Source organism: Juglans microcarpa x Juglans regia, chromosome 8S (genome assembly GCF_004785595.1).
Source record: "Juglans microcarpa x Juglans regia isolate MS1-56 chromosome 8S, Jm3101_v1.0, whole genome shotgun sequence".
Classification (NCBI taxonomy): Eukaryota; Viridiplantae; Streptophyta; class Magnoliopsida; order Fagales; family Juglandaceae; genus Juglans; species Juglans microcarpa x Juglans regia.
The window spans coordinates 13,676,067-13,748,155 of record NC_054609.1 but is presented as its reverse complement, the minus strand read 5'-3'; the positions used below and the strand labels follow the sequence as shown (position 1 = coordinate 13,748,155).

At 34.5% G+C, this 72,089-nt stretch overlaps 3 protein-coding genes and 1 long non-coding RNA gene across 8 annotated transcripts in view; 2 read left to right on the top strand and 2 right to left on the bottom strand.

Annotated features, from left to right (window-relative positions):
- The first annotated feature begins 47,523 nt into the window (after window positions 1-47,523).
- LOC121245065 (translation initiation factor eIF-2B subunit delta-like) lies at window positions 47,524-53,512 on the top strand. Its single transcript, XM_041143345.1, has 7 exons — window positions 47,524-48,202; window positions 48,982-49,116; window positions 50,567-50,922; window positions 51,726-52,470; window positions 52,641-52,737; window positions 52,825-52,879; window positions 53,113-53,512. Exons 1-7 carry the CDS (start codon window positions 47,713-47,715, stop codon window positions 53,173-53,175), a joined length of 1,941 nt encoding a protein of 646 aa, XP_040999279.1. The 5' UTR covers window positions 47,524-47,712; the 3' UTR covers window positions 53,176-53,512.
- Window positions 53,513-61,866: 8,354 nt separating this feature from the next.
- On the bottom strand, window positions 61,867-65,797 carry LOC121245064. The gene is made up of 4 exons (XM_041143344.1): window positions 65,485-65,797; window positions 65,221-65,342; window positions 63,339-63,524; window positions 61,867-62,322 (listed from the first exon to the last, which is right to left on the bottom strand). Exons 1-4 carry the CDS (start codon window positions 65,704-65,706, stop codon window positions 62,223-62,225), a joined length of 630 nt encoding a protein of 209 aa, XP_040999278.1. The 5' UTR covers window positions 65,707-65,797; the 3' UTR covers window positions 61,867-62,222.
- Window positions 65,798-68,106: 2,309 nt separating this feature from the next.
- On the top strand, window positions 68,107-70,339 carry LOC121245062 (peptidyl-prolyl cis-trans isomerase CYP26-2, chloroplastic). 4 transcript variants are annotated; one of them, XM_041143340.1, is made up of 4 exons: window positions 68,115-69,163; window positions 69,533-69,602; window positions 69,917-69,971; window positions 70,086-70,339. In XM_041143340.1, exons 1-3 carry the CDS (start codon window positions 68,262-68,264, stop codon window positions 69,965-69,967), a joined length of 1,023 nt encoding a protein of 340 aa, XP_040999274.1. In that variant the 5' UTR covers window positions 68,115-68,261; the 3' UTR covers window positions 69,968-69,971; window positions 70,086-70,339. The 4 variants fall into 4 exon arrangements, with proteins under 4 accessions (XP_040999275.1, XP_040999274.1, XP_040999273.1 ...); XM_041143339.1 differs by having other exon boundaries at window positions 69,917-70,339; XM_041143342.1 differs by lacking the exon at window positions 69,917-69,971 and having other exon boundaries at window positions 68,116-69,163.
- LOC121245063 overlaps window positions 69,393-72,089 on the bottom strand; it is a 5,091-nt gene continuing 2,394 nt past the window's right edge. The window contains exon 3 of one of the 2 annotated variants that reach the window (XR_005936533.1): window positions 69,393-70,140. This is a non-coding gene — a long non-coding RNA (uncharacterized LOC121245063). The remainder of the gene's footprint in view (window positions 70,141-72,089) is intronic. The other variant, XR_005936532.1, reaches the window with a different exon arrangement.

The following is a 72,089-nucleotide window of genomic DNA, read 5'->3' as shown; positions in this document are numbered from 1 at the left end:
TGGAAAGCTATAGAAGGTCGGAGTTCCGACACTACATGCGTGTAGAGATCGAGTGGGTCACTCGTGATGTTGCAAGCCAGGTTTAGGAACTACAAAGATTTTGTGAGTGTCTCTAAATTGGTTGTAATAAACTTTTTCTATAGTGAATTTTAGGTGGTGCCTTACACCCGGAGTGGTTTAGAATTTGAAGAAGTTCTTCAAATGAGTTTCCACTTCGTGACCAAAATCATTGTGTTAATTGTTTTTTTCATTGATTAACTGTTTATTTGTTTCTAATATTGAAAAGAAGATCAAAATTGGAATACACCTATTCACCCCCCCTCTAGGTGTAGTGATTGGTAGAACCACTGCTTTTTCAATTGGTATCAGAGAGGGTTCACTCCGCTGGGATTAAATTCCTGAGTGTGATCCTGCTGTAGTGGTTAAAATGGATAAGTCTCAATCTCTCACATCGCCACCTTATTTTGATGGAAACAACTATGCTTATTGGAAAGTTCGAATGAGAGCTTTTCTAAAATCTGTGGATGAACGAGTGTGGGTTTCTATAACAAAGGGATGGAGAGAACCAGTCACTATTATTGAAGGAATTCAAACTCCCAAAGGTGTGGATAATTACTCTAGGGATGAAATTAGTGAGTGTGGTTGGAATAGCAAAGGCCTGAATGCGATTTTCATGGCCGTATCCCAGGAGGAGTTCAAGCGAATCTCCATGTGTGAGAATTGAAAAGAAGCTTGGGACATTCTTGAGGTCACCCATGAGGGTACCAAGGCTGTAAAGAATTCTAAACTTCAAATGCTGACCACAAGTTTTGAAGAACTTAGAATGAAGGATGATGAAACCTTCGATGCCTTTTATGCCAAACTAAATGATGTTGTCAATTCTCGTTTTAATCTAGGGGACAGAATTCCTGAGAACAGAATTGTGAGAAAAGTTCTCAGATCACTCCCTGAGAGGTTTCGTCCTAAAGTTACTGCTATTGAAGAAAGCAAAGATCTAGATAGTATGAGAATTGAAGAATTGGTAGGCTCTCTACAAACATATGAACACACTTTTCCTGTGGATAAGAAACACAAGTCCATAGCCCTCAATACCATTAGAGAAGAGTCTGATGAGTCATCCGATGAGTCGGCTATGAGTGACAGAGAAATAGCATTTTATGCTAAGAAGTTCAGGAAAATGTTTGTGGCTAGAAACAATAAGAACCAGAGGCCAGAGAAGAAAAAGTTTGAAAGATATAATAGAGGCTCAAGTTCAGGGAACAAGGAGAGAAGCACTGAGAAGTACACTAGAACAAATAAAGCAAGGTACAATCAAGGGTGCAGTGTCATGAATGTCATGGATTTGGACACATTCGTCTGGAATGTGCAAATTACAAAAAGGCAAAAGAAAGAGCTAAGATTGCATCTCTAAGTGAGAGTGAATCAGAGTCGACTGAATCATCAGATAACTCTTCTCCAAAAAGAAATCTTAACTACATGGCATTCACTACCTCTGTCAGCAGCAAAAGTCAATGTAGTGAATCAGTGTCTGATGATGGGAGCATATCTGGAAATGAATCTGGATATGAAGATCAGTTGCAAGAAGTCTATGAGAAGCTGTACAATGAATGTGTTAAATTGAGAAAGCGCAACAAAGCGCACATTGAGGAGATAGACTTCAGCAAACGAGAAAATGAAGAGCTTCAAAGCAAATTAAATGAAGCCATTGGTTTAACTGATCAGTTGAAAATAAGAAATGTTTCTCTAGAAGAGGAATTAAAAAATCAAGAAAGTGAGATGATTCTGTTGAAGGATGAACTGAAATCCTTGTCCACTAGGAAAGAAAAGCTGGATGAAATCCTGGAGTCAGGAAAGCCTCCTGGTGACAAGAGTGGACTAGGATATAATACAGAGAAATCTGATGCAGCTACTACCTCAAAAGTCTCCTATAAGAATGAGAGGAAAACTGTGTTTGTTCGTGAGTCAATTGCAAAAGGGAATGCTAACCCATCTGACAAGGGTAAGAAATCCTCTCATGTAAATATGGGTGTTCAGTCTCATGATAAGTCAAGAGTTTGAAATACAAGTCCTGTGTGTCACCACTGTGGTAAGACTGGTCATGTTGTAGGAGACTGTTTTAAATTGAAGAGATACACCATGTATGATCATACACGCTCTCAAAGTAGAAGTGTGTACTCACCAAAAATGGGTAAAAATCCCATAACTGCTCCTAAGTATGCCTCATCCTTCAGGGGACAAAGAGATCGCAAGGAGAATTATGTGTGCCATAATTGTTGTAAGTCTGGTCACATTCGACCAAACTGCTATGAGCTTAGGAGGAATCCTATGAGAGATGGAAATAGTAAATCAAGAAGAGGGCATTTGAATCTTTGGAGTCAAGTCAGGGCCCTAACTAGACAAAATGAGATGCTCAATGTCAAGATAGACCAACTGTCCACTAGCAAAAAGGACATCTCTCCAAAAGTTAGAAAAATGTAGGTCAGAACTAGAAAAATACACACTTGCCATGTGGCGCACATTGCTCTAAAGACCAGAGACACCTACATGTGGTACCTTGATAGCGGATGTTCTCGCCACATGTCAGGTGATAAAAGTCTATTTAAAACAGTTGAAGAGTACAAGTGTGGAACAGTAACATTTAGAGATGGCGGAAAAGCTGATATAATAGGAAGGGGTGAAATTGAAATACCTGGACTGCCCATCTTGAGAGAAGTCCTATTTGTTGATGGATTAAAGCCAATCTCCTCAATATAAGCCAAATGTGTGACAATGGTGCAGAAGTCCGTTTTTCAAAAGATATGTGTATTGTTTCAGATAATAATGGAAATTGCATGATGCAAGGAACAAGGACATATGATAATTGTTATGGCATTGCCCCTAAACCTCAGCATAGTTGCAATAGTGCTAAGAATGAGGCTACTGACCTCTGGCATCAAAGACTTGGACATGTGAATCACAAAAATCTGTCTAAGATTGCCAAGAAAGAGATGGTGGTAGGATTGCCTGAGCTGGGTAAAGTAGAGACTCCTGTTTGTGGGTCATGTCAGTTGGGAAAACAAGTTAGAACAGCTCACAAGCACACAACGGCTATTCTGACCGAACGACCATTAGAGTTGCTGCACATTAATCTTATGGGACCCTCTAGAACTGAGAGCCTGGGGGGAAGAAATACATACTGGTAATGGTAGATGATTTCACCAGATACTCCTGGGTAGAATTTTTGAGAGAAAAATGTGAAGCTCCTAATGTGATTAGAACTTTGTGCAAGAAATTTCAAAATAAGCAAGGGAAAGCAGTAGTCAGAATTAGGAGTGATCATGGAAGAGAGTTTGAAAACTCAAATCTTGAGAGTTTCTGTGATGAAGAAGGTATCAGTCATGAATTTTCTGCCCCTATCACTCCACAACAAAATGGAGTGGTCGAAAGAAAGAACAGAGTTATTCAAGAAATGGCACGGGTCATGATTCACAGTAAAAATGTACCTACTCACTTCTGGGGAGAAGCTGTGAACACAGCATGTCATATTGTGAATAGAGTCTATCCACGACCAAACACTTCCAAAACACCATATGAGATGTGGAAAGAAAAGAAACCAAATGTGAAATACTTCCGGGTGTTTGGTAGTAAATGCTACATTTTGAGAGATAGGGAAAACTTAGCTAAGTTTGACCCTAAGAGTGATGAGGGAATTTTTCTTGGATATTCCAGAAACAGTCGTGCGTATAGGAGCTACAATCTACGCACCCAAACCGTCATGGAATCCATAAATGTGGTGGTCAATGATGCTCCTGGAGAGGAGTTGAACAAGGAAGAGCAAACTCACACTCCGAGTGAGTTGAACAAGGAAGAGCAAACTCACACACCGAGTGAAACTGGACAAGAAGATTTTGGTACTCTAAATGAGAACTTAGAGACCTCATCAAATGAGAAAGTGAGTTACCAAAAGGAGCCCTCGTCAAGAGTAAAGTTAAATCATCCTCAGGATAACATCATAGGACACATTGATGAAGGAATGAGGCTGAGGAGGAAAGTGATAAATCAATTGGCTTACTCAAGCTACATCTCACAAATTGAACAAAAAAGAATCGAAGAAGCCTTAAATGATGAGAATTGGTTGAATGCTATGCATGAAGAAATAAACCAATTTGTGAGGAATAATGTGTGGTACTTGGTGCCAAGACCAGAGAATCACAATGTCGTGGGTACTAAGTGGATATTTAAGAATAAGTCGGATGAGAATGGTACAATAGTGAGAAATAAAGCAAGATTGGTTGCTCAAGGGTATGCACAGATGGAAGGAATAGACTTTGACGAGACCTTTGCTCCAGTTGCCAGACTTGAATCTATCCGGATATTATTAAGCATTGCATGCCACATGTGTTTCAAGCTGTATCAAATGGATGTCAAGAGTGCATTTCTGAATGGGATCCTCCAAGAAGAAGTGTACGTCGAACAACCAAAAGGCTTTAATGATCCAAAATATCCTAATCATGTCTATAGGTTGAAGAAAGCCTTATATGGTTTGAAACAAGCTCCTAGAGCTTGGTATGAGAGGCTTACTTCATATCTTGAAGATCACAATTTTCTGAGAGAAAGTGTTGACAGAACACTATTTATCAGAAAAGTTGGAGAAGACATAACAGTTGCTCAAATCTATGTGGATGACATTGTATTTGGATCATCGATTGACACCCTGGCTCTTGAGTTTATTGAAGAAATGAAAAATGAATTTGAAATGAGCATGATAGGTGAACTAACCTTTTTCTTAGGACTCCAGGTGAAACAGTTGGACAATGGGCTGTTTATATCTCAATCCAAATATGCAAAGGAATTAATCAAAAAATTTGGATTAGATGGGAAAAGCCATGCCAAAACCCCTATGAGCACGAGTGTTAAGCTTAGTACTGATGGGTCAGGCAAGAATGTTGAGCAATCCTTGTATAGGAGCATAATTGGGAGTCTACTGTATCTCACTGCAAGTAGACCAGACATTGCTTTTAGTGTTGGGGTTTGTGCTAGATTTCAACCTAATCCTAAGGAATCACATTTAGTAGCTGTCAAACGCATACTTCGCTATGTAAATGAGACAGTCAATTATGGGATCTGGTATTCTAGAGACTCTAATACTGAGCTTGCAGGCTATTCCGATGCTGATTGGGCAGGTAATGCAGATGATAGAAAAAGTACTTCTGGTGGGTGTTTCTATGTCGGCACAAACCTTGTTGCCTGGATGAGCAAGAAGCAAAATTCCATATCGCTGTCCACGGCTGAGGCTGAATATATTGCTGCAGGCAGCTGTTGCACGCAATTGTTGTGGATGAAGCAAATGTTGTGTGACTATGGTATTACTCAAGGTATGATGAGCATTTATTGTGACAATACTAGTGCCATAAACATTTCAAAAAATCCTGTCCAACACTCTAGGACCAAGCACATTGACATTAGACATCATCTTATTCGAGAGCTGGTAGAAACACGTGTGGTGACTCTTGAGTACATTCCCACCGAACACCAACTAGCCGACCTTTTCACTAAACCTTTGGATGGGCTTCGGTTTGAATTACTTAGAAAGGCTATTGGTATTTGTGCATTGACCTGAGGGTTGAAACATGCATAACATGCATTGCATGCTTTACCTGCATTGTTTTTTGTTTTGTTTTTGTTTTTGTTATTTTGTGATTATTCATCCTCGTATTGTTTTTTGGTATTACTGCCTTTACATGCTCTCCTTGGTTGTGATATTAGTTATTGGTGTTGTTAATTCTAAAAATCTAGGTGCATGTGTCTTTTGAGAATTGTATCATATTTCTATGACTTACAAAGGTTTGAAACATGAGTATCAGTTGTAATCTGTGACTAGCTTCACACACTTCACTCCATGCTTAGTCAATCGACGTTTCACCACCGTGAGTTTTTGGGGAGGCAATCAAAAGTGTTAGGAAACTCTACCTACACACAGAATTGACCACGGGCTAGACAACCTCATTATTGTTCCCTTGTGCAAAGAAAAAGAAAAGAAGATGATACTGTATGTCATTGAAAAGAAAAAGGGCTATTGTTGCATATATATATTTATAAAAAAAAAAAAAGGGTAAACAAGTATCTTAACATTGATACAGATAATCAAACAGAAGCATCTAGGTTCTAGCAGCATTGGGTTTGACTTTCTGCATCTTGGAAGAGTTTCTCAAACACTTGTGGTTTATTGTACAGCCCAACCCCGCTCACACCTTTTGGTTGAAATTTCTTGATTGAGTAAGGAATTTGTTAACACGGCTGTCTTTATTACTTGTGATACTTTGTGTTTATTACCTGCGTGTTTTATAAGGACATGATGCCTTTCTACATTTGATGTGTGTGAATGATTTAAAAATTAACTTCATTAATAGTTGGATCACACTGAATTTCTGTAAGAAAAAAGGAGGAAAATTTCTGGGCATCCGCTCGAGCGAACTTAAAAGCCGCTCGAGCGAACGTGTTTTAAAACCGCCCTCTCCCTTTTCTTTTTCCCCAGCCCGTTAATTCCCCCTGCACCGTTTCCTCTCCCCACCCCGTGCGATAACTTCTCCCCTTCTCTCCATGTGGTTTCCTTCATTTTCTCCCAAAATCTTGCTTCAATCACGGTAAGTCTCTTATTTCTCCCTCTTCTCAATCATTTTTGGACCTTTTTTTTTTCATTTTGCATCATACATCTCCATGCATATACATTTCGGAAATTAGGGCTTTAGATTTGGGGATTTCGAAATGGAACACATTTGTTGGATTGTTTGGTGTTTGAATGGACCCCTTGGTTGTCCATTCCTATTCTCTTTGTATTTAGGAGGTTCTTAGAACCCCCAAGGGGTTTTTCATTTTGTGTGTACTTGGATGCACTCCAAGTGCTCGGTGAATTGCTTCAATGAAGTTTGATTTCCTATTTTCATCATGCTTTGGTATTGCCTTGTCCCCATGGTCATTTTTGTCTATTCTAGTGTAGGGATAGTGTTTGGCATTGAGGCTTGGGACCTCCATTGGGTTTAAAACCCAACATTGGCTTAGTTGCACTTGAAGTGCTCAAAATGCCAAATGGGTTGTTCAATTGTGTTTTTGGGCATGTGCATTGTGCATTTTGAAATGGTTTTTGACAACATTCATGACTTGTTTTTAAAATTTTTTTTAACCTAAGTTTGGCTTGGTTCAAAATTAGGCATGTGCATTCATCAAGCATTGGGCATTTCACATTACCTTTAGCCTTGTCTAACGGTCACTGATTTTGTCCAGCTTCTGTCATGTCTCGAAGAGTTCGTTCACGCCAAAATCCTCCAGGCCCTGCTCAAGCACATTTCCCCAATCCTCGCGCAAGAGAACTTTACACTCAAAATTTTTCTACCCGTTCTCCTATTGTCGAGCGGGAAGTTCTCCTTGGTGAGCTTTCTGAGACTGTTATTCTCCGCATTTTTGAGTCTCGCCAGTGGCCATGACCATTGGTCATCCCACTCCTTATGTAGAGTTGGTTAAGGAGTTTTACTCAAACATTGCTGCCATCTCTGATGATGGCTCTTTTGAAGTTAGTCTCCGGAACATTGTCTTCCAGGTGACTCCGGGCATGGTTGCGGATTTGCTAAATGCCCCGCGAGTGGCAAACCCCACATATCCATATACACGGACTTCTCCTCCTAGTCCAACTGTCATTGTTGAATGTTTAATCGGTCCATTTTCGAGTTGGGATGGTAAATCACCCATTCTCACCTCACGTTTACACCCGAGTTTCTCATTCTCAGTAGGATAGTCCTTACAAACCTATATCCTACTGGTCATCAAAGTGATGTCGGTCCTGACCGCGCCACTTTTTTGTATGCATTGATAAATGATGTCTCCATTGATCTGGGGAGTCATCTCTGTCGGGTTATGCTTGAGGCATTTAATTCCCCGAAATTACGGACTGGCTTGCCTCTCGCCTGCCTAATCACTAGGATAGCCCTCTCTTAGGCTGTTATGCTTCTTCCTAATGAGCCTAGAGTTCCTCTTAAGGCTTCTATTGGGCGTAGGACCATGCAGCTGAGTCGTGCTCACATTACCCCTCACCCACTGAATGTTGAGCATCCTCCTGCATCCTCCTCCCAGCCATCCACGTCTCAGCCATCGAGCTCTCAGCCTTCAAGCTCACAGCCTCATAGCTCGGCACCTGGTTTGACCGAGCCCAGCCTTCAGCGGGTCATTGAGTATCTTGCCCGTCTTGAAGCCCGGTTTGATGCACGGTTTGATAGCCTTGATGCTAAAGTTAACAACCTGCAGCAGCTTGTGACTCAACGCTTCAACGATATAGAGGAGCGCTTTGATGATGATGGCAGTCAGCCTGATGGTGATGATGATGGCAGTCAGCCTCATGGTGATACTTGAGACCCTTGGCGTTTGTGACAAAAAGGGGGAGTATAGATTAAGGGGGAGTGGTATAGAGATTTAGGGGGAGTAGCAAGAAAGCTGTTGGAGCAGCTTTTGTTTTTGTTTTGTGGGGGAGCAGCTATTTTTTTTGTATCACATGCTGCTCGTGCTAATATTGTTTGTCTAAATTGAAAACAATGTATGATTTAATTCTTAATGAAAAGTCTTTTCTGAAAACTGTGCTACAGATGTTTATGCTTATGATTATTTCTTGCATATTGTTATTGGTACGTTTAACCGTTTGCTAAGTGTTTGCAGAAATATCTCAATGTACTCAAGACTTTTTGCCTGAAAAATGGGAATCCTGATTTGGGTGTGTTAGGATTAGGTCCTATGTATAGGTTAGAGGTTTTGTCACAGAAATGCCAAAGGGGGAGATTGTTGAGGGAAAAATGAGTTAATTGGCATATTCTTGTGAAAACCTATGTAAAGTTGAGTTGTAACAAGTGTTGATGCATTGGTACATGAAAAAGATTGAAGTGTGCTCAACATGGCTCGACTGGCGCTCGAGCGGAACCTTCCAGAGAGGTTCACTCGATGGGCGCTCGACCTGGCGCTCGAGCGGAACCAGGCAGAGTGGTTCGCTCGAGGTGAGCTCGACTAAGCGCTCGAGCGGAACCCAGGCAGAGTGGTTCGCTCGAGGTGAGCTTGATGTAACGCTCGAGCAGAACCCATCCAGAGTAGTTCGTTCGATGTGCGCTCGACTAAGCGCTCGAGTGGAACCCAAACAGAGTGGTTCGCTCGAGGTAAGCTTGACGTGGCGCTCGAGCAGAATTCATCCAGAGTGGTTCGCTCGATGTGCGCTCGACTGAGCGCTCGAGCGGAACCCATCCAGAGTGGTTCGCTCGATGTGCGCTCGATGTTGCGCGCGAGCAGAACTCATCCAGAGACGTTCGCTCGACCTTCGCTCGACACCTCGCTCGAGCGGTTTCAGAAGATAACGTGCGCTCGACCTTCGCTCGACACCTTGCTCGAGCCAATGTTCAAGACAACCTAAAGATTCATGTTTTGAGCGTCGTGACTTACTGGGACTATAAATAGAACAGATCATTTCTGTTCTGAGGGTGGAAAAATAGAGAAAAACCCTAAGTGTTTCAAAAGCCAAAGAGAGAAACCTATTCCTCACCTTGTGAATCTCTCTTGGACAAACACATATCCACCACACCACACTCAAGATAAAATCTCATTCAAAGTCCATTGAAATGGACGTGTTGTTGGCCGGAAGGTTTCCGGAGCTGCTGTGATGCAGAGATCGAGAGGTTCTCGTGGAAAGCTATAGAAGGTCGGAGTTCCGACACTACATGCGTGTAGAGATCGAGTGGGTCACTCGTGATGTTGCAAGCCAGGTTTAGGAACTACAAAGGTTTTGTGAGTGTCTCTAAATTGGTTGTGATAAACTTTTTCTATAGTGGATTTTAGGTGGTGCCTTACACCCGGAGTGGTTTTAGAATTTGAAGAAGTTCTTCAAATGAGTTTCCACTTCGTGACCAAAATCATTGTGTTAATTGTTTTTGTCCATTGATTAACTGTTTATTTGTTTCTAATATTGAAAAGAAGATCAAAATTGGAATACACCTATTCACCCCCCTCTAGGTGTAGTGATTGGTAGAGCCACTGCTTTTTCACTAAGGTAGCAAGTTGGTTGGAGAGGCCGTTTGTCGAAGCAGAGGTGCATCTAGTGGTGAGAGATATGTGCAAAGATAGAGCCTCGGGCCCGAATGGTTTTTCTATGGATTTTTTTCAAGAATGTTGGGAGATAGTAAAGGAGGAAGTGATGCAAATTTTCCATATTTTTCATTCTAATCTTAAGTTTGAAAAGTCATTAAATGCTACTTTTATTGCTCTTATCGCAAAGATAGTTGGTGCCCATAATTTGAAAGACTTCCGGCCTATTAGCTTAGTAGGTGGGATCTGCAAAATCATTTCAAAGGTGTTAGCTAATCGCATGAGTTTGGTGATGGACAAACACATTTCAAAACCTCAAAATGTTTTCGTTCGGGGTTGGCAAATTTTGGACTTCGTTTTGATAGTGAATGAGTGTTTGGACAGCCGGTTAAGAGCAGGCACTCCGAGGGTCCTTTGCAAGTTAGACATGGAAAATGCCTATGATCATGTGTGTTGGGATTTCCTATTTTACATGTGGAGAATATGTGGTTTTGGAAACAAGTGATGCAAACGGATTAAACATTGTGTTTCGACCACTCAATTTTCGATTTTAGTCAACATAAAATCTTGTGGTTTTTTTCAGCCTCCGAGGGATTTGCGACAAGGGGATCTACTATCACCATTCCTCTTTGTTTTAGTAATGGAGGCTTTGAGCCGTATGGTCGAGGCTGCCGTTAGGTGGGATTTATTTTTGGTTTTTCGATGGGCAACAAAAGTAATAGTGTCAGTTCTATTTCTCACTTATTATTTGCTGATTATACGCTTATTTTCTGTGATGTTGTTAGTGACTAGATTCAAGCTCTAAGGGCGGTTTTGTTGTATTTTGAAGCTATTTCGAGACTTAAGGTGAACATGGAGAAGTCAAAATTGGTATCGGTGAGGGTTGTGAGTAATATTGCTTCTCTAGTAGAGTTGTCGGGCTGTAAAATTGCTTCACTTCCTATGAAATATCTTGGACTCCCCTTGGGCGTCATTTAAAGTAAAGAGCATTTGGAATGAGGTGGTAGAGAGGATTGAGAAAAGATAATCGAGGTGGAAGTGGCTATATCTATCAAAAGGGGGGAGGTTAACACTTATTAAAAGTACCATTTCCAAGCTTCCTATTTACTATCTTTCCCTCTTTCCATTGCCGGTAGGAGTGGCTAACCGTATGAAAAAGTTGTTTAGAACTTTCTTGTGGGGTGGCATGGGGGAGAAAGTCAAATTTCACTTTGTAAATTGGCAAAGGGTGTGCTGTCCAATTGGAAATGGGGGATTAGGAGTGCGAAACTTAAGCATCTTCAATAAGGCTCTTCTTGGTAAGTGGTTGTGGAGGTATCAATTGGAAGGAAACTCACTGTGGAGAGAGGTAATTGAACACAAGTATGGTAGTGAGTGGGGGAGATGGTATTCTAAGGAGGGTAGAGATCATATGGAGTAAGCCTATGGAAATTCATTAGAAAGGGATGGAACACGTTTGAAAAACATATTAGGTTTGGAGTGGGTGATGGAGCAAGACTCTACTTCTGGTTCGATGCTTGGAGTGGGTAGAGACCTTTTCCCATTATCTTTCTAGTCGCATTTAACATAGTTGGAAATTAGCAAGCGGCAGTTTCAGATTTGTTGTGTTGTGCCAATGGGGCGGTAACTTGGAATGTCATTTTTACTAGAAATGCTTGGGATTGGGAACTTGATGAGATAACAACCTTTTTTAGTTACTTGTATTCATCAAAGGTATGAGGAAAAGGGGGTGACCGTATGTTGTGGATTCACACGAGAAGAAAAAAGTTTACTATTAAATCTTTTTACAAGGCTTTAACAGTATAACAGCCCACCTTTTTCCTGTGTTAGAGTATTTGGAAAGCACAAGTTCCGTTTAAAGTTTCATTTTTTACTTGGACAACTGCGCTTGGAAAGTTTTTAACGGTTGATAATTCAAGAAAACAGGGTATGGTGGTCATGGAGTGGTGCTACATGTACAAAAGGAATGGAGAATCGATAGATCATTTGCTTTTACATTGTGAGGTGGCAGGGGAATTATTATCCTTGATAGAGCCGGATTGAGTTGGGTAATGCCTAAAAGTGTGGTGGAATTACTAGCGTGTTGGAACATGAGGCATATCAGTACACAATTGGCAGCAACATGACGTATGATACCTTCTTAATGTGGTGTCTATGGTCGGAAATGAATGATAGGTGTTTTAATAACAAGGAGCGTGCAATGGGGGAAATCTGGAATTCTCTTTTACAGTGGTTTTCTGCTATTGAATTAAAGGGTGAGAATGTCTTTGAGTTTTTATCTTCTTTTCAGTTCACTAGAATGTAATTAGGTGTCTCACTTTGTATACTTCATGTGTACTTGGGTATTACCTAGTTTCATTCTATTCAATAAATCTACTTATTTACTTATAAAAAAAGCAAAAAGATCTTTCATGATAGAAAGAACGCTTAGTGGTGGCTATCTCAAGAGAGTTATATTAAGATGGTACTAGACAGATTCAACATGGGCAAGGCAAAATTTGAGAGCTCTACATTGTAGGTCATTTGAAACTAAGTTTCAAGAAGAATCATACAAGTGAGAAAGAAACTGAAGAAATGCAAAATATGTATTAAGCATCAGCTATGGGTAACTTAATATATGCCATGGATGGTACGGACAAGGCTTGATATTGCTCATGTTATTGGAGTTGATGGTTGATTCCTCTCTAACCTTTGTAAAGAACATTGGGCAAGTGTAAAATAGATTTTTAGGTATCTTAGAAGCACTTCAAGGGGTCTTTATACTTTTTTGTAAACATATGTTTGGTGGGTTCACGAATGCAAATACGGTTGGTGATATTGATACTAGGAAGTCTATTTTATAGTAATTGATTACATATTCAGGGAGAGCAATGTCATGGCAATTCAGGCTATAGAAATGAAGTGTTTTGTCTACCATAGATGCTAAATATATTGTCATCACTGAAGCTAGTAAGGAGTTGATATGGATGAAAACATTCTTAGAATAATTGGACCAAAAGCAAAAGAACTATATTTTTTACTATGACAATCATAATACTATCTATCTTAGTAAGAAATCAGTTTCCTATTCAAGATCCAAGTATACTGATGTCAGATATCACTAAATTTGTGATGCATTGGAGATAAACATGTTATAAATTAAGAAAATTTATACTAATGAGAATGGGTCAAATATGATGAAAAATGAGGGTGACATTTTGTGTTCGTGGGTAATGTACATGTTATGTCAAGTCATAGACATTCGACTTCGTTTAAATAACAGGTGACAAGACAAGACCCGTTTAATAATTAATTAGAAATGATTCAACATGACATGACCCATACAACCCATTTCAACTCTTTTTATCTAAATGGGTTGAACTGACCCGCAGAACCCATTTGGCTTAATTAATATAATCTCTCACAAAAATTAAAATTTATATTTATTAGTAGCCACAATATCTTCAAAAAAAAAATTAGACTACCTACTAACAAAAAATATTACTATTTCTCAAATTTAAACCTATAATAAAACTAATGACACAAACTCAACATTAATATATATAAGCATAGATCCAAAATACAGTCCCAATAATAAAAACATAACCATATTAATAAATACTAATATTACAACTCAACAATAATAAAATTATAATTGTGAAATAAAATTTAAACGAGTTATTGCGGATTGATTTCGAGTTAAGCGAGTTGACTCGTTATTGATCCATTTATTAATCGTGTCTTAATAGGTTGACCCGTTTATTAATCATGTATTAATGGGTCAACTTGTTTTGACCTGAACTCATTGATATCAAAGTCAAACCCGTCAATTTTGTGTTACATTCGTATTGGGTTCACGTGTCGTATCACATATTACCAACTCTAATGACAAAACCATTGCCTCTGCAAATGGTTGAATTATGTAAAATAAAAAGTAGGCATGCTACCTCACACTCAGTCAAGAGCAGGAACCCACATAAGCCATAAAAAAAAAAATTAAAGGTAACTTGGTAATTAATCAAGCAAGGGCTTTAAGAATTAAAAAGAAAGAGCTAGTAGCATCGCACATATGCATCAAGGGAGAGAAGATAGAGAAGTGTTGTGCAAAAAGACAAAAAAAGCTTGGCTGTGGTTTAATTTTGGTGAAATTTCAGCATGTTGTTTTTTTATGATGAAAGCTCCATATTGGTGGGTGTTGATTGTTGAAATTCCTCTTTGTTTGCTTGTGGCTAATAGCCACTTGGTGAGATTTTTCTTGTGGTTATGGTTGCAATCCACTTGTTTGGTGATGATTTATATGTTGAACTAATAATATAGATATACATTCTTGATATACATGTAGCATCTTGATATACATGTAAATCCATTATTGTTGATAGTGGAATTAGTTTTAGGTCCTATTTGAAACTTGGACTGAAGTAAGATCAAGCTGGGTCAAACATCCTAATACTCAATTCTTAGATCGATCACTAAACTCATTTTAGCTAAAAACCTTTTTACACGTGGGACCTACAATTTTTTTCAATTCAATATCTAGTTACACGCAGGACCCATAACTTTTTTCAACTTCTCATAAATACATCTAAATTCATTTTAACATCTAAATACATCTAAACTCATCTTAGGTGGAACCTAAAAAATTTACGCCACCATCTCAACTCATTACTATTGCTAAAGAACTCAACTCATCTTAATTCAGCTCAACATCCAAACGGGGCCTTAACTGGACGAGATCCCATAATTTTTTCCTTCGCATTAAAGGATTTTCCACGTAAAAAGAATTTGCTATTTTACTTCTGGGTTATAATGAGTTTATTTTATACTATATATTGCCTATTTAATTTTCAAGAAAAATGGTAATTAAAAGTATTCCATTGTGTATTTGATGTTCATCCTATCATAGGGGTGCAAATCGGTCGGTTCGGTCAAGTCCGGCAATGGACTGAACATTTTCGGTCTATCATTTTTTCAAACCGGATTGGACCGGACTGAACACCCATAAGGACTGGACCGGACCAGTAGCTACTGGTCCGGTCCAGATCGGTCCGGTCCAGTCCGGTCGGTACATTCGGTCCAGCCTATTTTTTTTTTAAATCAATTAATAAAAAAATTATTTAAAATACTAAATTAAACTAAATGACTTATTAATGTGGATTATGCAACAAACTCAATAAAAAAAATAGTTTATATGGTCAATGATAATAAATTAGATGAAAATTACATTATTAATTTATATAATTACTATATAATTAACTAATTGATATTATATATTAGTTAATTTATAGAATATTAACAAGTATTAATAACATATTTAAAATTTTATATTGTTAATTGTACAATTATTATATAAATAATATATATAAAATATTTTTTTATTTTATTTTTCATTCAGTCTGGTCCGATCTAGAAAAATCCTAGACCATGAACCGGACTGAAACTTTTCGGTCCTCTAAGACGTGGACCGTGACTAACCGGTCTCAGTCTCGGTCCGGACCGAAACGATCGGTCTGACCGGACCGTTTATCACCCTTACCCTATCATATCATGACCTCTTCTTCTTTGTCCTCTTTATAAACAATCCAATATGTTCTGCTGCTTTCTCTCCTATCAATTGCATCTCTTAATTTTTGAGATTTATTGAAAATATAAGCAGGCTGGAACTATGTGTAAGCTGGGGAGCTGAATTTTCATAACATCCCAAAGACTTTATTTCTAATGGTTTTTGCCAAAGGTAAACTTGATAAAACTTAATTCTACCTCATACGCCCAAAGAACATTTTCTGACTCCGCCCCTAAATGCAAGCATGGAAAGAAATATCCAGGAGTACCTTAACGTACTTCACATGCTATAATGGGTAACTGTTTACGTGGTACTGTGGTTATGGTCTCACAAAGATGGGCCTACTACTAAAGATTTCCTACCCATATTCGACGCTGACATATTGGTAATTTGGGAAAGCAATCAAAAACTAAATCTAAAAGTTTTCAGTCGGGCCACATTTACATGAACAATATAATCCATATTAATAGAAATGAGGCTTCTAAATCAAGTGGATTCTTCTATGGTCGGAGGAGAAATGATATTTGCATGAATTAGTGTGTAACATCATATACTCCTTAAAAAAATAGATAAATTTTGAAATTTATATAAAAAAATTATTTTTTTATTTTATTTTTTAAAGAGTGTGCGAGACTTATATCCTAATACTTTATTTGGATACATAATTTAAATGAAACGAGATGAAATATTTTATTAAAAGTTAAATAAAATATTATTATAATATAAATTTTTAATATTATTTTTGTTTTAAAATTTAAAAAATTTGAATTATTTATTATATTTTATATAAAAAAATTTAAAAACCGTGACAACCGGCCGGCAATTACCATGTAAGTGATAGAGGAGCTTTTTTTGGGACCGGATAAAGCAATGGAAGCCGAAGGGAAGGGGGAAGGCATGGGCATGAAAGACTAGGAGGAGAGGGGTCCATTCATGCTAGGAATACTGCATTAATCATCCTACGTTGACTGCAACACGGCACAGTCAAGACTATGGAGGAAATGGGTAAAAGTGAATGATGAGGGGTGCATTAATTCATGGGACTTAGCCAGAACCACTCTCCCTATAAGAGTACTATCCATTTCGATCCACAGCACAGTGAGCGGAAGAAAGAAAATAACTACAATCAAGCATGATCTGCATAAGCTGCCTCACAAATTAGGAAACTAAAGAAAAAGAAAGCAAATACCAACAAAAGAGAAGCTGCATCGATCGACCAAACATATCTACATTTTTATCTGGGATTAAGTTGCTAACAAAAGAAAACGTGTTACCTGGAATTTAGCTTTCTCTAACACTCCCATGCATCAGCAGAAGTACCAGCTTCTTGTGCAGCAGCGCAGCCATTGTTATTTTCTGCTAGAAATTATCTTTTTTTAACACACTTTACGTGTATCAAATGTGCATTAGAACAAGCAAAACTTGCATTACTAACCGCAGAAAAAACCCGCCTCGAGATAAAGAAACAGATAGATTTGAGTCAGTAAAATTATACCAACCTTAGGATTCTGCAACTTGAACTGATGATCTGCAACATTTTTCCCTTAAACTAATTTCTGAAGTTCAGGCACATGATTTATCTAACCGTTTCCTGCCAATGAAAGTTTGGCTTTAAAGTTTAAACACAGAAAGTTTGCGCCCACTCATCGGCCACCGGCCTCATTGAATCTTTTTTGTCAAAAAGATGCGATGGGAATTAATAAAAGCCAGCACAATGATAGTAATAATAATATTATTATTATTGTTATTGCTGGGTACAGCACATTTACGTAAATAAGAAGGATAAAAGGGAGCTCAAGCCAAGAAGGTAAGGAAGGACCGATTAACGGAAACTGAAAGCGACAAATCGGGAAAAGAAAGATGCGGCAATTAAAAACAAAGAAATGATGCGCACCAGCTAGCAGTTCTTGAATTCAGACCGCAGCTGATGCTGCTGTGCAGGTAGGCGGGGTTTGAGCTAAGGAGAGATTGTTTTAAGAGTACGTAAAAGCAGCACAAAGTGAGAGAAATGTTAAGAGTCGGTGAGTGAGTGAGTGGGTTGTAAATTTGTAATTATAGAGCTCATGAGGCTCTGCGCCGGTTCACCTGCAATCGTAGCTTGGTGTGTGTGTGTGTGTCTGTCTGTCTGTCTGTCTGTCTGTGTATGCGCGGTTGAATCAGTTTGCCTGGCGCTTGCTACAGTAGTAGTAGTATTTACAGGGTTGTGCGGCAGCAGCTTTTTGTGTACGTGTTTCGTAGGGGCTGAAACCCTCTCCAACCTAGCTACGCTTCTCTCTCTCTCTCTCTCTCGATCTCAAACTGTACGTGTTTGCGTGCATGCTCGGGCCTGTGAACTCGCAAATCCGTGTCACCAGTAGGGTGTACTCGATCCGATTTGATCCAATTTTAGATAAATTTTGGTATCTAATCGGTATATATATATATATATTATATATACATATATAAATATATAAGAGTTTAACATTTTTAAGAATCAATACCATACCGATTAACTTCTTAAAATTGCATTTTCGATTTTATCAATTTTAATTCAATTCAATCCGATTTTTCAATTTTTAATATATATTAAATCTCTAACATCTTATATTTATATATATATTAGTAATATACTAATACTATTAGTATATAATAATACTATTGATATAGTACTATATATGTTAGTGATAATATAGTAATTCATATATTAATGTATATTAGTATGACTAATATATTTATTAAAATGAATATGTTAAGAATTTTTTAAGTAATAAAATGGAGACCAGACCGATTATAACCGATTTTTAAAATGGAGGAACCAGTCTCGAACCGAACCAACCGATTCAGATCGGTTCAGCCTGATTTTCCAATTTATTTTTACAGCCCTAATCACCAGCATAGAGTATCAAGAACTGGTACAAGTAATTGCAGAAGAGAAATAATTTAATCACAAATCACACAAAAATAAATATATAAACAATATAGAACGTTAGATCATTATAAAGTTATTTTTATATGAATAATATAAAACTATATCAGTTCATGAATTTATTTCTATGAGATCTTTTTATGGTTAGAGTAATGCTACGTGCAGTCGTAGAGTCTACAAGCATCACGCAATCGTTTTGAAAAAGAGTGAGATTCACTATTAAAAATTCAACAATTTTATGGCACAAATTATAAATTTTTTTCAGGAAATTATACTCATTAATATACTTATACACACTACACACATGCTTTATTTTTTTCCCTTAGCAAGTGTGTGGTCATGTATAACTGCTGAATAAAAGGACTCTTTTTCAATATGCATCTTATATCCAATTAAACTATTAGATATGAAAGAATAAATATAGTGAACTAGCAAAAATATAATGCTCCTGAGACCTGCTTTACAATGAGGATATAGTCACACATATCATGCTGGCCATGGCTGCTTCTGTTTCTGATTCTTTTTCAGATCTGCTTCAGTGCATGAGGACAGTATATACATGTCAAGCTGATCATTAGTACTACTTCCACTTCCTTTTTCTTTCCTATATTTTTATGCAGAGCCCTTCTTTTCTAATAGGGATTTTGTGATCACAAGCGTAAGTCATGTATATATGAGATTTCACGTTGTTGGAGAATAAGGAATTTTTGTTCATTATAATATTTTAATGGGTCAACTCTAGGGTTGTGTTTGGTTATTGAATCAAAATCAATTCATCTCAGACTAATCATTGATGAGATCCACTACTTTTTCAATTTTTTCATAATTAATTATAAGTTAAACTTATTCAAACATATCAATCTAAAAAGTTAAACCTATCTCAACCTAAAAAAAAATGTTAAACTGATCTCAATGAGATCTACAAAGTACTATTATTAACAACTCAACTCAACTCAACTGATCTCAACATCCAAATTGTATCATTAACTAGTTCTTTCAAAATATAAATCATGTGACTTGGACCTTCTATCGAAACGTTACAAATTTAATACCTACTTATACATTGTTATACGCTGTGTCCAAAACTCATATGACTCCATTTGGATAGTAAGGCTCTGTTTAAATGTCGAGCTAAGTTGAAATCAATTGAATTCGTTATGAATAGTATAAGTTGAGATGGTGGAGAGAGTTTAGTGGAGTTTACCTAAAACGAGTTTAGATGTGTTTGGATGTTAAGATAAATTTAAATGTATTTATGGTAAATTGAAAAAAGTTGTGGACACAGCGTAAAAAGAGTTGTTGAGTTGAAAAAGGTTGTGAATCCCACATGTAAATAGATTTTAAGTTGAAATGAGTTTAATGATTTGAGAGTTAGGTGTTTGGATGTTAAACTCAGCTTAAAATTAGACTGAATTGAGTTGATCTTAATTCAGTCAAAATTGCAAACGGGACCTAAGTATTCAGATAATTTGTAAATAATAATGAGAATAGTAGTGAAATAATAATAAATAACTTATTAATAATAATGAAGTAGTTGAAAATATTAAGCAACAATTATATTCTCTCAATCATAACCAAAATAGATCCAAAATGTGTGGAGCAATGTTTGGATTTAGAGCATTGGCATTGGTTTCATCAAAAGCCTAGACAAATGTAAAATATGATAAATTTCATCAAAATAGAACTGCATTAAATTAGCCAAAGAGATAAGTGTGAAACTTTAAGCTACATTAAATGGATGGGTTTCTTCAAATTTGAATGGTTACTATTTACTCATCAAATCTATTTTTTATTCACTTTTAATCTTTAAATATCTTTTTTATTCACGTTTAATTTATAACCGTCTTGTAATAATAATGTAAGAATCAAATTAAATTATTAATTAATATATGATTAGTGTAATTATAAAATATAAAAAAAAATATTTTTATTAAAAAAATAATATTATATTATTATTTTAATAAATTTAATAACTAATTAAATACGAGGTTATAGTTAGACTGTTTTTATATTTATAAAAATTATATACTTCCATCAAATTTGAAAAATAATTTTGATAAAACTAATGCCAATTCTAAAGAGCGTGAGACTCGAGACACCATTTAAAGGGAGAAAATTACAAAGTACAGAGAATAGCTGCTTTTTGTTGACCATTTTTAATGGCTTTTTTATTTTTTTAATTGCAGACCATTTTGATGTCCGACCAAATTTCAGACTGCAAGACGTAAAAGATGTAGCAGTTTCTCCTTTAATTATTATATACAGAATCCTCTGCCTACAACTTCAGTAAATCTGATTGCTATATATATATATATATATATAGGAAAATAAATAATTCGTACATGACCCTAGCTACTTCAATTCTCGACCTTTCTCTTTCTTCTTTTATTGTTTGTTGGTTTCCAATCTGCATCACCAACAGTTACCTAAATTCTGAGAAAAAAGGTGGTCTTAGCTTGCAGCTTGTTTCCTTTTGATCGAGTAGTCACTGCTTCAGCAACAGTAACTGCACCAAAACATTCAACAACTTTCTCTTGAAATCTGCACAGTGCCAAAAGCCCTCTAGCAGAGGATAGAACTAAGTACTCTCAATGTTATTCTTGTAGAATCTTTTCGAAGGGTGAGCTTTTAAGTGATCATGTGACTCTCAGGCCAAAACGTTATATAATTTCAAAGAGTTTTGTTATTTGTCATTTTTATATTGTACATCTTAATATTTATTTTAATTTTTTTTTAAAAAAAATTAGTTTTATGCTTCCTAAACTAACTTAATTCTTCTAATCATCATTTATATACCACACACTTTTCAATTTTAAATATCCAAAAGCAATACTCTCAAGATGGTAATAAAAATACTTAAAATAAATTGTTTATTAATGAAACTATCTATGCATAATTTTCAATTTGAAAAGTGCTATAATCATAAAGATACTTTATAAAAGTAAATATATAAATTTACATGATTTTATGATATGATATGTAGGATCTACTTTATAATAAAACTAATTTTATAATTTAACGTATTATATCAAGCTATATCAGTTTATGTGTATATTTTTATGTGATCTCTTTGTGGCTAAATTATCCTCACTCGTCGCAAACTTGTTGATACACAAGAATGGTTAAATTTATTAACCATGTATCAACCAATTGATTGAAGATCAATACCTTTTTTCCTTACACTACTATTTACAAAATTTTAAGATACTCCAAATATTCAAACAAGCACTAAGGACTTGCAATGTTTGGATACAAGAATGTTTGGATACATATTCTTAATGGGTGCCACCAATTTTATAAACTCTATTGTGTAAAGATCAAACCCTAGTAGAGAAAAGGGATGAAACACTAGCAGAGAGAAGCAGTCGAAGGGTCTGGAAACTTTAGGAATAAAACCTTTGTTTATTGAAGGATCAATTCTATGTATGTGTGTTGTACAAAAGTGAAGTGAAGGACAATATTTATAGCATGTACAAATAAACTAATATATACATCTGACAATCACATGAACATAAAAATAATTCATGATAGTAGGGGTGCTACCCCTCTTGCTGGGTGCGGTGGGGTGCGGGGCGGATTCCCATACTATATTTTACTTGATTTAAAAATTATTTTTAAGTCTAAAAGTAATTAAAAATATATTTTTAAACCCAAATTATAAATTTAAATTTTGTAAATATGACTATAACTTTAAAAAATAAATAATTTTTAAATTTACTAGTACATATTTTATGAACAAGTCTAACAAACTGTAATATATATTTATATATATACAATTTGTAAAATATAAATATATATTTATGTTTACATATATATAATATATATATAAATATAAGCGGTGGCGGAGAGGCCCTAGGCGGGGCAATGGGGTGCGAGGCCCCACTGCCCACCCGTTCATGATACCATCTCTCAAAATTTTTTAAGCGCCCACCACCCCCCCGAGTATATATATTTGCTTGAGTAGAGATATGGATTATAATATTAAAGAAAAAGTATTCGCATCAGCCTCTGTTTGGCATCAGCCTAAACACACATCACGTGTCAGCCAAAACACACCCCATGAGTCAACCGATTTTACTGTTTAATTTTTTTCCTCTCGTTGCAATCGACAGTTTGATGTGAGAGAACACTTGAGAAGAAAGAGAAATGAGAGATGTTGAGAGGCAGAGAGTGAGACCTTGATGAGAGAGAACACTTGAATAGTACTGATGAGAGGGGTTTGATGAGAGAGAACTAATGAGAGAGAGAGCTTGAGGAAAGAGAGTTGATGAGAGAGAGAGCTTGAGGAGAGAGGAAGAGGTCGAAGAGAGAGAAAAATTGATGAGAGAGAGAGGTCGAAGAGAGAGAGCTTGAGGAGTGAGAGAGGTCGAAGAGAGAGAAAGCTTGATGAGAGAGAGAACTTGAGGAGAGAGACGTAGACGAGAGAGCTTGAGGAGAGAGAAGCATCTGACATTTGAAAAAAAAAAAAAAAAAGGACACACGTAAGGTGTGTGGAGAGTGCAATGCTACAATAGGCTGATCTCTAATACTACTCAATATTAAAAGGTATGCGAAAACCAGTACCACGGCATTCAACATTTTTTTTAAGGTGTCTAATATACCTTAAAGGTAAAAATGATAAAATCCTTACTAAAAATGATAAATCCTTACTAAATCCTTATTAAAAATGATAAAATCTAAAGGTAATAAAAAAAATTATATCAGTAATAGAGTGAGAGTGTGTGATTTCTAGCATTATTCATTACACGCGGACTCTTTATCTCTCTATATGGCTCGCCATTATTGTCAACTTGTTTTCATTAATCGTCGACTCTGAGTTGGCCGTCATGGTTTATTCTACATATTTGTTTTTTGAAAATGATTATAGATACAAAAGAATTTCATAAAAATAAATTTATAAATTGACGTGATTTTATGTTATTTAATAGATTATCTATTTTATAATCTGACAATTATATCAAGTCACATTAATTTATGATATTACTTTTGTCATGACTAATTTATAAAATTACTTTTGTGTAATCTCTTTATGAATAAAGTATTTCTCTTATTTTTTAAGTTCTGTATTTGAGTAATGCTATAAATTAAACCATTATCGACACTGTTAATTTGATACTGCTCAATAAGCTCTGTACTTTGATCTTTTGAATCACGTACTCTATATATTTAATCATGTCGTGTTAATTGTCTCTCTCTTGGGATCATCCAATTCAAATAAATAGTAAGAAATATTAAGGTTATGTTTGGATAGTAAGGTGATCAATCTCAAATATTTTGTGAATAAAAAAATAATGATATAAGATTAAATAGTAATGAATAGTAATGAAAAGTTTTTGAAATTAATAATAAAATAATAAATAGTAATGGAGTATTCTCAAAATACTCTACTACCCAAACTAGTCCGCTCGGTCTGAATACAAGAAGTGTTTTATCCCATCTCATCTTATTATTACAATTTTTTCAAATTTTTACATAAAATATAATAAACAATTCAATTTTTTTAAATTTCTAAACAATAATAATATTAAAAAGTAATATTCTAACAATATTTTATTCAACTTTCAACTTTTATCTTAACTCATCTCATCTCAAGTTACTATCCAAACTGCACCTAAGGCCTTATTTGGATGTTGAGATGAGATAAAAAAAAATCTATGAATAATATGTAGTTAAATAATTTGAATTAATATGTTTTATGAGATTTTGAAAACAAATAGAGAAAATATTAAATAAAAATATTATAAAGTTAAAATATTGTAAGAATATAAATTTTTAATATAATTTTTTTTAAAAATTTGAAAAAATTAAATTATTTTTTATGTTTTATTTAGAAGCTTGAAAAAGTTATAGTAACTAGATTAAAAATTGAAAAATTGAAATTAAAAAATATTTTTGTTTTAGTGATTTTTGGATATTGTTGAAACTTGAAATTAGACGAGATCTCAACATCCAAATGAGATGAGTCTGCAAAGACTTTTTTAAAAGAAAAAAACTTTATAAAATATCTTGATTTGAAGTTATATATTAAATTGTAAAATTTTTTGTTTCAAATGAGAGGCTCTTCAGTGTACTGTTGAGCTCATAACTTTTCTTATGAGCTCATAATTTTTTGTTTTAATTGGTTGAAAATGGTCTAACCAATTAAAGTTAAAGTCAAAATTTGTCTAAAACTACATATTTTGCCTAAAATCAAACCCATTCAACATATAACCCAATATTTAATTATCCATATATTAGTCAAAATATTAATATAATATGATTTTTTAATAATAATATTTTTAATTTTTTTTTCATATTTTGCAACTATACAAACAATATGTTAATTAATAATTAGAAATAGCAATATTAATAACCATGCACAAAATCAGTTAATTAATATTATTATTGATAATGTTAATTAATAATTGGAAATAACAATATTTTGGAATAAAATATGTATTTTGGCTATAAACCATGTCTAGTCAAAGATGGAGAAAGGTTTGGATGGATTTACTATAGCTCATAAGTGGAACTCTTAAATTTTAGCTACTCTAATGCAGAGGATTTAACTAATATAAAACCAAAACTTTTAGATGCATGGCTTCAATGTCAGTGCTCTTTTATATATAAAAAAAGATATTTACAACCGTAAATTATACAACCATCGCGTAATCACTTTGAAAAAAGTGAATAAAATATGGGATACATATAAAAAAGTTAATTTTTTAATAGTGGATCTCACTCTCTTTCAAAATGATTTCGCGACGTTTATATACTTCACGATTATATATAAAATTACTCTTTATATATATATATATATATGGGCTCGTTTCTCTCATCTTCCCAATGCTTCTCCTCTTCTCCCTTGGAAACGTATTCCTTCAAACAAATAAAATTAACCAAATCTTGGGAGTTGGTACGACCGAAAGCATTGGGTGGGCTGGGGATTAGAATGTTGTTTTGATGTAAATAGGGCACTCCTCACTAACTATTTTACCTAAAAACTTTAGGGATTATTGGGGTAAAAACCTCATAATAAAAACCCAATTTGTAAAGCCCAGCCCATAACATATTAGAAGCCCAGCCCACAAGGCTCGAGATCATGAAGTGACAAAAGGCAGAGAATGATATCGGACAAAAGGGGGCATGGAACAGAGAAATAGGACTACACATTGGGTACATTCACCTTATTCTAGATCTTCCTCCTATCTCCATAAATATTGAAACAAAGAGAATGAGAGCATGAAAACTTGTATAAATTATTATGCATAGTGAAATTTTCCTTTCTCAAGATCCCCGAATGTAGGTTTTAATGACGAACTACCTAAATCTCTATATCTCAAATGACTTCTTAATTTTCATTTTTTTTACATTTATTTATAGTTTAAACCATCAACAAGAACTCTAATACTGCATCACTGCATTTTTGGCATCCGCCGCATCACCGCATTGTTGGCATCCGATAGACGAAAAAATTATGAACAGGGAACAAACATCAAATTACCAAATTCTATTTTGAGTTCATATACGACATTACTTGCATAGCTCTCAATGTAATGAAATTCGTGGTCAAATTGAGATACAAACTCGAAATTTGAAATTTGTGAACTCCAAAGCGAATATGAATAAACTATGACTTGCATTGCTAAAAAATGTCCAACACAAAGCTTTTAACCTAAGTTGCACCATGGGTCCATAAGTAGCATTTCTTCCATTTATTTGCTCCTATGGATGTATCATGTGTGACAAAGTTACCATGACGTGGGGGTCTATGTTCTAAAAGATTCCCAAAATATCTTAATGATGCATCATGAATTATGATGGTACATACTTACATTATGCATAAAATAAAAATTATTACTGTATAGTTATTTTAATTTTCATTTAAATGACGGCTAGTTAGTTCAAATATGCCAAACAATAAGCGTAACTTATAAGGAGGAAGATAATTAAATCAACAATAAAATATGCATATTAATTAATAATCACTTTATCATTATATTTTAATTATCTTTTTACATAACATCAAATGATTTAAAGGTTTTTTTTAATGATTTAAAGGTTTATAAATGAATCGTGTTTCTCATTAAAAAAAAAAAAAAAAAAAAAAAAAATTGGATACACAACACCTGCAGTACTGATTAACTCATGTATTAGTATCAGATCTCGTCCATTCATTTGGTGCCGTGATATTTCACTTATTCTGGATAATTTAGAATATTCTATAATAAAATGTAGAATAATGTTACTATACCGTTTCATTTTATCCCCTTATTTTGACCTCTCTTATAATTAATTTTTTTAATATTTTTTATTTTACTTACTGATTAAAGAAATGATTATTAGTGTATTGATATTTTTTTTAATCCTATTTTTTTATTTATCATCATTACTCAATGATCAAAATCTGATGCCTGCCATTAATTTAAGAAGAGAAAATCTCTCTCTCCCCCATCCAAATAAACTTGTAATATCATTCTTACATGAATTACGTTTGCATTCAAAGTTTACATCAACTCATCTCATCTCATCATTATATTTTTTTTTTAAATTTTCACACAAAATGTAATAAACAATTCAACTTTTTCAAATCACAAAATAACTTTTTCAAATTTTCATACAAAATATAATAAATAATTTTATTATTCATAAACCATCTCAATCCATCTTAATTCATTTTTAAATCCAAACAACTCCTTAATCTTTCACCTTCACGGCCTAATGAATGAGGTAATTATCCTCCAAGAGCAAGTACTCATGGTACGTCATGATGTTGTCTCTTACATTCTTAAAATGAACCGATCAATAGAGCCAAATAACACATTTTCATCCTCGTGGGGGTGGCTCGATCGCCGACCTTTTGAAGGGTCAAGCTAGGACCAATTGTAGCAGTACTGATCATGATGATCAGATATATCGATCTGACCATTGGTTTGTTATTTTTTTTCTTTTAAATTTCTTTTCTATAGTTTTTTATTTATAATTTTTTAGATTTTATGAATATCCGATAAGATTAGTTACTAATGTGATAGTATAATCAACTTGTATTAAAAAGTACACTAAATACGTGTAAGACCTTTTAAATGATTATGTTTCGGTTGCTATATGGTATATACTCAAAACCTTTTAATATAATTTACTATTATAAAATATTATTCAGAAAACCCAAATCTTAGGTTATCGCTCAAATTAAAAGTATGATTTTCAAAATTATTGGAAGAATGAAATCTCGAAATTTATTTTTTCTTTCTTATTATAAATAGTGCCACATGATCATGAATGCAACGAAACAAAACAGAATGATCATAGAATGGTATAAAACATTAGATCCATTTCTAAAAGAAAAACTCCATAAAGCTCACAAAGTATATATAAAAAGGAATATATATATATATATAAGTCAACCCAACCCCTTCATGATCAGTGCAAGTATGCATGCATTGAATCATGCAATTATATTATAGTGAAATACTTTTCAAAGTTACTGTTACAACAAACCTCAATATTGATGCAGACATGCCGTGCCGTGACAGCCACTACGCACTGATCATGAGGTTAATTTCTTGATTTCATATCAGAACAGATGATCATAATTAATTAAGTGATCATTAATTAAACCTAGCTGTCCTGCAATTTTGAGCTTAATTGGGTTTTCATACACAGTAAACTGAATATATATATATATATATATATATATATATATATATAAATCCCTGATCAATATCTTGCATATACAGAGATCAGTAAATTAATTCAGCATTTTGATCTAGCTAACTTGGTGTAAAGATAAACAAAATTATGTTTAAACAAAATTATGAATCTGGTTAACACCAGGAAGGAAAAAAAAAAAAATACTATTCATCAAACATATATATATATATATATATATATTACACATGATGGACAAATATGTATACTCAAATACGTTTTTCTTAATCAGTTTAATTCTGGGTATCTAAAGAAGTATGAAATTATCTTACAAATGATACGTACAAATTAATCTCAGAGTTCCCACTTTGGAGGAGGAAGAAGAAGAAGAATAAAGAAAGATTACAGAGAGATCTATCAGCTGCAAGCATATGTGAAAGAACCTGATCAATGGTGCAATGGGTTTGGACCTGTTGGGACAAGGCGTTTTTCAACTCCATAACGTGGGTCAATCTCACTTCCAGCTGGTCCAGGCTGCGCTGGCATGTGACTACGTTGGTGGTGGTGATGATGCCGATGCCGATGCCGATGCTGGAGGAACCCGGAGAGGTCGATTTTGCTAGCCATTAGTTTCCTGTTGCTCAAACTGTGATGAGAGATGGATATGTGACTATTCATGTGATCAATGCTGCTCATGATATTCTTGGTATTGAAACTAAAACATGACCCATGAAAGAATATAATTAACAGGAGAAGAAAGAGCCAAAGAATGGGAGTGAACAAATGAAAAAGCCTCAAAGCCATGGTCTGGTAGGGGCTGTGGAGAGAAGGGAATCAAGTGATGGCATCGAGAGAGGGAGAATTTGAAGGGATAAAGGGAGAAAAAGTGGAGTTTTTAGAGAAAAGAGGGTTTTGGAAGCTTCAAGCTTGAATTAATGTGCTAGCGTATATAAGAAATGTTGCAGAAGGTTGACATAGGCCGATCGGGAGTGTTTGCTTCCATATAAATTCACCATAGCTAGTTTATTTCTATAATCTACAGAGAGAGAGAGAGAGAGAGAGAGAGAGAGAGAGAGTTTAATAAGGTCCAGTTGATGCGGAGAGGGAGCAGAATGGTCTAGCATTCTTCTTCCAATGAAACTTCCTTTGCGTTCAAGCAACTGATGGCCATTAAAAGCAAATTGTCAAACATTGAACTATAATATATATATATATATATTATATATATATATATATATATATATATATAAGAGATAACAAAAAATAGAGAGATGAGTATTAAGAGTGGTTTGGATTTAGAGATGAGTTAAGATTGGTTGAAATGGTTTGTGAATAGTAGAATAAAAGTTGAATTATTTATTATATTTTATGTGAAAATTTGTTAAAATTGTAATGATAAGATGAGTTGAGATGAGTTTTAAATGCAAAGAGGCCTTAATGTATATATTCTATAGTTTATAATTTTTTTTTTTTTTAAATTTCATTGTAGACCTATATATATATATATATATATATATATTCTAATGAACCTTTAAGGTATTTTCAAGTATTCTGTAAATAATAATGAAAAAGTAATGATAGAATGGTGAATAGTAATGAAAAGTGAGTGAAAAATAATAATATAATAATAAATAATAGTGAGATATCCTAAAAATATATCTGAAATATTCTCAATAACCAAACTAAGTCTTGGCATAATGTCTGGTTTGAGGGAAAAGCTTTCAACTAAATATTGGATTTATTTTTTAAAGTTGGGTTTTCACTTTCAGGGAACATTCTCCCTGGGCTGAAAAAAAAAAAAAAGGTCCACCACAGAATCACCAGCCTGGATGGATTGACTGAATTTAGCCGCGCACGAGTACTCTCCTGTGCAGCCAAGGCCCCAGAAAGTGAGTCAAATTTAGACAACTTAAGACGACATGTGTGCTTAATTGGTAACGTGGGACAAACGTGCCCATTTCCAAGGTATATGGAGGCTAACGACAATTGGACCAATCTGGAAAAGATTAGAATGACCCATCATCATGGGTTTATTAGTGGGTGTGTAATATGATTATAATGTGTTATCGGAGATAGAAGAATTGAGATGGCTTAAGGTATATTCATGTATTTATAATGATATTTACATATTTGAATCTATATATAGGATAAGGAATTTTGAAATACAAATTTAAAGACTACGACAATTATATATAGTCTAAGGCTACGTTTGGGTAGTGAGAATACCTGAGAAATATTGAGAATGTTTGTGAATAGTAGTGAAAAAGTAATGAAAAAGTAATAATAAAATATTAAAAAGTAGGTGAAAAATAATGAATAGTAGAACAGTAGGTGAAAAGTAATAATAAAGTAAAGAATAGTAGTGAGAGTACTCTCACTTGCCAAATACACCCTAAAAACTATTGCTTTATTCAAGACTTTCCTTACTAGATTTATTGCATGATTTCCTAAATTGATTGACATTTTATCTCTAGTCTTCAGATTCTGTTGTGTCTGGCATCGACTTTGTTGCATTGGATATCTTGTCTAACATCCTCCTTGATGGGGAGTGGTCAAAGCATCAACTTGTCACAAAGTAGTAAGAAATGGCAAGAAAAGAGGCCTTCGGTGAATATGCCCTAGGGTTGATCGTAAGTGGAAATGTTATGAGCTTCTAAATCCTTGTTGAAAATATTCTCATAGATGAAGTGGTAGTCCACTTCAATGTCTTCTTTCTAGCATGAAACACGGAGAAATTTGTGGAATTTGAAGTTCACGAAACAATATTCATAGCAAATATAGCTTGGCCACTATGAGAGCCATAGACTGGTACTTATCAGCCTCTATCCTTAATCTAACTACTACAAGTTGTTTCTTAGCAGCCCATGAAATTAAGCATGGGCTAAGATGTATGGCGTACCTTGTTATAGATTTGCGATCATCAGGGCTACCAGCTCAATCGAATCACAAAAGCCATGCAGTTAAAGAGAGCCATGCAATTTTTTGTGAAGTGAAGACCAAACTGAAGTGCTCCCTTAAGATAACTTAATACTCGAACTCGCTTATCATCAATGAGATGAATAGATGTGGGACATGCAAAAATTAGCAAAGCTGGCAAACGTTTTTGTTATTGAACTAATGCTATTTCGGCTTTTGGGTGAAGAAGACAATACTACTGTCAGCTGCAACATGCTTAGTTTGTGCTTCAATAAGTTGCTCATAATTAAGCAATTCAGCTTGAAAGTCATCAAAGTTGATAGTAGCATCATGAGTTGCAAAGTTCATCAAGGTAATATAGGCCTCTCACTATATAGGATATCAGATCCTTCTCATCTACTAGCTTGCCAACTATTACAAGCTGGTTAGACCAGTATTTGGCTGTTAATAAATAGTCAGAGCAGTGTCAAAATCCTTGGTTCAAGGTCTGGAGCTATCTATTGAGATATGAGATTCGAGATCGAAAGTGTGGAGCAAATCGATTTGCCAAGGTATTCCCAGTATCATTAACAATAAATTGAGGAGAAAAAGGGTTTGAGCTATCAACAATGCTCAAGAGGTCATGGCTATGCAGTACTGGTATGAACTGAGTAGTCTAGTTGAGTTAGTTGGTGCCGTCGAGTTTGACAAAGAGTGATATTGGGGATAACAAAGGTAGTGGAGGATGCACTTCAAGAGGCTATATAGGATCGGGTGGGGTGAGCTAGAGTGGCTTTGATGCCAAGATGGAAGAATTGAGATGGTTGGTTCAAGTGATACCAACTTAATGCATATTCAAGTATTTATAATGATATTTATATATTTAAATCTAAAGATAAGATAAGAAATTTTGAAATAGAAATTTAAAGACTACAACAACTGTATACAGAGTCCAAAGATCTTGTTGTCTTTGAGTTTGGTGTGGACATCTTTGGTGTACTGGATATCTTGTCTAACAATGGGTACCTTGGATTGTCATGTGTGTGTAAAGAATGACTCCAGTTTACTACTCTTTAGGTCTCATTTGGTTACAGTAACTAAATTATCTCATCTCATCTTATCTCATATAATTATTATAACTTTTTTAAATTTTCACACAAAATATAATAAACAATCGAACATTTTAAAGTCTTAAAATAAAAATAATATTTTAAACAATATTTTATTCAACTTTCAATTTTTATCTCATCTCATCTCATCAGTATAACCAAATGAGGCGTGTCTTTTCTCATTCCTTAATTAGTCTAGTAGCACAATTTCTAGATGATATGAATTCCAGGTTGCAAACTTGTTATGAATACAAATTGAGTTACAAATATAATTGATGAGATGTTATTGGTGGCATATTTATTCTGAGTAGATGTATGATTGTCAAAGAGAATTTCCCATATGAGGTCATTTTAACAATATTCATTGTAAGGAGCCGGATCGAAATTGAATAAGATTGTCATGATAATTTCTGATCATTTTTCAATTTGTAAGAAAATTAGGGGGCAGCTCCGTAAGAGTACCATCTCTCTCTCTCTCTCTCTCTCTCTCTCTCTCTCTCTCTCTCCCTCTCCCTCTCTCTCTCTCTCATGAGAGAGAGGCATAGTTGGATGGCAAGTACAAATTTTGCCAATGCCCCACTCAAGAAATTATCTGAACTTTTGTGTGTAATTTCATGAGAAAAGATATTTGCAACTATGAATTATGTAACCGTCGCGTAATCGTTTTGAAAAAAGTGAATAAAACATGGGATCCACATAAAAAAAAATTAATTTTTTAATAGTAGATTCCACTCTTTTTCAAAACGATTATGTGACGTGTATGCGCTTTACGATTGTATATAGAATTACTTGCCGTTCTTAGTACTCTTTAAAATCATTTTTACCTTTTCAGTTGATCTATAACCTTCCAGCAAAATCTTATCTTCTATACCTCGTCAATTCCTTTCCAAACATAAGAAATAATTTCCACCAACAGAAGATTGCAAAAAGGGATGAGTATGGGGGAAGTAATTTCTTGTCTATTTCCAAGGACTTTCCTAATCTCTATATTATCCTTTTAGATCATATAACTTCATCAATATCATACAAATTTCTTGTCCATCTCCAAGTTCATTCTTTCTTAATAATCTTACCAATATCATACAAATTCCTTGTCCATTTCCAAGGTCTTTCCTATTCTACTGTTGCTTCTGCACATGAATAATATTACTCAGTTCTTCCTGCTCCAATTCTTGGCTGTTTCTCAGTGGCTATGCCACTTGACCCTAACATGAAGGGTTTGCATGATCAGGACAGATGAAAAATAATTAAGTAGATCAACACGAGTAATCATATTAATTAGTATCTTTGTCATAAGTTTTGAAAAAAATATCGCCGTCTCAAGTTCTCGTCCAACCTTGAAAGGCCGTTTTAAGAGAAAAAGAGGTCGGCATAAGGTAGGCGATATAATATTTATTTATACTCGTGTAGATTTTTCGAGTGATTTTAAATACTGAAATGTTGTAGGTTTCACTAATACATGCAATGATTCTGTCAGTTGAAACCCTCGAATCCGAAATATCTTGTTCTGATTATAAGTTTGATCTCTATGAAAATCTAGGTTTTGGATGAGGATGGACCAACTTATATTAGGGTTGCAAAATACATGGTAAAGTTGACACGAGTATGGTCAATAGCAAAGTCCATTAACCATTGAATGATCAGCATAGTTGACCTAATTAACCAAGCCAAAATAAATAAATAAATAAAATATATAATTATTGCAGTTGACCAAATTAACCAAGGCTACAGATAGTTTAAGAAGAAATGGAATTAAGGTGGCCTACCACTGGAAATTTAGTGGCTTCTTATCTGTGAAGTCCATGGAGAGGAAACTCTGAGACATGATCATGAGCAATATCAGACACCACAAGTTGTATGCATGCATAGAATCAAGAGAAATGATATTTGCAGTCGTAGAGTACGTAAATTTCACATAATCTCTTTAAAAAAATGAATAAATATGAAACTCACATAAAAAAAATTAATTTTTAATAATAGACTCTATTCTTTTTCAAAATGATTGCGCGGCGCTTACGAGAGTATATAGCATTACTATAAGATCAAATTGTAATTATACATTTAAATATATATAAATATATATATATATATATATATATATATTCAGTAGTTTGATTCTTATGATCATAAATCTGTCCTTTCATGTACTCTAGGATCAAATTCTTATGATCATAAATTGTAATTATCATAAACCATGAATCTGTCCTTTCATGGATCCGAAAGATTGGTTTGGAAACACAAGGATCATGTCCAGTATATATCCACTGAAATGGATTCAAGAATGTAGTTTATAATTAAGTGGCAATTATCCCTTTCTTAATTAATATTATCCCAATATTCTATGTGTAATTAATCTATTTTTGTGCATGGTACGGTAAAATTATAATAAAAAAGACCGTGAGTTCTATATTAAAACTATCGTTTTTGACGATTTACGGGCTCAGTCCGAGTTTACCTATTAAGATCGAAGACTTTGATAATATAAAAGATGACTTATTTTATTTTTAAGTTAGTGTATAGAATATATTATTTATATTATTTAAATAATAAAATTTATCTTTTAAATTAAATTATATCAGTTAATTACTTTATTAAATATACTCTACATACCGACTTAAAAATATAATTTCTTGAAAGATATAAAACTCATTTTTTCTACAAGCATTAAATTGAAAAGAGCAAAATATATATATAAAAAAAAAAACTAATGGCTGCAATTGGTCAAAACCAATTGGTGGATCCAAAAGATATGAGAAACGCACAAACACGCACAAAACTTTCCGACGCAAGGACGGCCATACGCCGACCAAGTTGCACGCCCACTACTGAGAAAAGATAATAATAAAGTTTCAGATATTTACAGCCATCACTCTTTTTTAAAAAAATATAAGTTTTATATATAAAAATAATAATTTTTTAATAATAAACTCATTCTTTTTTAATTAATAAAGTTTGTTCTAAGAATTTATATCTATCTTTTTTAAAAAAATAAATAATATTAAAATTTTTGTTATTTATCATCCTCATATACTACACATCACACATCATATTTATTTTTATTTTTAAAAATTATTTTTTAATTTTATTCTTTTTAAATTAATTAAATTCTTCTATTTATTATCTATACATTACGTATTTAATAAAATAAATAAATAAATAATTATATATTATATGTAATGTACGAAAATAATGAATATAATTTTTTTAATATTAAATATACTTTTGTACTCGCACGACACTTGTGTTGGCTTACCGTACGTCACTCTTGTTTATTGGGTTTCCTAGCTCCGAGTGCACGACGCGTGGGAATCATGTTCCATGCATAGCTCTCAAAGTGGGGGTTTTACCTCCACAAACTAGTTGTGAACGTCATCCTCCACTCTTTTTTCCCCTTATAAAAATACAGTAACTGCTAATTATTAATCCAAATGTACTAAACGTCGTATAATTATTTTTTTAAAGAGTAAAATTTATTATTAAAAAATTAATTTTTTTATATAGATCTCGTATTTTATTTATTTTTTTTAAAATAATTACGTAACAGTTGTACAATTCATAATTATAAATATTTGTTTCTTATTTTTTAAATGAGTTCTACATTTATCTTCAATTTTTTAAAAGAAGAGTACAGAACTTACATATTCTAAAACTATACAAACCATTTTTTTTATAAAATAACAAAATATGAACTTGTGTTATTTAATATAGAGTTCTTCTATACTAAAGCCCCATTTCAAGTCACATATCACATCTAGATTTCATTTTTTAGGTTTTGTTTGGATAGTGAAAGTATTTCATCTCATCTCATCTCATCTTTACAATTTTTTTAAATTTTCACACAAAATATAATAAACAATTCAATTTTTTCAAATCTCAAACAATAATAATATTAAAAAATAATATTTTAATAATATTTTATTCAACTTTCATATTAAAAAAGAGCATAATAATCATTTACAATTTTTGCCAATTACCATCCATGTTAATCAGAACATTTTGAATTAATAAAAATTTATATTATTCGATAAACAATTAACCGCTTAACTTATCTCCAAAATTATCTAAAAAGTCACCAAAATATAATGCAGTTTCCCTTAAGTTTGCTCGAAAAATCACCATATTCTTGTTGAATCAAAAGTAGACCCTTTCTTATGGTCCAATTAATGGGACAAAATAGTTTCAGTTGGAGATCACAACGGATAAAAGGGCATTATGATCGGTAGTTTTGATGTACTTATTGAGCAATGTTTTGAATATCGTACGAGATATCGTACTGGTTAAGATATTGGAACAAAATATTTCAGTATCAGTATCGTTTCGAGATAGTCGATATATGAATAAATTATATATATAAATATATATAAATTATATTACAAAATAATAGTCTATATATAAATTATATATAGCTTAGTCTGAATTGGGAGTAAAAAAAGAAGCTTGTAGTTTGAAAAAATGAAAAAAAAAAAGTTAAAGGCCAAAATATCGGTCAGTACAGGCCGAAATACAGGCTGGTATGGCCGGTACTAGCCAGTATTTGAACAGGTATGAAACACATATGATACCTGTGCCGACCACTAGGTCGGTACGGTAAATTTCGACCGTACCAGCCGATACGGTACGAAATTAAAAACACTATTATTGAGAATTTCCACTTCAACTATCTACGACTTCCCGTTTAGGGAGATGTTGTGAAATACTATGCAAAGCACATACATCAACGATGTCAAATAAAGTAAAAGCAACACAATCAAGCACACGACACACAATATACGTGGTTCGGCAAATTGCCTACGTCCACAGGAGCTACAGTAATTTTATTAACCAGAGGAGATTACAATCACTCAATCTCAACTCACACTTTCTAGGACTTTTTGCTCTCTCACACAATATGCGCTCACTAGACAATTGTTCTCTCTCAAAATATACTTGAGGCCGTCCAACACAAGTCTAATATGATGTATTTATAGTGAATGGCGCTTGAAACCCTAATCTGGCAACAACTGCGTATTTCGTTCGAGCAGAGTGTCGAGCGTGACTCGAGCGAACATCCAAATGAACATTGGCTCGAGCGGAATGTCGAGTGAACACTAGGGTTTGTGTATCGCTCGAGCAGAGTGTCGAGCGAGACTCGAGCGAACTCTCTCTATATTGCCTTTGCTCGAGCGGTCTGTCGAGCGACGTCGAGCGAACCTTAGCTCGAGCCAACAGTCAAGCCAACTTCAACAAACACTTTTTCAACTCTAAAATCAGTCTCCACATATACCCCAACAGAGAGTGGTATGATAATAAGAGATCAGTTAAACTTTGATGACTGTTGGAGAAAGCATGTGGCTGTACTAAAACATGGGGTTCACTTGCCAGGGATAGGACCAAAAAATATCAAAGAGTTGAGGTCGAGGAAGCCATTGGTGTCGTGCGTATCGTCGTTGGATTCGCAATTTACAGTGCAAAATGTGGAAGTGTGGTGTATAAGAAGTAATAGATTACAACTTTTTTTTTTATTTTGGAGGAAAAAAATGAATGGAAAAAATACAATTAATGGACAAGATGGAACAAGAGAAGAGAGGAGAGGATGATTGACTTTGAATTTTTAGAGCGAAGAATGGGGGGAGGATAGATTTTGAGAGAGTACTTGGTACTTGATGAGATCATGTTGGTTGTCATGATCTCACCAAGTGATGAATTACAGAAATATTTTGATAAAAAGAAGCCTGCAAAATCAAATTTTTGGAATTTCGGCTTCAATTCGTAATTAGTCATATATATATATATATTGATGTGGCGAATTTCATGAGGTTGTTTCAACAAGCAATTAAATAATAATTATTTAAAATGTATATATGATAAAAAAAATTAAAAAAAAGGACAAAATTTAAGATAGAGAAAAGTATTATTCAATATCACCATTAATTATGTGGTGTAAACATATATATTTTTTTCCCTTTTATTCACTTTCTCCAAATTATCACATAATGAATACGGTTATTATATAGGTTAAGTCTCTACATTACATATTACTCTCATAATTTGATTTAAAAAATAAATTTTAAAATTTTAATCTTACAAATTAAGTCTTATTATTTAAATAATATGAATGATATATTTTAAGAGAAATAATATTTACAGTCGTAGAGTGTGTAAATATCACACAATCTTTTTTTAAAAAAAATAAATATAAAATTCATGTGAAAAAAAAATATTTTTTTTATAATAAATCTCATTATTTTTTTATAACAATTACAGAATATTTATATAACTGTTTTTAATATTACTTATATTTCAAACGTCTGACTTAAAAATAAAATAACTCCCATAAATACGTCAACTCTTCGAAAATGGAATAGAAGTGCCACCGGTTATCACCAGTCACCTAAAGGCTAAACCCTTTGCTCACCTACGCCTATATATACAAGAGCACGGAGCACTCGTCATTAGGAGTCAGGACATTCATTCTCACTGCCATCTTTCTACGACACAAACTCCGACGAGAGACAACATGTTCAGCAAAACTCCAGAACATGGCCCCTCCGGCTTATCCAAGAAGAAGCAGAAAACAGCAGCCGGCTTGTTCATCTCCATGTCGACTTTCATGGCTATATGCGCCGAGCGAGCCGACCTGGTCTCCCGCAAGATCAAAGCCAAGGCGACGAGGACGATCAGGGCCACTCAGAAAAAGGATCCTTCATCACCGACGTTTGCTTCCCGGCAGAAGCAGCTCCTGTTGACGTTAAGCAACAAGGCTGTCGGATTTATGCACCGGAAAAGGATCGGTAATCATGCCGGCGCCCCGAGTGAGCCGGAGGAGTGGGGTGACGGTGGGGTCTGGCAAAAGGCTATCTTGATGGGGACAAGTGTGAGCCGTTGGATTTCTCAGGCGTAATTTATTACGATAGTAACGGGAACCAGGTAAGCGAAGTCCCTCTCAGGTCGGTACGTGCCAGTCCACTGCTCGGGTATGACTCACGGGCTGGGAAAGCGGATCTGTGAGCACCACTGTTACCCGCGGGGGATTTTTATGGAGTTCTGCGGCGTCACACCTGTCGTTCGTGTTGACGTGTTGTGATAACAGTGGTTGGGGTTAATAAGGCTTGAGGGCCCCCCCGGTGATGAAAGTCATTTTTGGTTTTGGAAATCTGTCTTTTTATGTTTTTGAAGGGTCGAGGGTAATTAATATAGTTTAGACATGCATGGAAATAATTGAGGTTGTATCCAATTATAAGGTCTAGTTTTTGGCATTATTGTGACTATATTTAATAAACCTCATTTATGTTTTTGGCATTATTGTGACTATATTTGTCTGAATTTAATCATTTAATTCGATCAGATAATTAAAAATTCTGTATTTAATAATTATAAAGTATTTTTTTCACGAAATATTTTTTTTATTAAGATTTTGAATAGCTATTATAAAGTCAAGTTGATTATATTTCACTTATTATTCTGAAATAGACCACTAAACGATTATTTAAATTGATAAAGAAGCATGAAAATTGCTCTTCAACTGTAGTTATTATTTTATAAAAGGTTTTGAACTAAAAGCTTATAGTTCTATTTTAAAAGTAATGTTACGTAGAATCGTGAAGTGTGTAAGTGTTGCGTAATTATTTTAAAAAAAGTACAGTTTATTATTAAAAAATTAGTTTTTTTTTTTCTTATGAGTTTCATATTTACTTATTTTTTTCAAATGAATTATGTGACGCTTGCGCACTCTACAAATACAAATATTATTTCTCATGTTTTAATCACCCGAGTTGAAAAAGCTCATGGTATTCGAGTTTCCACCAAAATATGTTCCATCTTCTTTTGGTATGTGCGGAAGGGCAAACCCACTAGATAATTAATCATTATGGCATTCAGAAAAGTATCTTGAGAATAAGGTTTTGAACTTCAAAGTCTATGCCACACAAGATAAATGAGATGTTTATCGAGATGGGGAAAAAAAAAAAAATTATTTGTAAGTTTTTTTTTTTACACATCCCGCACTTCAAACACTATATATTGAAGTGGGTTCTACAATAATATAAAAATATTAATGTTTTAACTTTTTTTTTTTATAAGAGAAATATTTCATACATAACAAAAATTATACATAAACAAGTTTAAAATTGATGTGACTTGATGTAATGCATCTGATATACTTTATAATAAAAAAAGATTTACAATCTAATGTATCATATTAAATCACATTAATTGGTAAGTTATCTTTTATCAGATCATTTTGTGAGTCAACATTTATCTTTTATAACTATAATAGAAAAAGTAATAAATAACTTAGGCCTTATTTGAGTACTAAGATATTTTTAGATATTGTCAAACTTATTATAATTTCATTTCTAAATTTCACTCAAATACAAAATAATTTTTAATTCTCAACTTTTTTATTTAATTAATCATTACCTAATTATTATCCAAACACAAAACTCAATACAATTTTTTTAAACTTTCAAACAAAACACAAAAAATAATACAACTCTTTTAAATTACGAAACAAAAATAATATTAAAAAGTTATATTCAAACAGTTTTTAAAATTTATAATATTTTTATTCAAATTTTTCCCTCTCATTGTTTTAAAACTTAATAAAACATCTTAACTTAAATCATTTTACTACTATTAACATAATTATGAAATATTTTAACTATCCAAACAAGCTCTTATTGTCATACTAACTTTACAAATAGCTAGTATGTTGAGTTGAGATGATAAAATATTGTTAGAATATTATTTTTTAATATTATTATTATTTTGAGTTTTGAAAAAGTTAAATTATTTATTATATTTATTGAAATTTAAAAAAATTGTAATAATGAGTTTAGATGAGTTAAGTCTTAGAGGGTTATGGTTGTAAAAATTGTGGTCTTTGTAACTGATTTTTTATGAAAGCTTTCAATGTTTCTTTTTGAGTGGTTCCAAGAAATTGATTTGTAGTTCTTGTTCACCTATTAGGGCGCGCGGGACAAAGATTATGCACCTCAGGTAGAAATTCCCCAACTACTTCCTATGTTAAAAGAGGCTGAACTACTTACTCCCATGCACTAAATGCTTGGTATTTATGTTTTCTTTTTTTTTGCACCCAAAAAGAGAAAAATAAATAAATAATCAAGCAGTTTTTGTACTGATTGCGCTGTCTTAAAAAGACTGTTTTTACCTCTTTTATCTTCAAATGCTAACAAATAAACATAATAGAACAAAGCCAAATCATTGATGTTAACCTTGGAAGCATGTTTTGAGAATAGAATCAAAATAAAGAGGAGTACAAAATGTAGATCAAAATGTGAGGATTAGTTAGAAGAGAGTACCATTAGATTAATTATTAGATAGTTCTCTTGGAATACAGATGAAATGATACTCTCGTCTTATCGTTAAAAATGTTTAAAAAATTATTAAATTTTGATGATACGGCGTAAGACATTGAGATACCATATTTTTCGTGATGACTGGACATGTTTGAAGAGAATTTAAGTGGAGAATATGCTAAGTTCTCCATTTAAAAGAGAAATAGCATTGGAATATAGGCATTTGAGTGAAGTTGGTCATGGATAAAGTCATCGTTCAAGTCAACAGGAGTTCTCCATTTGCTTGAATTGTCTATAAAGGTTTTTTTTCTTTTTTCTTTTTACCCTTTTATTTATTTATATGACCAGACTTTTCTCTAAGTAAGAGAATATTAAATAAAATATAAATAATATTGTATAAAACCACAAAACATCGATTGAGAAAGCTCACAAATAAACAACAATAATGTAGGAAGTAACTTGGGGTGTCCATGGTGGGCACACATCCTGCTCAACCAATCGTTACCCCTTGCAATTAAAGTGGCCGAATAGACACTTTTAATGCAAGTTTGTGACTGGCTTTTATTATTGGAGCTACAAGTGGTTTGGAATACTAAACCGCATACCAACACTTACATAATTTTTTTTATTAAAAAAAATAAAAAAAAATTTTGAGAGAAGAATAAGGTCTTATGTCTTATGAAAATAATTTTCGTCTTCAATTCGCACTGTTTCATTAAACGAATATCTTACATTTAATATTAATACGTGATTTGGTGCGCAAAATCACTTACAAAAAGACTTTTCCTTTATTATTAGTTGTGGGTTAGGTATAACTACACCAATAATTCTATTTATAATTTATTTTACCATCACTCTTTCAATATCGCATGCTATCCCATCAAATGATTGATGTATAAGTTGAACATACTAAGGTTTCATTGGGTTATTAAACTCAGCTAAGCCAAGTTCAGTCTAATTTTAAGCTGATTCTAACATCTAAATACTCAACTCTCAAATTACTAAACTCATCCAAACTCAAAACCTTCTTACACGTGAGATTCACAACATTTTTTAACTTAAAACATCTTTATACATGGAACTCATAATCTTTTTCAATTTTTCATAAAAAGTATTAAACTCATCTTAACATTCAAACACATTTTAAACTCAATTTAGATGGATCTCACATAATTCTCTTCACTACTCAACTCACTACTATTCATAAAGAACTTAACTTAGCTCAGCTCAGCTTAACATCCAAATACAGCCTAAATAGTTTTTAATCATTTAATACCTCCTAATAGAATGGTTGGAGAATGATGATAAAAGAGATGGTGAGAACAATTTTATACTTATCCACATATTAATAAAATGGATTTGGATACTCTAAAGTTATGCCCACATAAATGTTGTGAGGCCTATTTTATGCATTGTTTATCTCTTTCATACTTTTAAGTTCTAGGGTTCGGACAACAACTATAAAAGAACTAAATCTAAAAAAAAGATATACATATAAAGTTGACTCTACAACATTTATAACTATTTATTGAATATTTTTGGACTGCATTAAATGATAAAATGTTGTGTGATTCACATTATATGTCCATCAAAGAGTCTAGAATTCCGATAGGAACCATGGAGAACCCACATCTAATAAATTTAGGAGTGATTGTGATGAAACTCTTTATCATATGGTCTATTCTTTATATTTATAACATTGGAGTTAGAGCCAAACCACTTGTTTTCATGTTTAGTTGGTTTCGGTATTTAGAATATCACAGTATATATGTAAATAAAATGGTATAAGTTGAAATATTTTATTGAGTTTTAAAAAATAAAAGAGAAAAAACTGAATAAAAATATTATAAAGTTAAAAAATTATTTGAATATTATTTTTATTTTGAAATTTAAAAAAGTAATATTATTTTTTATTTAAAAATTTAAAAAAATTATAATGATTATGTAATAATTAAATAAAAAAATTAAAATTATTATATTTAAATGACGTTCGGAAAGAAAATATATTAAAATACTTGAAAATAATTGTACTGTAAAACGGGCCTTAAGCTGCCCACAACCTTACGCAGCCTAGTAGGCTGTGTGCAGGCGGTTGCACAAGGCTTTAGTTGCACCTGTTTGCTGAGCACGGGTGCGCATGCATATGTTTGTGTCGGAGCCCAACACGCGTGTTGAGCATAAATGATAAGAGAACTAAACAGATTGTATATTTTCTCCTTCCCTCTTGAACTAAACACCAATCCAGCTACCACTACCAGTTCTTGCTAATGATCAAAATACTTATTATTCTCCCCTTTCTATATCTTAGTGAACCAATGACCAGTTGTGATTAGAAATGTTGGATATAAAATGAATTGGGTCCAGTCCATTAGCAGCTCATTGTCAAAAATAAAAAGAAAAGATAAAATCAAAAAAGATTGACTCAAATACAAAAAAATTGAAAATGACATAAAGTAAGTAGGACTCTGAAAATGACATAAAGTAAGTAGGACTCAAGTACTTTAAATAGTGAATGAATCCTCTATAAAATGAGGGAACCACTACAAATATGGGGCATCTAGCAATTCTACAAGGAAAGACTCTACAAGTGGCAGCGCTCTCTCTCTAGAAGGAAAATATCTTCTCTAATCTCCATTCAACTTTATTTTCTCTATTGTATTGAAAGTTATGGAAGGTTATGAGAGACTGTAAAATTACAAAAATATAATAGATTTCGTCCCAAACAACCCGTGTACTAGGCTCTTATGTCGAACTACGTAAATCTCTGTATCTATCTCTTTATTTATATTATTTATATTTTATTTACTATTTATTTCACAATAGAGCGTCCAAGCATCATATCAATGCCCAAACCATCATCGTGAGTCATTAAACCTTATTGTTGAGCTCCGATAATGTTGAAAAAAATGCATCAACAGTTTGACACCATTATCTATGGGATCGACAAGTCGCTCTAAAAAAAAGGTTGAATGATCCAACAAAAGTTGATTCAACATAAGGAGATATTGCACTCAACAAAGAACTACGGCGAGAGAAAATGAGTACATTTCTAGATAAAAAGGGAAACCATATCAAGACATCCACGAAGATAAATTCCTTACCACTGTCTCTTTTTTTCATAATTTATGGTTTCAAGTGGCAAACACCATGCATACATGTGTTGCACGTCCATGCACACAATTGCAAGGGTGAGCATGGCCCTCTAGCAACATGAACGACAATCAATGAAGCTCACCCCGCGCAACAAGTGTGGCAAACACTCAGCTCGTCTGCATCACGGGCGAGCAATGCCTTGCCCCTGAGTGCAAACCAAGCGAGCACTTAGCCCTCCCCGTGCAACAGACATCAAGGGTTAGCAATGAAGTTTTCCTTGTGCAAAAAGCATGGCTCACGGGAAAACAGCTATGCTCGCCTCGAGCAACAAGGAGGCTTCAGGAGAGCAGTGACACTCCCCAAGTGAAGCACTTGAAGAGTGAGGAAACTTGCCTCGCTACACATTCTTGGCGAGCACTTTGCTTGCCAAACTGTAGACGAATCATGAGGTAAATGCTTGGGTGAGCAATATTCGTCCGAGCAACACATGTGGTGAGCAATGCTACACGATCCAAGTAATGAGCAAGATAGGCACCTTGACTTGGAGCATCTATGGCGGGCGAAAGCCTGCCCTAGAGCAACGAATCTAGATTTTGGGCAAGCAGCTTGTGGGCACCTTGCTCCCAATAGGCAAGCACTGTAGCTCACACTTGGTCACAAACTTGGCGGGCATTTACCCCTAGTGCTTGGAACACCAAGGTGAGTGCTAGACCTGCCACCAAACACAAAGCACGGTAAGCAATAACGCTCGGCCGAGCAATAAGAGTCATGGGCTCTCAGTCCACTCGCGTCATGGGCAAGCAATGGACCTCATCTCGAGCGCTATTCGTGGCGAGCTATTAGTTTGACTGCACATGGAGCATCAACTGGTGAGCAATGAATCTCGTCCCTGAGCAACAAGTAAGCTGAACACATTGCCAACATTGATCAAGGAGCATTCCTCCAAGGCAAGCACTAAAGCTCACCTCGAGTGGCAAAAAGGCTTGCAGGTGATAGCAACAAAGCTCACCCTTGAGCAATAATGCTCACCCATGCTCGAGAGTTTTCCCACAAACTTGCCATGTAAATCCTACTTATGCTAACAACTATGGATTTGAATGTCCCCCTTGAAAGAGATTGGACAAACATGAAGATGACAACAGAAAAGAGCACTTAGCTAGCAGGTTTCAGTCATCAACACTTAGACATCCTAGGTTTAAAGAGGATACACAGGCAGGACAAATGATGACAAAAACATGCATACAAGGCATGCATATGCCTTCGCCACGATAGTGCAGTAGAGTAAGCCCCGCCACACCAGCCAAGCCTAACACCATGCAAGCTGAGCTTTAGCAACCAAGACTATCTTGACCTTGGCAACCATATTTCAAATAACAAGGCTATCACAACCTTGGCAACCATATTGGTTGAGCATGCCTTACCTCACGACAAACGAGGCAAACATACGCCTTTGACACAACATCATGCAGGTCGAGCTTAAGCAAACGAAGCACATATACGCCTTTGCCAAAATAACGCGTTGAGGAAGTCTCTCATCACAACAGCTGTCGAATGAGCCCTTGAGCTCTATAACCGCTTCGTGTGGGTTACATTCGAGAATGAGTTACAGCTCCTTGACCACTTAGCGTGGGTTACAACAAATGCATTCAAACTTTAATGCCAAAACAACAACATAAACATAAAATTGCCCCAAGATAGCAAGAAATCCACTAGCATCGATGAAAACAAAACACTATTGTCTAATACAAAAAGCGTTCACGCATTTTGCTAACAATGAGCAGTCTTGCACAAACAAACTTCCCAAGGACCCATTCTTAGAGGCCATTACAAGGGATTTACAAGTCTTCTCAAAGTCCATCCATAGAGATCTTCATTTCATTACACGACAATCAAGGACAACTCTCAAGATTTATTTTTTTGCAATTCTCGTAGACTTCCACTATTATGGTGGACTTTTATTGAAGATCTCAAGAATTTCTTGTTGGACAAATCGACCTTAATAATCACTAGCATCTGTTGGATATAAAATGAACTGGGTCCAATCCATTGGAAGCCCAATACCAAGAATAAAAGAAAGAAATAAAACAACGAAGAGATAAAACTAAAAGAGGTTGACCTATATATAAAAATGTGAAAGTGACATTAGGCAAGTAGGACTTATCTACTCTTAAGAAGGAAGGAGACCTATATAAAATGATGGAATCACCACAAACATGAAGCATCTAGCAACTCGACAAAGAAAGACTACTCCTCTACAACTCGTGGAGCTCCCTATCTCTCTTCATATGAAAAACATACTCTTCAATCTCCCTTTAGTCTTATTTTCATAATTGTATCAAGAGCTATGGAGGATATAAGAGATTATAAAATCTACAAACACAACGAATTTCACCCCCAACGACCTGTAAATATAAACAAAAATACAGCCTATGTAGAATCGACAAATTGCTCTCAAAACACAAGGTCGCATGACTGATTGCAATTAAGCCGAATAAAAATAATAAAAAATTTAAAAGTAACAAGTTAAAAATTATGAATAATGTTATATATTTTACTCTTATTCTATTTTGATCATATTAAATAGTATATAACACATTCATTATCATTAGATGATAAAGAAGTATATAATAAATAATTATTTAATAGTGATAAATATATCACATTTTATTTAATGAAATAAAAATAGAATGATAATATGGAGTATAAAATTTTTTAAAAAGAGTTTTGTTATATACAAACAAGTTTGCGTACTAATCTGTATACTAATACTGTTGTCTTCATATTCTAAATTCAAATTAACACTATTTTTAATAAAATTTAATTTCTAACCAATCATATTGAATAAATACGCGTATTAATACGCATAATCACTTACAACTAGATTTTTCTATTTAAAAATTATCTGTGAATCAGATTCCACCGTTAACCACTCAAAAAGGATTCTCCCACCTTTTCTTCTTCTTTTTATTTTTCAGACTAAAAATTAAGGAGGGTAAAAGCTTCTTCAATCCCCCTCTCTCTGCAACTTCCCAAAATCAAAACCCTCGCAACAATGTACAAACCTTAATTCTCCTCTATCTATGGCCTTTAATCCTCCTTTTCTTTAATTTCCTTCACTGCCAAAACCCTAGCCGTTTTTTCCGGCCCCACCACCCCTGTTCAATGGACGCCCGTCGACCCTCCCGAGCCATCACTGACCCTATGATCCGCCGCGTTGGGTTCTTTACCCCCACCGGGAACAGCCAACTGCTACGGGCACACTCCAACCCTGCCGGCTCGGATTACCCCCCGCTCGCCGACTCTCCCGCTGGAAACTCGCTCTCCCCGGTCATGATCCCCCCGCCGCGTCACCTATCTGATCGTACGCCCTCCGTGCCGGTTCCTGAGACCGGATTACGCCAAGACAGCGACCTCGTGCGGGTCGGGAGCTACAACCCGTCCGAATCCCTTCTGGGCTCGTCTCCGTCGGGCGGGATCGCTTTGGCGGGAGAAGCATTCTCCGAGGAGTCGGATGGGTGGTACGGGCAGAACGAGGTGCGTAAGCACTCTCCGAATCTTCTCGATACCACTCTGGGGAAGGCTCCGGATTATCTGTCCGGTACTTCTGCGCCCCCGAGGCTTGAAAAATTGAAGAAGTCTGCCCAAGTGCCCGGTAATGCTTTAAAATAGTTACTAGCAAGTTTCACCATGAATGGAATCTGATTCGGTAGTGTTTGCATTACTACCGAATAAATTGTAATTTTGTAAACTCTTTATTTTGTGCTTGTGTGGGGTGGGGTCTTATTGTATTGTTTTATATTGAGGTATTGTAGAATTGGAATTGAAATTAGATGCTGCGAGTTGAATTTGGTATGTTATCCTTTTTTTCTTTTTTGGTTTAAAGAATTTGGCATGCCAAGCAAGAGAAGAGTCTCTAGTATGTTCTAGGGAGAAATATGATTCTCTTAGTTGTTCTTCCACCTCTGGTGTGATTATTTATCGTTATATCCTGAGCATACAGCAATTTGAAAAAAAGCGATCGAATCACTGGGGTAAAGGTAGTACGGGATTATATCTCTAGGACCAAGAGTTTTTGCTTCAATATATATGCATGTCTGAAAGCATTGGTGACCCAAGGTCCTTTTGGCATGTTTGTGAAACTGATGAATGCTTTTTGTTGTGAAAAAAAATTGACTTGTCGAGTTTATGTTTTAAACATTGTCTCAGAGCTATTGTTTTTCTGCTGGTTGCTTGGATTCACAGTCTATGGTTACCCGATTTGGTAATTTATCTTGCCATGTAAGTAAGAGATAGTCAATCTATTAGGATTGATTTATATGCTGGTTATTTTCCGAGGTTGTTAAAAGTGTGCTAATTATATGTGGTTCCTTTGCATTGTGTATGGGTAGTGGACCATTGATTTCTCCCCTAAAATTTGTATTACCATTGCAGTAAAGAGTGGTAAGGCTGACGTGGAAGGGCAAAATGAAATGCAATCTAGTTTGAAGCCACTGAAAACGAAAACATCCAAAGCTGAAAGGCGTGCCTTGCAGGAGGCCCAAAGAGCTGCAAAAGCTTTGGCAAAAGGTTTGAATTGTGCTTATGTATATGTTATTCCCTAGTTGGCTATCTACTATTGTTTCCTATGATAACTTATTTTCTAAATGTTTTATCTTAATGATTTTTTATGTTAGCGAAATGGGTCTGTTTCATTTGAACTTTTTACCTTATTTCCCAGGTGAGAAAACAATTCAAAATTCATTAAACTTCAAAGTTCTCCAGACCCACTGAATATTGGTTTGCCCATTTTACCCAAATAGGGCATGATTGTGGGTAGGATTTGAAATTTTGTGGACTTACAAGCTCTTATTGGATGCTGTGTTATTTTAGGTAGGCAGGGATTTTAAGCACCCATAATGGCATGTTTTTTAAACATGTTAAGAGTAAAATTTTACTTTTCTTCTTTTTTATTTACATTTGTCTTAATTTTCATTTTAGAGGCTTGAAATAATTAGAAATTGTTAATGTTTTCTTATAATTGGCACTTTTAGAAAAAATCATTGGATATTGTTAACATTTGCTTAATATTGTTTGGTTCTTTCAATGAAGTGTTAAAGATGTCACAAAAGCGGCATGGATTTTGCTTAATGATTTTACAAATTTTCATTTCTTTTCCTACTGCATAGTCTGATTATCTTGCAAAATAATATATTGCTCTTTCAACATCGAGTGAGCTGCATTGTATCATTAAAAATTGCTATTCCTTTCTCATGACAAGGACATAATATGTTGAGATTGAGGTGATGCCAGACGAGATAACTAGTACATTGAATCTTCATAAACATTAATCGTTTGAGGCATGTTGGTGTGCTCTTTTTTTTTTGGTTTAAAATTTCTTAGAAAGGATCTTACAAGTATTTTCGGGGAAGTATTGCTTGGGAACTTAGCTTTTAGAATTAATTTTTTTACCAGCATAAACTGTTTCAATTATTGGTCGCACGTTCAATCAGGGTTTCTATATGGCATATGTGACAGTTAGACTGATATCTTATAGTATCTAGGCTGGATGATGATTTCCTTGGTAAATTTGTAATGGGTCATAGTAAGTTACTGAAATAATTATTATCATATATGCATCCTTTATAAATTTAAGATTGGATTCAGATTTTAACCAAACCCAGTAGTAGGTCTTTAGTGTTCTTGTTGACAAAACAATGTTTGGTATTGAATGAATGGCTCCTCAGACACCAGAAGGTTTTTCTACTGTTTTGCCTTTGTTTAGGCTTGTTGGCGGCAGTGTATAGTCTCCAAGTGTGGTAATATTTTATCTTGTGAGCTTGAGCATGTTTTTGCATGTGGTTATTAACCTATTTGTGGATATCGATGCATGCGTGCATATTTTACTTGTATTTGTATGCATGTACGTCGGCTTTTCACCTGCAGCATGAATAAGTATATATAATATCTCTTCTTGTTTTGTGGACATGGTTTGTGTAATCATTTCTCATGCTGCATGTTCATGCAATATATTTATCAGAGGGCGATAAATCTGCTGCTGTATCTGGGGGAGCAGCTCCAAAAAAACCTTTGAAGCTGCCATCACAGAAGAAAGATGGTCCTCGCGTCTCATCTTCAATTGCAGCTTCTGACAAGAAAGGAGGTGATCGTCCACCTGATAAAGAAAGGAAGAAAGACGTTCCTCCTCCACGCATGCAATTTGATGATAAGAACCGTGTGGAGAAGGCTAAAAGACGTGCGGTGTTCAATCAAACTGAAGCTAGAAATAGAGTTGAATTGTTTCGGCATTTGCCTCAGTATGAACATGGAACTCAGCTTCCTGATCTGGAGTCACGATTTTTCCAACTTGATCTGGTGCATCCTGCAGTATACAAGGTATTTTATATGTGATAGTAATAGTTTGGGTTTCTTTTTGGGGCTTCAAGCCTTTGAGTAAATGGATTTATGTCCTGTTTACCTAAACAAGTAACAACATTTGTTGCCCAGACATAGGGAGCAGACAGAACATGACAGGGGACGTACACATGGGAAATTGAAGAACTGTACAGGGCACATACTATAAATGCTCACACGTGCACATACATTATATTATCAATGGCTCAATTACTTTGCAATCTGCAGTTATATTCAATGTGCAATTTGTTAATGAAGCAGTTTCTTAAAGCGGCCCCCCCCTTCTACCGAAGTTTCAGTTTAGTTTCTGTTATCGTAACTTCAAAAAGTATCGTCACATCTGGAATGTTTTAGACATGTCTAAGAAGTTTTCAATAAGTGGCTGTCTATACCTGTCCATCACACTTGTGGCTTCTTTGTGGGATTGTCTGTGCAAGGATGTACATGTTTGGCCTTTTTTCCCTTTGGTTTTTTCCCTTCAATCGCTCATCTACATACAAGGGACCCTGCTTCAGTTTACTTGGACCTGTATTAGATAGCTTTTTCTGTTTTTAAAGGTAAAATTGCTTCTATTTGAAATAACCACTGGTTAGCACATCAATATCTTTTCAACTACCCCACACCTGTTTCAATGATACATAGACTGAAACAAGTATAAATTTCTCAAGGCCTCTTATTTTTACTTACAAAAAAAGGTTCTTAAGGCCTGTTTGTTGGATTAGGCTTTTCATAGTGATTTTTATCTGTTAATTAATCATTTCTGCTTGGAATGAATCGATTTTCAGGCTGGATTACAGTATTTAGCCAAAGATATAACTGGGGGCAATGCACGTTGCATTGCAATGCTTCAATCTTTCAAGGAAGCCATTAAAGACTACTCCACACCACCAGAAAAAACTCTTGTGAGAGATTTAACTGCAAAAATAAGCAGTTATGTATCATTCTTTATTGAATGTAGGCCACTTTCTATCAGCATGGGAAATGCAATTAGGTTTGTTAAGAGCCGTATAACAAAGCTACCATTAACTCTTTCTGAATTAGAAGCAAAAGCTGCACTTTGTTCAGATATCGAGCGTTTCATAAATGAAAAGATATTACTTGCTGAGAAGGTCATAGTTGGACATGCTGTTACAAAGATTAGGGATGGAGACGTGCTTCTTACTTATGGATCATCAAGTGTGGTTGAGATGATTCTGTTACATGCTCACGAAATGGCGAAACAGTTCCGAGTTGTAGTCGTAGACTCACATCCAAAGCTGGAAGGCCAAGCATTAATTCGGAGGCTGGTCTCAAATGGCCTGAGCTGTACATACTGTCATATTAATGCTGTTTCTTATATTATGAATGAGGTTACACGAGTTTTTCTCGGGGCCGCCTCTGTATTGTCCAATGGAACTGTACATTCGAGGGTTGGGACTGCATCTGTTGCAATGGTTGCTCATGCTTTCCGTGTTCCAGTTTTGATCTGCTGTGAAGCCTATAAATTTCATGAAAGGGTACAGCTTGACTCAATCTGCTCTAATGAACTAGGTATGTCATCCTATACGAACTGGTGTTGATTGTTCTTTTTTCCTTTGATTACGTTACATTTACCTCAACCTGCATTGGTAGGGATTAAGACCGAGTTATTCTTCCCCTTCCCATTTCCCCCAAATTTGTTTTAAAAGAAACAAAGCCTAAAAGTCTTAAATTGCTTGCAGGTGATCCAGACGCCATTACAGAAGTTCCTGGGAGAGTGGATGTGAATTATCTGAATAATTGGGCCAAAAAGGAAAATCTGCAGCTTCTAAATTTGATGTAAGCTTTATCCCTGATAGAAAATAATTTCTGAATTTTGTTCCCATATATTTATATTACACTTGTCTTTCTGTGACACTGTAACAGGTATGATTCTACTCCTTCAGATTATATCTCCATGATTGTCACAGACTATGGAATGGTAAGTCTTGTGATATTGATCTCCAAATTCTAGTCATTACCTTGTATTTGTGATCATGCTGGGGATTGTTACTTATGATGCAAACAATACAACTGTGCAGAGAAATTAGTACATTCTATAAATTTATTAGCATCATGCTAAATCTCTAGTGGTAAAATTAAACTTTTCTTCTGGAAGCTCGAGATTTTTCCAATTAATTTCTATTAACGATCCTCTTATTGTTCTTATTGTAGATCCCAACCACTAGTGTACCTGTCATTGTCCGCGAGTATCGAAGAGAACATTTATTCATTTAGAAAATATTCATGAGCTATGTCGTTGGATCAATAAAGCTCTTCATTTTCTGTGATTTTCCTTAGAAATGATACTCAAAAATTTTTCAACATATGGTTATCTCTTTGTCATTCTTTACTTTTTGAGTTTTAATATTAGGGCTCATCAGTCTTGATGGTATTCAAATTTTGTTCGGTTAACATGTCTCAGTCAAAGAGTGCACCATTTCGCCTCTCCTGAAGTCGACATTTTTGTAATCCTAAAGTACAGGTATGTATATATGGTTGACTTGTCACTCAGACATGCAAGTTTCCAACACAGTTGGTGGTAACGAATTGCTTATAAGTTTATTTCTGCGAAGAGTAATGCTGTTTTTTATTTTAAATTTTGTTATATTTAATCACACTTGGAAATACAACACATTTTAAGTGGTTTTTTGGGTCAATTAATTTGCGACATATAGTAATTATGATGAAGGACGATAAATTTCAAGATGAAAATTAATATTTCCCTTATGAATTATTCATATACTAAACATGACTGGATGGCCATGCTTGACCATGAGTTATTACAGCTTTAAAACTCATAATCATTGTGTGCCCCTGGGGCCTGATCTGGTGGCTAGCATTTCTTAGAGTTCATTTGGATAGTGAGATGAGTTGAGATGATTTGTAAATAGTAGTGAGATTATTAGTTGAGATGAGATGAGATGAGATGATTTCTGTATCCAAATGGACAGTTGAACTTTACGCTCACCTAATATGTACAAGGTAGAGTAAAAATCTCAATTGTAACCATTGAGATGGGAAGGTACATTTCATGTAACCATTTTAGGATATGACTCTCTCTCTCTCTCTCTCTCTCTCTCTCTCTCTCTCTCTCTCTCTATGTGCGTGTGTGTTTTCTTGGAATCTTTCTCAAATATCACCAAGTAATGCTGTCTCTGTCATCATTTTTGCTTCTTTTCAGAACCAGTATTAATATTATCAGCTGCAGCAGCAGTTGCCAATTCCATCAACCTCTCATAATCTATCTCAGCAGACTTGAACTTCAACTTGATTCCACCCTGAGTCCATGACCTTTATACAAAGGAGAGCTTGTGCACTATTATGTGGCAAACAAAATCGTTGCTTCTCTATCTCATCACCTTAGCTGCAGAACAAATCCTCAGGTGCTATGGAAGTTGCCTGCATGGTCAAGAAATCTCAAGTCATGACAGAAAGTCGTGGGTAGCGAGTGCTATTAACTTTCCACTACTCCAAAACATCTGTTGGTATTGGAGCCGGAGTCTGATAGATACTGAGTTAGCTCATCGGTGGCAGTGCTCATGCTTGCCCTTCGTTTCTTTCGAGCAATTTCCTCTGCAAAAGAGACATTCCCTTCATCTTTAATCTCCTGAGCAATGTACCCACTGGTCAAGAATGGAAAATGGCTCCCATAATAATTTCTCATGAAATGGGCTCTTGCTTTCTCAAGATAATATTCTGAACTGAGACTTTCAGGTATTAGCTCTATTTTGATTCGAGGATCAAGAATTGCTGTCATGTATGTAAATATGTTGCAAGCCTGACTACTGTAATTTCTGGCCTTTATAGCCATGTCTTCAGCAGCGTTCTTTAGCCAGTCTGGGCTGTGACGGGATTCTCTACAGACAGCGATCGTGTCAGAGATGTGATCCATGAAGAAGAGAACCAGACCGATTGCTTGCTTGTGCATATGTCGGTTGTGGTTTTGTAGAAGGGTTCTAAATATTGATGCATGATTCTGACCACATTCTTCTCTGTGGAGCTCAGCGGCATCCTATTGCCTAGTATCTCCTCATATTTCCTGATTATGGCGTCCACAGACTTGCTTGCCTGTTTCATATGTAAAATCCTAGTTCATCAATAGCCACTACATCCATACAGGCATGGATGGCGCAGACACAAAACAACATACAAACATATACACCGTCAGGCGATCAAATATCATGGGACAATTAAACCTCTGATGCTACCAACGATAAAACTGCAACACCTAATCTTTGATGATGCAAACTTCAATAAGTAAGCTGTTGAGTTTAAGGGTCCAAGTATAACTTTTTTTTTTTTTTTCTCCCTTTTCAACGATCAGTCGCAGAGATGGAGAACTGTCTTGATAGCCTGATCATATCAGGCAATTATTTCAGCTAATTAAATTGGGAGGAGTAGAGTGTGAAAAAAATAATAAAAATTAAAAAAAAGTGGTGTGTGGAGGTTGTATGAATAATAGGAAGTTGCGTAGATTTTTTCAAGAAGAAGAGAAAGGGGGTTTCAACCTTGTCGTACATCCACCTTTCAAGTCAAGTGTCATATCATATTGGCAGATTTTCTTTATTCAATGAACTTTTGAGGCAGTCGTTAAAAATATATGGTGTGGTTTGGATAGTGAGTTGAGATGAGATAAAATGAGATGAGATGGTTTTAGATGAGTTGAATAAAATATTGTTAGAATATTAATTTTTGATATTATTATTATTTTAGAATTTGAAAAAGTTGAATTGTTTATTATATTTTGTATAGAAATTTAAAAAAATTGTAATAATAAAATGAGATGAGTTGAGATAACTTTTCAATCCAAACGGGTTATAATGCCGGCAAGTAGTTGCTAACAGAAAAATTATATTTGCAAGTCGGTGTGGTGGGCGTGGCATGGCAAAGTTTGAAAGTTTGATTTGCAAGAGAATTTAATTTTAAACATATCTTCCTAATTAAATCTTGTCAGCAGTAGGTTTGCAAGTAGGACTTGCTGATGAAAACACTTAATAGGCCTGATATTAGACTATGGGGTTAATGAACACCAAATTCTGCGACAAAAATCCCATTTCTTTGTTGGAAAATTCTTCTAAACAAAGAGGCTTTTCATTTTGCAGGATTTTCATATCCTAAAGCAGGAGGTTTTTAGATGATATGAGCAAGTACCCTGCGCACAATATCTAGCATCTGATAATTGCCACTCCACCTTGCTGAAGCATCCAGTGGAAATTTCCAACTACCTTCTTGATATGCTGCAGTTAGTAAAATCTTCTGACATCTCTGAGAATGCATTTAACTCCGGTACAAACTCCCGGATCTTCGAGATTGCTGGTTTTGTGGTTCTCAATCCATCATCTTTGATCAAGTTCAAAGTACTTGCTGCACAGAGGATATAACAAAAGGGACCAACTTTCTGACCATCCAATACCTCTTTCAAAGTATGGCAAGCACGCATGGAACTTTGACTGTTATCATGGGTGCAGGAGAGGACTCTATTTTCAATATTGTACATCTTAAGAACCTTCGCCAGGGAATCATAAATCTCAGCACCCCCACAAGGGTGAGGTATGTGACAGATATCAAGAAGCACCCTTTGAAAGGACCAGTTCTCATCAATCCACTGGCATGTGACACTCATATAATATATCTGTTGATAGGAAGTCCAGAAGTCAAGTGTGATGGAGAACTTCGAAAAAACCTGCTCCAAAGATGCTCTAACATCCTCCTGCATGCTTCTGAAAACTTCATGAAATACTGCTTTATACTTCTCACCTGGCCATACTTGTATTGATGCGTTCAGAAACTTGTAAGAATTTGCCAACCACTTTTCTTCCAAGGTCGAAGGAGGAAGAGAAGCTTCAATGAGCCACTTAATATGCAACCAATTTAAATGATCATAATCCGCCTGGGGCACTTTCCTTCGAGGCTGAGATTTCTTGATTACAACAATGGTCTGTGGTGCTGAATTGCTGACAGCATCCCCTGGCTTATCATATCCCGGATGCTGATTGCTCAGGTGCCTTCCCAAATTGCCTTCAACAATTAAGGAAAATGAGTGAGACACATACAACTGCATGATCAAAATGTCATAGGCATTATGATGTCATCAAGAACAACCACCACCAATAACAAGAAGAAAGCAGTCGCAGAAAAAATTACCAGTGGCAGTCGCAATAGAATAGCTCTGTCCACAGAACTTGCACCTCCGACTCTTCCCTGAATCCCATCTGGAGCTGTCTCAAAATACTTGAGATAAACTGATGTCATTGTCTTCTTTCTCGGTTTCACTGAGGTAATAGTATTTCCCTTTTCTGAAGAACCCAATCCAATATCTATAGGATCAATGTTTGGAATGAGTGGCATATCCATCACGGATTTGGGATCCATATCTACATCAGGAAGCAACAAATGAACAAAGTCATGGTGAGCTTGGGTTATATATTATTGAAAGTTCAACAGAGTGCTTGGGTTGCATCCCTCGATGCTAAGATAAAAATGCGGTACTTACAAAAAAAAAAGTTTGATATAAGAAACCCAAATATTAAATTTCTTTTAGCTATCAATGACCCTTTAGAGAGAGAGAGAGAGAGAGAGAGAGAGAGAGAGAGAGCCCTTCTCTAACAGTGTGTCCGGACTCGGAGAACAATAGACCCTTAAAAGCAGCACTACACTAAACAAATTGACCCATAAACCTGTTAAGAAGTTCAAAAAGCCAGTCAGAACCCTGTATCTAGGATAAATGTAACTCCAGAAAAACTGCTAAAGCAAGTACTTTCATAACCCAATAAATTAGATTTATTCAATAGAAAACTAGAGTACTTCATCCATTATCGGATATCTTTCTCTCAAGAATGCCATATATAATTTATCTGCAGAACAAATATAGTAATTAGATTCCCGTGTCAAAGATACCAAGTTGATCTGGCTATTAAAGTCTAGTTCATGCTTTGGCACTCTTATCTATTAATTCCCATGTTATTGTTGTTTGCTCCCCATGACTTTCAATATGCAGGTCTTCTGTCGATTTGAGCCAACATTTTAGTACTAATTGTATCTTAATATGTTATCTATTGTCAGATTGTTATAGTATGTGGTTTATATTGAGTGGAACACATATACAAAGAAAGCAGGCTGATGCCGGGACTGGAGCAGAATAGAGTGCGGGAGCGTAGCGTACCGAGTGGAACTACAGCATCTACCTTTTACACTTATATTTACTGTTTTAATGCCTGGGATGATTAATAGGTTGGGGTGCAGGGACAACACCCCGCAGTGTACGGTATAAGGGTATTATTGAAATTTTTTAATATCTCTGTACGGCTAGAATTAGTATAAATATATATGATGTAATCTTATTTTTGACAGTCAGTAAAAATTCAACTCTCGCTCGTGTGGATGTAGGTATATTGCTAAATCATGTTAAATATGTGTTTTTCTTGATTTCTCCTTTTATGTACTGTTCATAACTGCTCACGTAGCACAACACAAATGCCTTAGGCAGAGTGCTACTAATTACCCTTTTTGGTTAAGGGGAAAAGAAATCTCAACATTTATGAAAAGCCTTTCACTATTTCCCAGTTATGCATATAACACTGAAAAATCAATCTTCTACCCAAGAAACAAACTGTATCACCGGCATCTGATTTCTACTGTAAATACACAGTGGCAGCATCCCAATATAAAAAGATTATTATTTTTTTCTTAGAGTACAGCATGATATATTGAATTCTAGTACCTCTGAATGATTTCAATGCATTATTTACAGTCCAGTCCATTTGGTGCCCTGCCTTGGCACCAACTGCTGCTCCTGTCTGAAAGAAATTCAAGTCCCATTTCAGCTTTAATTTGAAAAGAATCAGATGAATGTGAATTTTATCAGTATATTTACCCCAAAATTCATAAGAGATGGAAACTCACTGTACGAAATCCTCCTCAAGTCAAGCACTCAAGCTGAGAAACACCATATGAAGAATAAATAAATAAATAAATAAATTTGGGTGCGGCTATTATGCCTCTCCATCTTGACGGATGGTCTTATGCCAAGCATAAAAAGTTTTTTATTTTTCTTTTCATATTTTTTTAATACATTTAAATATTTTAAAAAAATAAAAAAAAATGCATCAATACGTTGAAAATCACTTTCTTAATCATTAAATAAAAAAAAAAATTTGACCAGCAGTCAAATAGAGTGAACAAAGTGAAGAGATAAAATAACTTTTTCCAATAAATTTTGGGTCTTATTCTTCTTTATTTATTTATTATATTTTTTTACCATCAGACTCGGAGAAGACTCACCATGAAAGCACTGAATTGTGTTGTAAGGTCGGCTTCTCTGGTCCCGAGCCGGACCATAACAGATTGACCACAGAACACTGAAAGGAAGCTGGCAAAGGTTGGATCGGCGGCGCTGGATCAGAGCCGTATGTGAGCCGAGAGAGCGAGAGAGAGAGAGAGAGAGGCTTCTCAGCCGCGACGCGACTCCTGACACGGAGACAAGACAGGGAGACAGATGTGTTGTTGACATGCTGTTGTTGTGGTCTTGGTTTGAGCTCGGCGCTAGGGGTTTGGTTTGGTTTGATAATCAGCTTTGTTGAGCCCTGAGGCCCAGCTGGCTGCTAGCTTCGTTTGTTCGGCTCTAAAGTCAACTTATAAATCCATCACCCACTCATCATCTCCCCTTTTTTTCTTCTTTTTTCTTTTTCTTATAAATTAAAAACTTGGATTAATGAACAAATTTTCAGCAGTTTGTAAAAAGCTACATTGATATTTGTAGAATTAATCATGAGTTTTAAGAAATATTCAATTTATTAATGAGATGTATTAGCTAATGAAAAATGGCACGTGCCTCCTTATTGCCGTGTCAACAAATTTATTTAAAACATAAAAATTTAAATATATATTTTAAAACTTAAAATTTATTGCATAGTTTTGAGATTTAAAAACTTATGAAAAAAGTTTGGGTTAGGGGAGAGTCAACCGTAAAAGAGGGAAAGCAACCATCTCCTATGCTGGTAAGCCACGTGACCGACCACCATGCGAGGTGTTGAGCCGTACAACCATAGCTGGTATCATAAGGTGGCTTGCAACCACACCACAAGCCATACAACCATCTTGAGACCTGCTCTGGTGTACACCTAACGAACTTGGTTGCGTTTGGATATTAAACTGAATTGAGTTGAGATGATAAAATATTATTTTTTAATATTATTATTATTTTAAGATTTAAAAAAATTGAATTATTTATTATATTTTATATTAAAATTTGAAAAAATTATAATGATGAGTTAAGATCAATTTAAGAAGTAAATGAAACCCACTTGTAAGGTGGCTCATAACCATATCGTGAGTGGCTGCAATAACTCACGGAAAGTGAGATGACTCATTGTAGAAGGGAAATCTCAAAACTAAAATTAAAGTAACGAGATTTTATCATGGTTTACATTATATAGTTTACCAAATATCATCTCCTTTGGAACAAGTAATTTACTCAAATATGTGGTAGAGTCATTAAGCCACTTCAATTTCTCTCAAGCTTCTTTTTCATGAGCCCGAATTCTCCTAATGCGCTTCACCAAAGATTGCATGATCAAGATCGAGTACCCATGGACTTGAGTTTTATTTTGTCTATTATTTATGCTCCACCATTCATCAAGCTTTGCTCCATCTGCCCACCACCAATCTGTCCAATTCAAACACCTCTCCTAGAGGTTCACCTCATTGGAGCAGTACTGAAGATCATCTACTCTGTTGTGCTTTTGATCGTCTCTCTCTCATTTATCTTCTATTTTCATTATTTTCAAGTTTAGGTGAGGAGTTTTTACCCTAGACCTTTGGCTCATTTTAGAAACAGAAATACTACAACCACAAAGAGATTCTATAAAAATAAATGTACAAACTGACATGACTTGATATAATATGTTAGATCTACTTTATAATAAAAAAATAGTTTTACAAATTATAATCTAACATATTACATCAAGTCACGTCAATTTGTAGGTTTACTTTTATAAAATCTTTTTATATCTAAAGCATTTCTCACTAAGAACATTCTCCCGTTTTGCATTTGCTTCTATATTAAACTAACGGAGGGAATAACTAAAGTAGAATGGCTAAGAAGTGAGGAAATAAAAAAGGTAAATAACTAAAATTCAATAATTGTAATAAGATAATTACTCTTTTCATGTATTGGAAAAATAATAATAAATGACAGAAGAAAAAATGGTGGAAAAACCAAAGAGAAAGTAATGGAAAATCTATAACAATTATAAGATAAAAAGGATCTTTTCTTTTTCTCTATTGAATTATTAAACATAAATAGTTGGAAACATTCATCTTCAAACCTTTTTTTTTTTAAATCTTAATGTAAATAAATTTTATTATGGTAATAAAGTCAATACAATGAAAGGTCTTTTTAGCATGTGAAGTTTTGAGATTGGTTAATAAAATAAAATAAAAAATAAAAGGAAGTGATGAAGTGACTTTATTGAATACTAATGACTCGTTTGGATAGTGAGATAAGATGAGATGATATGGTTTTAGATGAGTTAAATAAAATATTGTTAAAATATTATTTTTTAATATTATTATTATTTTGAAATTTGAAAAAATTGAATTGTTTATTATATTTTGTATGAAAATTTGATAAAGTTATAATGATGAGATAAGATGAATTGAGAATGTTTTTGTATTTAAACGGAACCTGAAAATGCTTTAGAAATAATATAAATACTAGAATATTAGTATTTGATGTGGAAAAAAAAGAGAGAGAATTTAATCTTTTGAAGAAAAAAATGATATTGATTAGCACTCATCCCCAAATATCATCCATAAGCACTGTTTTTTCAGTTTTTTTTTTTTTTTTTGCTATGAAATATAGTCCTCAATTACCATAATCACCAAGAATGCATCTAGGCAGAACTGACCAAAATTATGTACAAATCAGAAAGAAAATATAAGCATAAAAAAAACAACTATATGATGTCATTTCCACCTTTTCATTTGTATTTTCTGTGCTGTGTAAGAATAATTCTGAAAGCCAAAGACCAAAGCTAAATGCCTGGCCATGCCCAAAGAATTTCCTTGAGGGAAATTAATGGCCTGAATCAACTGAACCATAGCTTTTGAGATAACCTAATAAATTGAGTTACTTCATCTAATTTCAATTTTACAGAAGCAAACTCACAAATTAACTAGGTTTGATGTGGTACGTCAGATTGTAAAGTATATCTTGCTATAAAGCATATCTGGCGTAATCCATTTGTAGATCTAGCACTTATCTTTCCAGAAATTAACATCTATCATGATCTTCTCCTTGAATTTCTTGATCTCCAAATTATTGCAGATGGGTCTGGGCAAATTCTGTATGGAATTTTTGGTGGATGAACCTCAGGGACACAGCTGTCATACGTCCATTTATAAACTTGGGACAGTTAATTACCAGAAAATGTTTCAAAATAAAAATCGAACATGTTCAAGCAAATGATCCAAGATGTGTGCGTGTATATATATATATATATATATATATATATATATATATATATTAAAACTTGGATTAGAATTTTCTACATATTTTAGGGTATGGTCATATGAACAAAAATCTAAATAGATACTAACTAGTTTAACTTATAACATTCACCACTTCTAACAATCTAACATTTACCACCTTAGTCTTTAATTACCATATCGAATAATACTAGATACAGTCTCAATGTGTATAAATCCAACACATTTCCTTTTGAAAAAATATATAATCTACTAATAATTTTTTTTTTCGCTTTTTCGCTTGAGTGTCATATTTGCACACTTCTCTTAAAGAAAATGCGTGAAATTTGCACACAAAAAATTATACAAATCATTTCCCTAACATATTTTCCGAGCTACATATGTTAACATAATAATGAAATCCTACCTATTTTATTATAGCAATAACAAAATTATATATACATGTTACAATATTACAAGATATTGGTGCAGATCACGTTCCTGACATGTCTAATCAAAATTATTCAATTTAAAATATATTTTAACGCTCTGCATATATGGACTCAATTTTCTCTGCATGAATAGCCCATTATAGAAAAGATTTAATTGAATAAAATGAACTATAAAGTTATGATTCAAATTTAGGATCTAAAGTTGATATCATATTCAATTAACAGTTATTTCAAAGTTTAAACATATCGAAAAATATAGATATAGTATTTGAAATCAGCGATTTAACCAGTTTATTATAAGAAAATTTTTGAGAGTCTAGTGCACGAGATTGAGATTTACTCTGCAGGGATGGATTCGAAAGGTTTAGTCTTGGAGAGTTCCCGGCATCAATATATACTCTATATATATATATATATATATAGTATCTGACAATAAAAGAGATAGAAATGAAGGAGCAGGTAAAACAGAAGGAATCTTACAGTAATCTGGCAATCTCGATCTGGGAAAAGTCCATGTAAGTAGCATTTGAAGAACTCGTGTCTAGTGTTGTTACTGCTGCTGCTCTGGAGGCCTCTGTCCCTAAAGGCGATAGAGATGGTGGCTGTTTGATGGCCATCACTCTACAATTCAACCTGTTTCCAATGTTTTCATGGGCCATTGCCAACCTATTGCCACATCAATAATGCAAACACTGGCTTTGGGTTTAATCATCATTTTTAATGATCCATCTCTCTCAGAAAAGAAAATATTGTATGTACAATTCTCACACAAGAACCGATGCTTTTTATTTTAGAAAATAATTTATAATTACGTGAGTTTTGAGTTGGTGCGTACTCATTTTAAAAAAAAGTCAAAAAAGTTTGAGATCTACGTGAAAAACGTAACTTTTTCAATGTAAATCTTAATTTTTTTCAAAAAAATATGCGAGATTTATACTCTAAAATTGTATATTACATTACTATTTTACTGTTTATATCTGCATATAAGACAATTCTAGATAGGTATATAATTTACTGTCCAATGCATTTGAAATTTGGTGGAATGATCGTTCTTGAAATGTGAATCTTATCCAGAATATTATAGGATTTTTCAAAAGAAAATGCATTTAATGCCAGCTTTTTTTTTTTCTGATATCGTACAGTTCATGTTTCCTAGATAAATAGGAGTATAGCCCCTTCAATAAGTGAAAAAAAACCAAAGAGTTTAATTAGTGGATTGGCTATAGAAATAAAATGCCAGGTTATAAATTCTCTATCTACGGTCTACCGATTCTTGTCTTGATGAAACATTCAGACATCGGACTTAACTGCTGTCCCACTTAGACGTAGGATTAACAGACTATGCATGCCTAGCTTGTTATCTTGATTAATCCATGATTTAGCCATTAATTTATGACCAAAAATAAAAAATAAAAAGATATTCATGCATCATCCAATCTGAATGCTCAAGACTTCCTAAGTTCGCAAAATCATTCTATTTTTATGAGCAAAATAGGTAGGAGGAGGCAATTACAAATGATCTTCCTACTCAGGTAAAACGTGACGCCGTGACTATAGCTCACTCTACCGGCTGAGAATTAGATAGAAGAGATCTAAACGGCGAGAAATTATAATCACGTACTCTCTCAAATCAAGTTTAAATAATGAGAAATACTATAACTACGAAATGATTACATAAAAGTAATCTCAGAAATTGACGTAGTTTTATGTGATCTGTTAGATCTATTTTATAATAAAAATAATTTTACAATCTGACGAACCATATCAAACTACATTAGTTTGTAGAATTATAAGAAATTGACCATTTACTCAGTGGACCCCAAATTTTTTTTTGACTCTTTTACCATTATAAACACCCCACATGCATTGCTGAGGCAATTAGTGACAGTGATCTGAATCTCACTGCTCACCAAACTGCAAACCAAGGCCGGCCTCATTTGCCAAGGCAAGTGGGGTCCTAATGACATGCCCCAAATTGGCTCTATGGCTGATTTTTGAGTATTTTTAAGACTCTGAACAGTGAACATGAGGCGAACTGCAACTCATGACGCAATCCAATATGATAAATAATAATGTGAAACAACCTAAACCCATCTTGGCAGTTGACCATTATTCATTGCAGAAAAGCCATCTCAAAAGTTAGAACTTTCTGCTTTTATCCATGATCAATGGCATCAGTACCCACGTTGATCATGAATGAATGATGCTGAAATTCAACCAGACAAGAACTTAAAGTATCGTGTAAATCATCAATACCATCACCATTAACAAGGGAATCAGAGATGTGCAGTAGTTTAGTTCCAAACTTGCATTCACTGAACAAACATATAATAGTACTTCAAAAATTCAATGCCAAACTTACTTGTAAAGAAAGCTTTGGCCATGGAGTCCAACCACAAGTACTGAAGCTCCAATCTCTCGCACCATGGCTGAGATCTTCCCACCCTCTTGGTCACCTTCCGTCACAACAATCTCAATATTTGTCTGTAACACAACCCTACGATTATCGATGATGATCATATATCAATTTAGAACACAAATATAAGCACAGTACTGGCATACAAATTAAGAAAGCATATGATGATCAAAAGGAGAAACTGGGTGATGAATTAAGGTTATGTCTTACGTTGGGGAAGTTGCTGCAGATGTCTTTGAAAGAGAGGGCGAGTTTAAAGCCTTTTAAGCGAAGGAGACGAGCTTTGTTCTTGCTTTTGGAGGTGGAGGAGGGGAAGACATGGAGGAGAGTTATTAAGTCGCCATAACGAATGAGGTTGTGCAGAGCCCAGTGGAGAGCAGTTCTTGCTGCGTCCACATCTTCCACAAGTACCACTATTTTCCTCACATCCATTCTCTCTCTCTCTCTCTCTCTCTCTATGCTTTTATGATGGTTTTGCCAAACTCCATCTTACCTGTGAGTCTTCTCTCTCTAGAGCTCACAAATGAATGGCGCTTTTCTCAAGTCTTAAATGCTGCGAGGATTGGTTGTGGGTCTCAGTCAAAAAACTCTCTCTCTCTCTCTCTCCCCCTAATTTAGGATCATAGAAAATTGAGTAGGTTAATAATACCATACCAATCTTAATAATTAATTATTGTGCAAGATGGTTTTAATATAATATAAAATTCTATACACCACATCACCATCTATTTCCATCACACGATACATGATGTAACACATTTATCACCATTGAATAATCATTTATTATATGATTCTTTATTATCTAATAGTGATAAATATTTCATATCTTACATAGTGAGATGAAAGTAGGATGGTAGTGTAGTGCATAGTATTACTCATATAATATATATTATAAAAACTTTATTGCAAGTTTGTTTAGGTGTAACACTCGTGTGACATCATTAATGCGATCAACTAGACATAGCCAAGTTGAATATTTTTCTAATGTTAATGTGATGGACATACTAATTACTGTCACATGAATGATATATGATGTATAATTTGAATGTATTGAAACTAGATTCGTTAGATATAAGATGTGCGTCTCATAAAAGTATAATACAGACACATGTTTCTCATCCAACGAATCTAGTTCTAACAAGAATAAGACCGAAACTTAGTCTAATATTACACGAACATTACATTTTAAGTCATGGATGCGTATACTCAAACCTACCTGAAATGATTTTCATTGGGTAAGTAAATCTTTATAAGAGAAGTTTGGATTTCCAAACACATTATGTAACCTAAATTATTATTTGATTACAAGAAGGCATATATGTCACTAAGCACTAATGAGAACTGATCCGAGAAAGAAAAAGATAGTATGCATCTTATGATATGTTAGAGTGAGATCTTGGGCATGATTATTTATTTAATTATTGCAATTAATAATAATGTATTTGAGACATAATAAAAGCTTAGTCATCATGTATATAGATAGCATTATTAGAGAGAGAGAGAGAGAGAGAGAGTGTAGATAGCATTAAGAGTAATGATATATACCACGCTCTCATCCTATTTTGATCATACTAAATAGTATGTAGCACATTTACCACCATTAAATGATAAAGAAGTATGCAATAAATGATTATCTAATAGTGATAAATGTGTCACATTATATTTAATAGGATAAAAGTGAAATGGTAATATAATGTATAGAATTTTCTTATTTTTAATGCAAATTATTGTAAGGAAGAGACGCTTCATGAATTGCTGGTTGACCTATCTCAACCGTTGATAATCGTAGTCTTCCATCTTCAATGTTCACGTTCAACATGAATGCCAGGTGTCATACCGATTACAAACTGTACCACTTCACTAACCCCATAAAAATAATAATAAAATAAATTGATTATTCTTGCCACGTGGACCGCTGATTACGTTTTGTTTAAATTAATAAAATAAAATATATATGTCAGTGGCTGTCTTGTACTGTCGTGGTCCTGGACCTTTTGTTTTTGTTTTTATTTGAAAAAGAAGAAAATAATTCTATCCGGAGTCCATTTTTGATATAAAAAGTGTTTAATCTCATTTAATTATTATAATTTTTTTAAATTTTTATATAAAATTTAATAAATAATTTAACTTTTTCAAATTTTAAAATAATAATAATATTAAAAAAATAATATTCTAATAATATTTTATTCAACTTTCAACTTTCATCTCAACTTATTCCATCTGAATTTGCCATTCAAACGGCAGCTCAATGTTTAGACACACAGAAGAAACAAGAAATTATTAAACATTTTTAAAATTCTTCATAATTTTATTGTTAAATATTTTTTAAATATAAAATATTTCAAATTTTTATTTAATTATTATCTAATTATTATCTAAATACAAAAATAAATACAACTTTTGTAAATTTCAAAATAAAACACAAAATTAATACAACTTTTTCAAACTTAAAAATAAGAATAATATTAAAAAATTATATTCATACAAATTTTTAACTTTATAATATTTTTATTTAATTTTGTCTCTCATTTCTCAAAATCTAATAAAACATTTTAACTCAAATCATTATGAAATACTCCAAAATTCTAAACAAGTCCTAAATCCACAACAGAATTAGTAAAAATAAATTTACAAATTAGTTTAATTTGATATGATATAGTAAATCTATTTTATATTAAAATATATTTTATAATCTAATATATTATATCAAATTAGGTAAAATTATAATTTTATTTTTACAATAAAAAAATTTCTGATTTAGGTAAGGCAGCAGTGAGGAGGCTTTTGGTTTGTTTCTTGTATGACTGTCTTTTGTTCTTCGGGTCTCACCTTTCTTATCAAAGCATGTGGATTGGCTTCCCACCTTTCTTATCCACGAAATCTCTATTCTGAATAGAAAAAGAGAGAAACAAGCTTGCTTACACCCACAAAAGCATTCTTAGCAGTAGTGAATATACAAGCAGCTAGCTTTCCAAGTGAAAAGAAAAATGTTAAGGAATCCCAAATTCTTGCATTGTTCCTCTCAATTTCTGCATCCTCCAATACTACCACCATCACCTCCTCCTCCTCCTCCACAAGTTCAAAACATACCAAATCCCCCATCTTTTCCCATCATCAAACAGTGCTGCAAATTCTCCAGGAGAGAGCTTGCAGTTGGTAGCAGTTCTTTGTTACTTCTCCTTTTGGCCTCTCAAAATCCAGAGCCATTCTTGCAGTCCAAGGCATTGGCTGAAGAAACCATGACAGATACCAATGTAAATGAAGGAAAAGAAGAGAACTCAAACTCCTTACCCAACTGCACCAACACAAACCCAACCAGGAAAGTATTTCTTGATATATCCATTGATAAAGAACCAGTTGGTCGCATTGTCATAGGGCTATATGGAGACAATGCCCCGGCTGGAGCTGCTAGGTTCAGTAATCTTGTAAGTGGAGCTGCTGGTATAACTTACAGAAGAAAAGAGTTTGTGAGAATTATGCCCAATTATGTCCAACATGGTGGGGTGAGATCCTATGGTGTGGATGCTGAGCTTGCAAACAGGACGGGAAGCGAGTTGTCAGGTGAAAGCCTTATTGATGAATGGCAGAGATCCTATGACGAGTGTCCAGGGACGAAGAACTTGGCTGGAACTGTGAGCATCATTGTGAGGGATCCTTCAAAACCGCCTCCGAAAGTGAAGCTAGTGGCAAGGGAAGGGAAGCTGGTGATTGACCAAGAGGAGGTTGGAATTGACCCTAATGGAACAGAGTTTGTGATTGCCACCAAGGATTCTCCAGAGCTGGATGCATCAGCTTTAGTTGTTGGAAGAGTCTTGGAAGGAATGAAGGTTGTGGAGAGGATTGGACAGGTGAAAACTGTCAATGAGAATACCAGTTCTCCATATTTTAGGTGAGTTTGCCAACGTGGTTGTTTCTGAGAGTTTCATGTTTGTTCCTTACTGGCATAAAGAAATTATGGTTAATGACTAAGAAACAAATGTATTTTGAGTTTCATTTTTGCCTTTTAACTGTTTGAAGTGAAAATTGCATTTCATTCTTAAGCCTCCAATTGGGTATATTACTACCTTTTTTGGGTTTAAAATCTTCAATGGAAATATAAGCTACAATGACAACAATTGAGGATAACAGGTGTACCATAGAGCTTAGCTGGATCTAAAATATACATGGTTTCTCAATTTTCTGCTCTTAGTTCTAGCATGAACTCCTTCCATTATCAATCCACAATCACAAAAATACATCTAACTTCTGTATTGAACAGGGTGGCCAAGCTGATAGGCGATAAGAGGGCTGTCGTGGCTGAAAGAGGCTTCAACCGTCCTTACTCAAAGGTGGTTGTCACAAACTGTGGCTTAATAGAGTAATTTCTTGGCTGTTCCCATAACCCGTCTCTGTTTTCTCAAATTTTTCTAGAAAACTGAACATTTCCATGTAGAAGAGTACAAGTCACTGGTATGCCTACAAAAGCATCAATAGAGTCTTTTTTAGTATTGAAAGTTGCCTAGCAAGATGCTGAGAAACATAAACAGTTGCCTCACAAATTGGGTACTACAAGCTGAAGCTCAGATTCTCAAGCAGTAGTTTTGTGGTTACTACACTATTTAGCTATAAATACAACAAATTTAGAATTTATAAAAATGCACAGGATGCCAGGAAAATTTCATCATCTCAAGCTCACAAGAATTCTACCAGATAAAATGGTAAAAATGGAAGATCGCACTTTATTTTATAGACCATTGATCAACAGCAAAATCAGCTTGGCTAATACTGGGTGCTTTGGCTTCATAGGTGAGTCATCTTCGTTCTTTTCGCAGATGGAGATATGAAGAGCCTCCTGACTGAAGTAATGGGATATCCACCTGTACAAACCTTAAACAGAGAGATTATTATTCATTCTCTTGGGATAACAATCTAATAAATAAATTAACCCAACCAACCATATCTAGATTGAAATATTATTAAAGAATCGGAAACATCATTTTCATTGCCATCTACTGTTAATCAACTGTCTAAATGACTGCTATGCCTTGGTTTTACTGTCAAGTGTTTCAAACGCTACTTAGTTGAAGAGCATTGCTTTGCTCTTCAACATAGTCCAAGCCTTAGAGTTGGCAAGAAACATGGGGTAATAAAAGCCATTCAATTACTGTCTATTGCAGCCAACCATGCGGACTTCCTGTCCTTATTAGGGAGAAAGAACAAGATAGAATTAGAAGAGATAGAAGAGAAGCTTGGCAATACATTAATTATGGAAGCAGATGGAGAGTTCCTAGGTGAGACTAAAACCCTTTCTGACGTAGTAAAGTAGACAGTTGTTTGTTGCCATGCAGGTGCTCCATTGTCTGTTGATGAATCCAGGGGCAAAAACATCTGTGTTGCCTGATTGGGTCAAACTCCATTGCATTGTCTGACCTTACTTGCTTCAGATCATATCCCGAAAGAAAAGAAGCAAACTTGTCCAAACCTTCTCCTGTAATCAAGTCATAAGAATTAAAATAGAAAGAGAACACCTTACAGTTTACATCAACTAGCCCACCTGGATACCTCATAAGAATTCATTCATTATCAAAAGGAATCGGGGCCTCCCCTCAATAACTGATCGACTCAGTTTGTTGCTCCTTTGGATGGAGTGAGTCACAGCATGGCAGATGGAAACCTTTTTTTTTTTTATATATATATATATAATTAGAAAGATTTCACCAAATGCTAAGGCACTAAGGAGCTAGGACACAAAGGATATCTTGTGAATCAGTTGTTCGTTATCCACTCTTAGGGTACAGAAATTGGAGAGATCGGAACGTGAAAATAGACTAGAGACCTCTATGAACGACCTATTTCTGTTATGGTTTCTGTTCGTTCTCCAGTTCTGATTGAGATTTTTAATCGACTTTTTTTGAGTGAGAAATGCTTGCAGCAGCACGCATGCATTTGCAAGAGAAGGCCATACATCAAAGATTTGTTTCAAAGGATGGCCCGATGGGCTACCGTGGCTTCTTTTGCAGGGATTTTAAAGTTTGAAAACATCTTGATAATCATAGTTGCCTTGATGCATTTGGGCTCTGACACAAATAGTATAGATATAAAACTTCTTGATTACCAATAAAAAAAAAAAACATATTTGTTCTGGATAAAATGAGACAATAACATTTTTTTGTTTTCTAGAAAGAGATAATAGTGAAGAAAGTTACTGTCAATATGCAATCTCATGAAAAACCACTATCAAAATGTAATCCCAGGAGCAGAACGGAGTGCGAAATGCAGTCACCAAGGCAGATTTTTACTCCCCCATGCTCTGTTTGTGCAACTACTTGATACGCTTCTAGCTGTATGTCCAATGTAAATGGTTTCGAGAGTCAACCTAGTCCAGCACTTTTCCACAGAGAGGCAACTTCATCCTTGAGCCTATGGAAACTGCCACCAAATCTCCAAATTTACTTAGCTTTCCATATTTTCAGATGTTTATCATTAGCAACCTAGTAGCTATTAACTTCACTTATTTTATTACAATGGATATCCCTGCACATTCTCCATCCAATAATATCTACCCTCTAATTAATACTGGAGAAACTAGTTTCCTAGGTTTATCTTGTTGTCAGGTAAAATATACCTAGACGTGGAAAAACAGAGCCTGAGACAGATTCCAGATCAGTTAAATGGCATACAAGAGCAAAGTTTATGCCTGGATGGATGAGAGAGTGAACAGATGGATTCCACCAGGGGCACTGATTTCAAATGAGTGTATTAAATGTAAGACCCAATGTTATATGAAGTTTCATAAAAGATTCACTAGGAAAGGCGTTGATCAGTCGATCAAAAAA

Bases quoted from the DNA above. Each gene is read 5' to 3' on its own strand.
- LOC121245065 (XM_041143345.1), top strand. From the start codon at position 47,713: ATGGACGCCCGTCGACCCTCCCGAGCCATCACTGACCCTATGATCCGC. The intron at 49,117-50,566 runs GTTTGAATTGTG...TATATTTATCAG, and splicing joins TGCAAAAGCTTTGGCAAAAG to AGGGCGATAAATCTGCTGCT. The intron at 52,471-52,640 runs GTATGTCATCCT...AATTGCTTGCAG, and splicing joins AATCTGCTCTAATGAACTAG to GTGATCCAGACGCCATTACA.
- LOC121245064 (XM_041143344.1), bottom strand. From the start codon at position 65,706: ATGGATGTGAGGAAAATAGTGGTACTTGTGGAAGATGTGGACGCAGCA. The intron at 65,343-65,484 runs GTAAGACATAAC...GTTGTGTTACAG, and splicing joins TCTGCAGCAACTTCCCCAAC to ACAAATATTGAGATTGTTGT. The intron at 63,525-65,220 runs GTAAGTTTGGCA...ATGTGGCAATAG, and splicing joins GGCCAAAGCTTTCTTTACAA to GTTGGCAATGGCCCATGAAA.
- LOC121245062 (XM_041143340.1), top strand. From the start codon at position 68,262: ATGTTAAGGAATCCCAAATTCTTGCATTGTTCCTCTCAATTTCTGCAT. The intron at 69,164-69,532 runs GTGAGTTTGCCA...TGTATTGAACAG, and splicing joins ACCAGTTCTCCATATTTTAG to GGTGGCCAAGCTGATAGGCG. The intron at 69,603-69,916 runs GTGGTTGTCACA...AAAAATGCACAG, and splicing joins TCAACCGTCCTTACTCAAAG to GATGCCAGGAAAATTTCATC.